The 53,569-nt window shown below is 37.0% G+C and overlaps 2 protein-coding genes across 2 annotated transcripts; one reads left to right on the top strand and one right to left on the bottom strand.

Annotated features, from left to right (window-relative positions):
- The first annotated feature begins 22,851 nt into the window (after positions 1 to 22,851).
- rgs4 (regulator of G protein signaling 4) lies at positions 22,852 to 26,103 on the top strand. Its single transcript, XM_053497612.1, has 5 exons — positions 22,852 to 22,967; positions 23,212 to 23,316; positions 23,860 to 23,921; positions 24,494 to 24,657; positions 25,143 to 26,103. The coding sequence occupies exons 1-5, from the start codon at positions 22,924 to 22,926 to the stop codon at positions 25,386 to 25,388; spliced, it is 621 nt and encodes a 206-aa protein (XP_053353587.1). The 5' UTR covers positions 22,852 to 22,923; the 3' UTR covers positions 25,389 to 26,103.
- An 11,747-nt stretch (positions 26,104 to 37,850) lies between these two features.
- Positions 37,851 to 52,391, bottom strand: rgs5a (regulator of G protein signaling 5a). Its single transcript, XM_053499367.1, has 5 exons — positions 52,281 to 52,391; positions 49,587 to 49,700; positions 45,775 to 45,836; positions 40,217 to 40,383; positions 37,851 to 39,537 (listed from the first exon to the last, which is right to left on the bottom strand). Exons 1-5 carry the CDS (start codon positions 52,322 to 52,324, stop codon positions 39,376 to 39,378), a joined length of 549 nt encoding a protein of 182 aa, XP_053355342.1. The 5' UTR covers positions 52,325 to 52,391; the 3' UTR covers positions 37,851 to 39,375.
- Between the last annotated feature and the right edge of the window lie 1,178 nt (positions 52,392 to 53,569).

The following is a 53,569-nucleotide window of genomic DNA, read 5'->3' as shown; positions in this document are numbered from 1 at the left end:
ATCACATCCTCAGGCATTATAAAGAAGTATTAAAACAGAGTACGGCTCTGGAAACAAAGGATTTCCTGAGTCTGTCGGTAGAGCACCTCTGTGATGGATGTCTGCCACTGAACATGCTCTTCCGCTTGAACAATCTTCTCTACCAAGGGTGACTGGTGTTCCACATGATGGGCAGCATTTTGTTCAAAGTTCCCCTTTTTTAGCTTAAAGCCAAAGAGAGATTCAGCTCTTCTAACAACCTTGTTCAGTCATGTGGCGTCCTGCTTTTGAGGTTCCCTCCCCCCGCACAATACAGCATGGCCACCACGGACTGGTAGAACATCTGTAGGATGTTTTTGCAGATGTTGAACTGACTTATTTTGCGTGTAGATGTTCTGTTTGCAGACCAGTCCAGTTTGTCGTCAAGCAGTAGCTCTAGGTATTTATACATTCTCACCACCTCGGCATTAACTCGTATGGTAGTCATAGTTCTTATCCTGTCCTGAACATGTCTCAGCTGTTGAAACAGATTAAATTGTATTTACACTTTGAAAAACATGACAAACTTTTGATGACATTAAGCAGAGTGTTCTTTCAGCACGTAATGTTTTTGGCTCTGGTTGATGATTTTAGTGACGTGTGGAAACTGAGTGTTGCGCTGGCCTTAGCAATGATTCGGAAAATATTGCCAAGCACCTGCTCTAATTAATATTCCTAGTAAAAATAGCTCCTACCAGCAGCCAGATCCAACCCTCTCCCCAGCGCACACTCCACTCCACATTTCATACCTGAAAAATAATTGTTTAAGAATTATATAGAAAAAACAAAAGGTAAACAGCATTATGGTTGAGGGTGTTTGTTAGTTTTTGGATGGATTTCATCACATACATCTTTACCCAAACTATTTTCAGTTTGTTCAATTAAAAAAAAAGTAAAAAATTGACCAGTGCAGCCCAATCATGTTCTGTAAACCCAGATAGTATAAAAGTTTGAATTCTAAACTTTTGTAAAACTGGCTGAGTTTAAAATAAATTAATTTACAAAAACAAACAAGCAAACAAGCAAACAATTAACAACAACAACAATAATAATAATAATAATATTAAAAAATGATGATATAATAATAATGATAATAATAATAATAATAATAATAATAATACAAGATATCAAAGGCACTCTTTACCATTCTCATACAACAAAAAACATACAAACAAATAATAATACCAACAACTGCAGCAACAACAACAACAACAATAATAATAATAATAATAATAATAATAATAATAATACAAGACATCAAAGGCACTCTTTACCATTCTCATAAAACAAACAAACAAACAAACAAACAAACAAACAAACAAACAAACAAACAAACAAACAAATATCACCACCACCACCACCACCACCACCACCACTACCACCACTACTATTACTACTAATAATAATACAAGACATCAAAGGCACTCTTCACCATTCTCATAAATCAGTATCAGCCAGAATAATTTTTGCATACAGCATAATCACTCTGCTTTGAAATTCAGATGAAAAAGAACTTGCCATGATGTCTTGAAGTGTGCGACAGCTAATAATACCTCCATTTACCATGCTAACTCTATTTAAATTATTCAAGCCAGGTTCTTTTTATGCATGGAAGAATAGGGTACGGGAAAGAATATTCAAATGTTTTTAAATCAATGTGATCCCTACAAAGTTTGACAACTCTTACATAATCCTCTTTTAAACTTGTTTTTTTTTCTTATCTTTTCTGGTTGTTAGACAAGGGAAAAATGCTGGTGACCGTTATAATTAACGGGCAAGGAAAATTTCCAAGCACAGTACACGTTTGACAGCTCGGAGACTTAGTACACCTGGCAAAGCAAATCAGATTTATTAAAAGCATCAACATTTCAAATTACAGTAGACCGTAAGACTTGTAGTCTTGTATTCCAGATGAGAAACGTTAGGAATAAAACAACTTTCGTTAGGTGTTGTAGATTGCCAGCTTCAAGAACAACTTCAATATACTGCACATTGCAATAGATTCTTATACAGTATGTCTCTGGAACTGTACTTTCAGGAGGAACATCCTTCTTTCAAAAGATTTTTGGTGAAATTGAAATCTAATGATTGAAGGTGAAGGCAGCATCATAACGAATGATTAAATTAATTTCTATCTTTATCAAGTCAGTGCTTTCGCCTTGTAGATAAAAGTAGTAGAGACCGTTCACACCAGGATGGAAATGTTTCATCATAGGGAACAAATCAATCATAAATTGCAGTGATGATTCCTTATAGGGGAAGAAATACACCCAAACTATGCTGATAAATTAAAAGCAGGAATACATCCTTCTTTCAAAGTTCAAAGTAAGAACAGGAAATAAAGCCTTTTTAAAACCTTTTAACGATTGAGATGAGGTGCTTATAATGTGCTTCATGATTACCTCATTATAGTGTCTGACCTTGGCCTTGGACAGAATGAACTTTTGTATGTTGGTGAATCTCAGGTCAGTGTAACTAGGAACTTGATGCTTCACATTGGCTGAATAATTGACAAAGATAACGCCTATAGTTAAGTCTTTTCTAGCCGGCCCACTTAGAAAAATAAAAATACAAGGAATTAATCAATAAGGGAAAAAAAAAACACACAAGAAGACAGTAAACTGTGTGTGCACTTCTCTTTTTTTTCCAAACTCTGCCATTTTGTGTTACAATGCTATTAAAGAAATTGTGATTTACCATACGCTACATCCTATACACAATTTTAAAATGAAGTAATAGTCAAACAATAACATGACTCTCTTGGGTGTCTTCAAAGCTATTATGAGCCATTTGTTACCTAGTAGGGTAAGGCTTTTATGGGAAATACATCCCAAATCACATTCACGGAAAGATTAAAAAGTGAGCATTTTACTGCCATTGATTAAAATAATACACCCAACATACAGGAAGTCATTGGTCCCCTAATACCAACTCCCCAAGCAAATATATGTATTCCCTGAACATAAAAAAATACCACAGTAGCACTGTGAGGGCGCCCCCTTAAGAGCTGGAGGATAGGCACGGACAGACAAAACATAACCCACTCAAAATGCAAATCTTCATAAGAGGAAAGTAGTTACAAGTATTTAGTTGCAAAATAATGGCATATACTGTACTAATCTCCATATTCCTAGAAATGACATGATTATGTACATATAAAAGGGTTTTTATGTAAAAGGGTTTTTATGTAAATAATGTGTTGTGGGGAAACACTAGTGGTCAGACATTGTTTTTTTTTGGTAAATATTGTTGCTCAGGGATTGTTTTTTGAAAAACAATGGTGCTCAGTGATTGGTTGTTGGAATTGGTTTTTAGGGGAACAGTGGTGGTGAGTAATTTGTTAAATTAAGTGTAGGACAGTCATATGCATGTGCTTAAAAAGGCAATAGATTCGCTCTTAGGTGCTGTTTTAGAACTTTGTTGCTAAAGTTGTCTAAAAATCGCCAAAACTAATGACAATAACTTAGAGTTGTCATGAACGCAACAGCATTTGCAAGTGGAAACAATTACCAGGTCCAGACCATTACCTGACCTAGTTTACCATGAGAAATATGTAACAAAATACAGTTATAAATGCATAGTACAGTCAATCTCTGAAGTATGCAAGGGTTAATGCCTATTTTTATAGTTTAAACTTTAAATACACTTCATTTAAACTCAGCTTAATACATTACTCTTAAAAAAAAAAGAATGTAAAGGTAAACCTGTATACTGTACTGCTGTGTCTCCCACAGTGCTAGAATGAAAAACACTGATGTTACTCCTACTGTATATGTACTGTAATCGCATTGCACATGACAGCAAGCGCAAGTCATTTTCTTTGGTATAAGTACTGTAGGGTAAGTACAGTAATAATGTATACAGTATTATATTTTATATGGAAATTTAGCTGAATCTACATTAATATTCATGCTGCAAAATTACTAATTCAAATCAAATTCAAATTTTATTTGTCACATACACAGTCATACACAGTACGATATGCAGTGAAATGCTAAGACAACTGCTCGTGACCTAAAAATAAAAGAATATGAATAGGAATAGGAAATAAATATGAAAATTAAAATAAAGGGTAAATTTAACTAGGAAAGAATAAAATAAAATATACAAATAAAAGTTAAAAATAAAAATAAAAATAAAAATAAAAGTTAAAAATAAAAATAAAATAACTGTACAGATGTACTAAATTATATTGTTCTTAATAGTTTAGCTTTAAAACGAATAAGAAATTATGCATTGGCACAAAAATAATCTATAAAAAAAGATAAGATAAACCTTTATTAGTCCCATAAGTGGGAAATTTGTTTTGCCACGGCACAAAGTTAAAAATTAAGAAAAAACAGAAAAAAGTAAAATAAAAATAAAAATAGGGGAAAAAATACTAACAGTATAAATGTATACTATACAATCTGGCTATAGAATATAGACATCTGTATAGTAAAAAATATTTACATAAATTTATATTTAGACTATAAGTAAACACAATTGACTAAAAAATTGCGGATGGTATTTGTGGTTTCTGCGAAATTGCATGGGTTTCTGCAACAACTATTAGTTAGGTTCTAAGAAAAAATCTGGCAGTGAACTATGAATCGCAACTTCGCGGAGTGTCGACTGTATATAAAAAGTGTTCATCGGTTTGTACTATTTAACACTACAAATAACTTCTATGAGCAGAAATGAACTACAGAGTGTACGAACCATTTAGTGTAAAAGCAACAACTTAATGTAGTCTTAATAGGAAAAGCTAAATATAGTAGATTAAAATGTACGTATTTCTTTATGTCATGTCAATTTCCTGGAGGGAAGCATACCTTTAATGGGCGCTTTAGTGCCATTACTGAGAAATCTGATGAGTTAATTAGGCTTTTAAAAGGCCAGACATTTAACTCTTGCTTTATTCCATTTTGTATAAGTGTGCCCTACATATTTGTGCTTTTATATAACTCTTTAACTTTTCATCTGAAAATGATGATTTTAAAGACATGTGAAGTCCAGTCATGGGTTGAATATGAACACAGTGGATGTATTTTCCCATTATATTTTTTTCACAAAAAAAACCCTTAAAACTAATCACACACTGCCCAATAAAAAACAAGTTTTTATTTTTTGGAGGGGTTTTACTCTTTCCTAGGGTCACTACATCAGATCATTCGATCCACAAATGATTATCATAGGTTTTACACTGGATGCCCTTCCTACCACAACCCACTCATTTCTCCAGGTTAAGAATTGGCACAGAAGTTGCCCTCTATCTCCAGTGGCCAGGTAAAAAAAAATCCCTTTAACCTAGTAACCTATTTACGTGTGACAGGAACGTAGGAAAGTGACGTGTTGCAGCTTTACTTAGTTGTCACAACAGTTTATGACGTCTTGTCTGTTTGGTGTCTGTAACTTGTTCAACTGGCTTTCCGTCAGTATGTCCATACTAGTAGTACTTTACCTTATTAATACATTAACTAAAAAAGAAGGACACTTTACTGTAATTTCATGACTTTATTTAACCTCTATGACATTTTTCAAGTTGCCATTTTGTTTCATTTATTTGAAACAAGCTTGACGACAATCTTTGTCATTTCTGTTCTTCATGATGTTTAACACTAAAGAACATTTGCAATACACTATTGTCTCCTGTGACCTCTTATATTAAAGCATCTGTAAATATTCATTTCCTTACCAGCCTCACCTTCTCTCCCTGGAGGTTATTATCACAAAAAAATGTTAGAAAGACCAGAAGCTTTACTTTGACTTGTACTAATCAGAGATCATGAAGACGCTTTAAATAAAACCTAAATAAACATCTTGTCATGTTCTTCAGCCTGTCAGACATCACACATGTTGTTAAGTGGTTTATCTGATCAGTTCACATCTGATTTAAATTGCAGCTTCATCATTTAGTTAAATTCTGAACTTATTATTAGAACCTTTATAGCTGAAGCTCCCAGTTTGTCTTGATGTCTTCATTTGATGTCATTTACTTCATGTGAAATAACTTCTAGATTTATAACTTTTAATAAGGATAGGAATAAAGAGGAAGTGGAGTCAATGTGATAAAACAGAATAATACGCCTAAACGGGATTTAGATTTATATAGGAATTTACACTCTTTACATCATTATCATACAATTATACTGTAGTATGAGGCATTTAGATGAAATATTAAATTTAACAATAAAACTGCTGATACTATATGTTCCCTGCCGAGGACTGGAAAGAAATCGTCTGAAAGGAACGTGACTGGTTGTGACCCGCTTCGTTGTCACAACAATTTGTGAAGTGTGTTGACTGTTTTCTGTCTGTAACTCGTCCAACTGCCTTTCCTACTGTAGTTTCTGTTAATCGTTGATGTGATTAATCTTCAGGAAGTGATGGAGTTTGATGTTTTATGACTTCATTATGTTTATGATTGTATGACAGTTTAAGGGCAAGCACGTGATGCTCTTACAGCTACTTCATTTTAGTACTAAAATGATTTTAGTACTATATCTAGAGCACACACACACACACGTACTGTACACACACTCATTCACACACTACAGGCAATTTTGGCAAATTACTACTTAGACTGTGGGAGGAAACTGGAAAACACGGAGGAAACCCACCAACTCCATGCACACAGAATCAGGAATCGAACCCTGGGGTGCAAGGAGACAGTGCTAATCACTAAGCCACCGTGCCGCCCACAGGAAAGGTAAAAACCCAACTTGCATCTTTTTAAGGCAGCTGTGTACTGTATATGCACAAATGTCCAGGTATCACAAGTAATAAAAACATTCTGATTGTGTAATTTATCTTCATCATGCCCCATTTAGACAATGCTATCAGAGAGAGGGCCACCGAAATACTTCAGCTTGGTGCAACACAAGCAGACGTCAACTGATATTTTAGAGGAAGTTTCCAGCCCATGGAACGGATTCCGAACAACTCGGTCCACTGCTGATCGCACTAGTTCTGGACGACCAAGAGTGACCACGTCAAGACAAGACAGACTGATTCATTGGCATCATTTAAGAAATAAAAGTGAAATAAAAATAAAAATAAAAATGCTGCCATTACTGCTGCTGATATTCCAGGGTTACACATGAAAAGTCATCGGACTATTCAATGGCTAAAGCTGAACTTGTAAGGAAGCCATATCGTGTGCCAATGTCGAGACAACATTATTGCCAATTTTCTATAAATTTTTCACACAGATCGTTTTTTTATACATTATATATTAGGGCTGTGCAAAAATATCGATACATCTAACTATCGCGATAATTTCTTTTACGATAGTGTATCGATAGTCAAACCTCAAGTATCGATACTACACTTAAGTTTCTAATAGTTTGGAGGCAAGAGAGTTTTTGGTCTAACAGTTTGGCGGCAATGAATACCTCATATTAGAGCATTATGTTCCAGTTTTATGTTTACTTGATAACCTTAAATTTTTTTGCTTAAATTTATTTTAGTTTTATAAATTGTTTATTTAATTTATATGTAACTTTAGTGGCATATACATTTTAGTTGAATGTTTAAGTGTTAAGTGTTTTATAACAATATGGACTTCAATCACACTGTGTCGTTCTAATGAATTGGAATGGATGGAAAATAAAGTGGAATTGGAATTTTAATTCATCTGCTTACTTAATCAAGTTGTCAATATAATGTGACACACATACTAATACAAACTATTGCAATATATCACAATATGTATTGTATCGCAATATATCGTGATTTATCGTATCGTGACCCATGTATCGTGATACGTATCGTGAGGCCCTTTTCAATACACAGCCCTAAAATATATAAATATATATATATATATATATATATATATATATATATATATATATTTGACGCAATAAATTTGGTACGCAATTTCTATGTGCAATGTTTCTTTTGTCTGCGAGTATTTAAAATCGCGACTGTGTGAAGTAACATGGACGTCCCCAAGCATGATTACTTTCCAATAACTGCACATCCTGGAGGGTCCTATTGATCTTTTGTTGATTACTTTTATTTTTAATAACGAACAACATGTGCAGTTTCTTAGTAGCAAAGCTTTGGCACTTTACAAGACCTCCCAAAATGGTAAATCTCCTCAATGTTAACACACATAACAAATGCCGTAGATGATGCCGAGCATTCACCATGCTAGTACTGTATATACAGTATACAGTAGTGTATTAGAGTGCAATCTTTAGAAAAAATAAATCAACATGTTCTGATCAATCAGAATAAGGAATTCGAGAGATTGTTTAAAAATGTTTGATATGATAAAAAGGAACATTACGGATGTTTTGAAAACAAAGCTAATCCTCATGCTGGAGTACTATTACCAGGAACAGAGAGGACTATCACAGTCGCCAGCTCTGGGTTTGTTCATGGTAGATTTTTATTGACAGGTGTGCAGGTTAGAGAGCTTGCAGACACACACACACACACACACACACACTCACACACCAGATATGAGATGAAAGAAGGCAATGAGTCTTTAAGCCCCGTCTGGTCAGATACGGATCTCTCCGCGGTACAGGGAAGCACGTAGCCCCAGACTCTCCGACACCGACATGCACACCCTCATCCACCCTCACAGACACACATACACACACAACTGTTTTCGACAGCTTGTGTTGATCTTTGCTTCTTTGCTTAAAAAAAAAAAAAAAAAAGTTAATCAATTTAACCTGTGTAATGCAACTGGCATCAATTTACTGCCCTTACAAAAGGAAAACAATGTTCTGCTACATAGTCGTTATAAATTAAGTCTTAACTTCCAGAAAAAGAAACAAACAAAAAACAAATAGGCCATAAATCATGAGACATGCCAAAAGAAGAGAAAACGTCGCTTGGCATCTGCTGACTTTATGGCAGGGATATTACGCCTACTGGCAAACAGTGTTCCTGACCGACAACGGCATCTTATGAGGATTTTATTTCTCAGCTCTTGACATGGTTTCAGTGCCCTGTAAAAGCATGTGACTGTAAACACGACGGCCGGATTTCTGGGAACGTCTGCGGATACACTGGGATGTATTTGCACACAAACAAAGAGACGTAATGTTTTGCCCTTATGGGAAGCACTCGTCTCAAAAAGAACTACTATTACACTAAACTATGGAAATACAGTAAGAGCGTTCACTTTCAATCAAAAATGTCATGAGTTTAAAGATATGGACTGATACGCGTTTGCGCTTGCAGGCATTAAAATGAGATATCAAATAATAATGAAAAATCAGTATTTGAATGTTTGATGGTCTGACATGACAGTTGGACCCTCTGTTCCTCAGGGTTTGAACTCAGTGACATTTTGGTTGTAAATTTAATTTTAAAGATGACAAACGCACACCCGCACACACACATAATAAACACACAGGGGGCTAAGACCTGTCTCTGGAAAGGGCGAGAGGCAATCACTGAACATTATGGCCCTGACAACACTTGATTAATTGAGCTCTCTTTCTCCTGTGTGTGTGTGTGTGTGTGTGTGTGTGTGTGTGTGTGTGTGTGTGTTTTAGGCTGAGGCAGAGAGAAAGACGGTCTGCTGATAAGCCCAAGCACCTGAACAACACCTGCTGTTCAGTCAAGCTGCACCGTGTACAAAGTATCTCCTGTTCCCACCTGTTGATAGCAAAATGTGAAGCGTTACTCTTTCAGATTGAGCCTTGAAAAATACTCCATCCATCCAACAATGGTGATTACTTATCACCATCATCTTACGTGGTAAGACCTTCAGTCAACATTCACACCATGGCCAATTAGTCTAATCTGCATGTCTTTGGACTGTGGGAGAACACCCACCAAAAACAGGTAGAACATGCAAACTCCATACACTCAGATCCCAAGCTGGGAATCAAACCCGGACCCTTGAGGTGCAAGGCGACGGTTCCAACCACTACACCATTGTGCTGCCATGCAAAACACTACTCGTGCCTGATTATCCTGATTATCCCTACTACTTAATCTCAGCTATCTTCATACAACATCTTTCCACCGACTTGAGTGAAATGACTTCCTCTTTTATCTTCAACTTACCCCCATTCCACATCGCTCACGTATCGCTCGTCGTCACGTTTAATAGCTGCTGCTGTTTGGACTTGCAGTCTATCAGGAGTATCCAGTGTTTGTTTTGGCTGAGCTTTATTATATCTGTAAATTTTCCCACATGGTCTCGCACATGAAGCATTACAGATCTTATAGGGGTCAGCATGCATGAGACCAGGTTTAAATTGAAATATAATCACATATAGAATGTAGGATGGTCTGGAGAAACTCATGAAATGCCTGAATTCTGCCCAAAACACCCCACATTTTGGTCTATTTTAACAGCTTAACTTTACGAGAATTTCACCAAAGTGATGTAGAAAGCTTTTTCGACCTGGTCTTGACAATAGCAAAGGGCATGCTATGTAAGGAGCGCGTTTAACAAGCTGCCTAAAGACGTCTATAACCATGCCTGCTATTAATGCAATTTTCACATTTTCCCTTAAGATCTTTAAACAAGTTTTTTACCTGGTTGAAGGAACAGCAGAAAGGTCTGCAGTATTAAAATGTCAGAATGTAACCTTATCAAGGGTTTTCCCAGGCCACCTCATACTATAACCACAAACAGGATATTCTGAAATATACAGTACTGTGCAAAAGTTCTTAGCCACCAATCATTTCTACATATTTTTTCTTTTAAAAAGCCTTTTATCTTATTTCTTTTATTTTTAATGTAGTTTTGAGGAATAGTTCTCCAGGCTTCCTGAAGGAAGATCTTCCTTGGATCTCATTTTCAGTCCAGTCCCTGTACCAGTCTCAGAAATGTTTTTGATGAGAGGGGAAATGAGTTTGGTGCTTTTTTTTTTGGTGATTTTTAACTTATTTGTATCTTTAGGCATTTGCAGCCGGTCACGGTAAAACATTTGCTACAATTTCTTCCATTTAATATCATCATCATCGTCATCATCATCATTTGTATACAGGGTCATGAGAAGCCTGAAGCCTATCTCAACAGGGCTAGGGCATTAGGCAGGGTACACCCTAAACGAGGTGCCAATCCATTAATATACCGTACACACACTGACACGCTCATTCACACACACCACAGGCAATTTTCTTCCAGCCATCCAGTAACTTCTGTAGTCCAGCTAGAGGCCAGTGGTGACCATTGCATTTATTCCCAGTTGGACAACCATGGTAGGAAATGCCAATTAACCCAATCTGTACAGTATTTATTTGGACTGTGGGAGGAAACTGGAGGAACTGGAGGAAACCCACCAAGAACAGGGAGAACATGCACACAGACCTGATGTGGGAATTTAATGTAATCTAAGAAATTTTATTTAATATGAAGATATGAGGGGTGGCTCAAGACTTTTATGTCCATATGAACTTAGCTAAGCTGTATATGTTTATATGAACTTAGGTAACCTGTATATGTTTATATGAACTTAGGTAACCTTTTCGAAAAATACTATATATGGTAATATGTTAAAGTACTAATTCAGACCTAATCATTATCCCTTGTAACCATGTAATTGAATAGTACGATATCTTCCCTTTTTCCTTTCTTGACCAAAGAGAGAAAAAAGGAGAAAATTGCATCTTTCAAAAGAAATGGCACCCCCACTGCACAAGCAGCTTTAAAGGGCACAATTATCTGGTATTTACAGCGAAAAACCTTCTGATTGCTGACATTTATAGCTGTACATTCAGCATATATGAAGTCAGGGTGAGTGAGTAGCTTACAAACCATCAGCCATAACGGTAAAACCACTGACAGGTGAAGTGAATAACATTGATTATCTCATTACAGTGGAAGCTGTCAAGAAGTGAGATATATTAGACAGGAAGAGAAAATTCAAGTATTGGAGTTGACATGTTGGGAGCAGGTAAAAGGCCTAAGTGCCACGGCTTTGACAAGGCCCAAACAGTGATTGCTAGCAGACTGTCGGTCAGACAATTCCAAAATAGCTGGTCTTGTAGGGTCTTGCATGCAATGGTTAGTAACACTGTAAAAACTACTTAAAGTAGTTCAATAAACGACAATCAGTAAATCAGTCAGGTGCGCTCAAGGTCCATTGATGAAGATGTGGAGCAAAGCCTAACTCATCAGTTAGCCGCCTACCAAGTGTAGCGTAGACACATAAAAATAAATGTCCATTCTGAGCCCTGTCCACTGCTGAAACACCTACAATTGGTATCATGAGCATGAGGATCTGTCTTGTTTTCATATGGTCAGCAGGTTCCTGGGGAAGAGAATGCAAGCCAACAAGGAGCATTGTGATGTTCTAGTCAAATTCCTACTGGGAAACCTTGGCTCCTGACATTCATGTGAATGTTGCTTTGACTTGTACCACCTACCTGTACTTAAACGTTGTTGGAGGCCTAGTACACCTCTTAATGGCAAGATAATTCCCAAATTATCCCAAAAAATCCCAGTGGTCTTTTTTAGGAGCCCTGCCACCTGCACAGGAATGGTGTTGACTTTGTCTCCAAATGCCCTAGATCTCAATTCGGCTGAGCGTCCAAATAAACAAATCTTATCTCTAGAGGCTCAACCTACAGGACTTAAAGGATTTGGTACCAGATACCACAGTATACCATTAGAGATTGTGTTAAGTGCTTCACACAGGTCAAATGAAACGAGGCTGCAGGCACAATTTGTCTCACGGGCCTGATGTGTTTTAAAGGATAGCTTGAAGCTAGGAGTTAACTCAATACAAAGATAATATAAAGGTAGAATATACAAAGTCCAAAAGCTGACAGACAGCCTGACAGTCTAGACTAGCATTATGTTGGAATTTACAAAGGACTGTTTCCTGTTATCCCTGGGAACTGATGTAATGGGCTTAAATATGCTGTCACTGTTGCCAGCATTCATATTTTTATATTGTTCTAACACAGCGACCAAATGGACAATCCTTGCGTCAAATTCTGTTATCTTCTGAGACAAACAGGAGAGGGGTGGGGAGTGGGAAAAAGACACACATGGAGAAAGCCAAAATATGTCAAGGGACGTAATCCTATTCCTTAGAGAGGATAAGCGAACATACTGTACACTACCAGAATCCACATATCGCACATGTCATGACATCACATTCTGAGAAAGCTCAAGCTTTGGAATATCTGCATTCTGATTGATTAATGCATTTACTTGATTAATGCATGATACATGATTAATGATTAATGTACTTACTAACATGATATTTACTGATATTTACAGTATACATGATTTTCTACAATTAAGTAGTTTCCAACTTTGGGCACTCTCACACAATACTGTTTCTGCCAACTACAATAAGGTTTCCTCAAGAGTTATTTGCATTTTTATGAAGTTCTATACAGTTCTTCATATAATAATATTTACTGTAAGATGCTGGATGAACCATTTCCCCCCCCACAACTTACAATGCAAATAAATGCTCTATGATCAGCATAAGTCATTTCCTATTTTGATACAACAGCAATAGAACTTGGATAACAGAATATAAGCTATACTCCACTCACATATTTTATCCAAACACTTCCAACAATGCATTGTGTTTGTTTCCTGCAGCAGTTCTCATGGAACCCTCTAAATGTGATGCTAGTCACCATGGCACTGAGTCTTATCTCTAACTTTAGTACAAACAGCTGTAATTACAGTATGAATATAAATAATGAGCAATGTGACACAAACTTCCCTGCACATCTTATATCAAGGGCTAATTTGCTGTGACATGATATGACCTACCGTAAACAGGAGTCTGATGACGTGATGCAACTGGAAAGTGATGTTAGATCATGGGTTCTTAAACCACTGAGATCTTTATAATCTCAGCATGGATTTATTTTTTAAACATAGTTGATGCATTAGATCTTTAATATCATATATATATTTTTTTTACTGTGGCCATTAGAGCTTGAATTATTGAAGTGTTTTGGCAGTGACAAGTTCATACTTTTGCTTAGGTACACCACCACAATGAACATTTGCACAGTTCGAATTAAATTAAATTCGATTTCAAATTTAATTTATTTAGGGTTTTTAACAATGATTATTGTCTTAAAGTAGATGCTCCTCCATGCCCACAGGCACTAACAATATTGGACAAACTAACCTAATCATAAATATCAGAATTACTTTCCATACTTGGATGCACCTCCTAGAACCCATGGACATTATTAAATGCTGAGTTTCCTGCCTTGTTATGCTTTGCCCGGTCTTTACTGCAGCCTCCTTCAGTTCCTGCATGTTTGTGCACATTTCTGCCTTCACTTTTGTCTTTATTCAATATAAAGCAGCTCAGTTGGGTGGAGGTCAGGTGAATGACTTTGCCCTTTAAGAACATCCCATGTCTTTGCCTTGACTTGCTTCAGTGGTACGTTTTGTGTCATTGGTTCATCCGTGTTGCTGCCTTTGATTGAATCAGTATCAATTTCTTTAAAATAATGCCAATCAAGATAATAAGAATAGTTTGTTATTTTATGGCCCAATACATGCCTGCTTGATTGCTTCCTGAAGATCTTGTACAGAAATTTGCCACAACAGTTTGCAATTCATTTAAGAAATTCACAAGTTTCTGCCATTTTTGTAAACAAGTGGACATGCACGTTACGTCACACAGTAAAAGTCCTGCCACATACCTGCAGTACTGCATGGAACTAATCCAAACTTATACAGTAGGTGAGAACTAATTATTCACATCATCCATTTTTGCACAGGGGGAATTAAAATACATGACATATGTTGTCTTAATAGTTTTTATTCACCTCTGCGTAGCTCTATACACTTCCAAATCAGTCCTGCTATTTTTGCCAGCAGTCCCATCATCAATTAACACCTGCGACCTGATATTATAGGCAGCTATACTTGTGCATGTCCATGCCATAACACTGCCTCCAATACGTTTGAGGGTTAAAGAGTTAGTGCATGGGATTAGACAAAGGTTTTCTATGAGTGGTGATAATGGTAGATGGGTGAAAGTAGTTTGGGCAGTTTGCCATACTAAGGAGAGTGCAGCTATACACCCAAACAACAACAACAACAACAACAACAACAACAACATTTTGTCTACTTAACAGTTGCTTCTAAGCTGTTCCAAAGTCAAGCTACAAAGCTAAATAGCTTGTAACACAAGGCTGTACACCTTACATAACACACTAGCTTTCCAATTCCGCCAGTTGTGGAAGGATATGAATTAGCAGAGAAAAGTACCTCTTAAATAAACAAAACAAATCATTATCTGTTGATAATAAATATTGTTTTTGGAACGGTTGTATAAAACATGCCTCAAGCTGATGACCACATTGAAGCCGTGCTGATAACCAGCACAACAGCACTCCCTCTTGTATGGTATTTGCTATTTAAAACACAGTCATCATTTATGGAGCTAGATATTAAGTAGTATGCAAGAGGAAGGGTGACTTCATCATACTATATATTTAGTATATAGTACATACTCAACAGTCCACCAAATTACCAAGAGGACAAATGAAATAGCAACAAGTATTTTTTAACTTACAGTTAATTTATTTCTCATATTATTTATGCTATAGTATTTTATAGAATTCTGTAATAAACTAAATCACTGAACTCCCATGACACCCATGCACATGGTGTGCTGTGTGTGAAGGCCATGTGCTTGAAGAGGTTTCTCTATTCTTGGGATTGATTACTGCACAGCGAAAAAACGTGATACGTCAACAAAAAGCTAATGTTAACTCTGGGACATCAGTGAAATCACTGGAGCAGTAATACCTCATTTTCTTTCTCTCTGATCCAGCCGGTTACGTAAGCCTGCAATTTTTTAAAATGGCTCCATTCTGGGTCTTTACATCATTTTACTTACCTCTTATTACGTACTAGGCTTCTGTCCAGCATCTAAACATCTCCATGTGTAGGAGGAAAGGGTATTCAAAAGGTAGAAAGCATTCCCCGCGGAACAAAGCAAGGCGGGCTGATTTCCATGGCCATTCCATAATAAACAAAAATGTGTCAAAGTTTGATAGGTAAAGTTCATCACTTTGTAATGAGATATTAATGGCTGAAACAAAGTACAGTAATGGCAGAATGATTCATGAAGTTCAGTTTCAACAGCTGTAAAAAAATAAGATCAGGATTATTCATTCTTTCCATTTGGGTTAAATAGGTGTCTAGCTCTGCTATTCAAACTTTCGGAGATTGTCTATTATTAGCTGAATGGATTTTAGCAGTATGGACACACAGACACACACATGCACACTCAAAAATATTAAACTGTCGCTTCCCATGTTCCCAATGTGGGAGCCTGAAGGAACAATTTGCACAGAACAAAAAATAAGACTCATAACTGCAGTGAAACATTCGAACGGTGCAAACGTTTTAAAGAAGGCTGTACGTTCGTGGATGATGATCCTAGCGAGGTGACTCAGAGCCCAGACTCGTTCTTGTGAACAACTTGGTCTTCTTTTTCTTCTTGTGTTTAGTCCATGAACATCACATCATTTCAAACTACAGTGGTGGAACTATAAACGTGTTAATTTTGGGGGGATTTTATGTGATAGACCAACAGAAAGTTGCACATAATTGTGAAGATAAAATATTTGTTTTATGGATGTTCTGTGAAGCCCTCACAGGATTGTTAGAGAACAGTAGTGAACAAACAATCATAAAGACCAGGGAACACACCAGACAGGTCAGGGATGAAGTTGTGGAGAAGTTTAAAGCAGAGTTAGATTATAAAAAAATCTCAAGCTTCAAACATCTTACAGAGAACTATTCAATCCGTCATCCGAAAACTGAAAGAGTATGGCACAACTGCAAACCCACCAATACATGGGCGTCCACCTAAAAACCAAGGAGAACATTAATTAGAGAAGCAGCCAAGTGGCCCGTGGAGGACTCTGGAGGAATCTGGCTTTAATGGAAGAGTGGCAAGAAGAAGAAAGAAGAAAGTCTCCATTGCAGTTCCTCATGGCTTGTTGCAAACGGCAAAGTCTGCAGAACAGCTGTATTTATTCTGAGATTAAACTACACACAGGTGGACTCTATTCACTAATTACTGTGGATGACTTCTGGAGGCAATTGGTTCCACTGGATTTTATTTAGGGGTACCAGAGTAAATGGGTGCTGAGTATAAATGCACATTTTGATGAAATGAAAACCATTTATAATTTTTGTTTCACTTTGTTTTTGTCTTCCACATAACATCCTAATGAAATACATCAATGTTTGTGGTCGTAACGTAACAAAATGTGGAAAAGTTCAAGTGACGATCTCCTACACGCCACGTCTCAGCCCTGATCACGTGACTGATGATGAGTGGACAGGTACATGAACTCTGACTGTGTATACTCGCGACATGTGATGTAGGCATTTTATTGCCACCTCCTCCTACCCCACACACCCATAACGAACTCCAGTGACACACGCATGACAGGTGATGTGCCTTAAAGCCTGTTCAGTTTGTGTATCTGATTTGGTAGAAGTTTTCTATTGATATTTAGGTCAACTGTAATTGTAATTATCAATCACAGCTGATAACGATATAAAATGTATATTAACATTAACATTAATTAACTATATGTTGTTCCATAAGTCAGTTCCTGTGCTAGCTGGATTGACCTGTTCTTCATTTGATCCTGGCTTAGTTGTTGCATTAGTTGCCATGACAACAAGTCTGTGAACTCGAACCTGCTCAGTACAGCCGCAGTTACAGACACTGATTAGATATACGCTAAACGATATATTGCTTATAGATACATTCTTGCTGGCCACTTTATTAGGAACATTTCATGTACTCTGAGACACTTTTCTGCTCACCACTGGTTATTTGTGTTAACAAAACCTTCCTGTCTGGCCCAAACCATTCAAGTTTTCCTTTACTATAAACAAGGTATTTATTTCTGCCTCCATAACTACTATTTACTAGGTGGGTTCGACCAGTATTCCACCATTCTGTGTGATTGTTGTGTGTGAAATCCCAGAAGCTCAGCAGGTGTTTATATTGAAATAGTCAAAGTCAGGTTAACGTCATAGACATCACTCTTTTTTTTTTTTTTTTTTTCGGATGTTTTGATGTGAACATTAAAGCTCTTGGATGTTATCTACATGATTTTTATGCATTGCACTTTTCCCATGTGGCTGATTGAATAGCTGCACGAATGAGTAGCTGTACAGGAATTCCTATTAAAGTTGTTGGTGTCTGCATAGTGTGTGATTAATCAATCAAGATCTTCATGGAATTGCTGTTCTGAATCCTCGGATTAATTAAATTCGTGCTCTGGTGTAAGGAGAAACAACGTGATTTAAACAAACGGCTTAGTTTATTTTGTGGGTATTCAACAAGGAGTTATGTTTGTGGATAAAATTAGACTGGGGATGTGGGGGATATCATCATTTCCATCTAGGGCATAATTGTAGGAGAGTTGCTTTAAAAAAAAAATAAAGATTCCTCTATACACACTTAACTTAGTCTTCCACACAATTTTAGAGCAAAAAAAAAAAAAACACACACACAAAATTGGAAATATAAGGGCTGTTCAAGTCAAACTGGGACTAATGCCTGAAGGCTTTAAATTGCCAGGAGACTTTAAGCACAGCACAGTGATGACGCTTCACCATGTTTTAATTTTGCAAACATTTTGAAGCAGCGTGCATCAATGGCTCAGAGCCCACTGCAGTCACTCCTGGGTGAGTGAGCACTTAATCCTTGAAAATCAATGAATAAGAATCATTCACAAACACTAATGCACATTATAGAAACCCAGCTGGGAGTTATTGTCACATCCCCCCCCGGGTACAGTCCTGACCTTGCTCCAATCTATTTCCACATGTTCGGGCCATTAAAGGAGTTCCTGGGAGGCCAGCGTTTTAGACATATCCAAATACCCGGTCGTGAAACTCTAAGATGAGTACATTATTGTAGCTGGGAATTGTATAGCCAATAGTGTTTACTCTTCTCAGTCTAAAGTCCTGGTTTTACTTGGAATGCCCTTGCATGTTATGTTGAGATGTTATAAAATGCATGCACCCTTTATTATATCCCAATCTCTGACAGTTACGGTACACTACCTGGAACTGAACTTTGTGGAGAAGAGAGGAAAAAAACAACAACTTTTAATAGCATCTCCAGGCTTTCATACCATTTGCATGAGCCAACACCGCTGATAAATGTTTTGAGTCTCGATAGATCTGCCCTTTCCCAGACAAACAGGAGTGTGCAGTTATCTCACACAAGTGCATCCTGCCGGTAATCCAGTTTCCAGATGCATCTGAAAGACCAAAATTACCCTGTTATAAATGATCACAATTAGCAAAACTGGTATGCATCATGTAATAAACTTATTATTATAATGTTCTCACTGGGATAAAAAAGAATGAGTGATAAAAATCTAATAGCATCAATGTCACAATTTTATTTTGGATCTTGGCAATTTATTCTGTATACAGGATCGTGGGAGGTCTGGTGCCTATTCGACGAGGCTTGGGGCATGATGAGGCATTTCAGGGTACACTCAAATGCTTATTTACACATTTGGGAACGCCAGTTAGCCTAATCGACATGCATTTCTACTATTGGAGAAAAGCAGGGGGAGAACATGCAAACTGTGTGCACACAGACCAGAGGTGGGAATCGAACCCACAACCTGAATGTTAATGTTGACAGAGCTAACCACTAAGCCATCGTGCCTCCATTGGATCCTGGTAACGTAATATAAACAATGCACAAAGAACTTTTTGATCTGTTCAACTGCTCATACAATATAAAAATAATAAAGTGCTTATTGCTTCTCTGCCGTTAAAGACATAAGGAAATGACAACACATGTCAGTACTGTAATTAAACATGATTTTTGCGATCTCTTCATTTGCTTAGAATCAACAGTGGCAATAAACACACCGTGTCCTCAAATAGTGTGTGTCCAGATCAGGTTAGGACTGAGGGCCTTTCTGAATCACCGCCCACATGTTTCATCATTCAACATCACTCTTTCCCTTTGAACAGGAGAGACGAGGAGAGGTGCAGAGGCAACGTGTGAGTCATCACGTAGGTTAATTCATAGCAAAAACGCTGATTATTTATTACGCCTTATTGGACAGTACCCTCAGGTGATGTCGGTGCTATAATAATGACATAATCTCCAGGTGCCACAGAGCTGAAATAATAGCTCTTAGCTTGTTTTTCCCTGAAGGCTTGAGACGAGGGACAATATTGAGGCCATCAGGTTCCTTCTGTGAGAATCGCTGGCGTCAGATTCTGCCCTAATGACTAAGGCGGCTTTGGAAGGTCATTGAGGAGAGGAAATGCAAAAATACATACAGTTACACTGAGTGCGGAGGCAAAGCTTTCTGTCTGGTTCAATACTGTTTATACCGATGTGACAACAGCATAGACTGGTGAAGACAAGCAAACCATCTATAGACGCTTAACAACCTGTCACATGACTGTAACTAATTTACTACGTCTAAATAATACATGTCACCAATTACATTTATACAGCATCCTCACTTTTTCCCTTTACTTCATTTGAAAGGTTTAATTATAACACAATGGGGTAAGCTTTTACAGGAAAATAATCAATGCCAATGCAATGCAGCAAGTGCTATCGTTACCACCCTGTCCTACTAATATGTGTTTTATTCCACTTATACCACTGCAGACTAATTTTCTTTTTTAACACAAGATGTGTTATCCACTGGCAGTTACTTTTAATGTTGTGAAAACATACTATTTCCTGTCATAGGTTACTTTACATTATAGCAGCTGATGTGTCCCTGGTCTCTCCATTTTCTTTCTCGCTTATAAAACCAGTCAAACATAACTACTGTATGAACTTAATCAAACATGTCCTCAAACAGGAAGAAACACTGGCAACCTAGTGGTCCTTGTATAAGGATCTTTTAAGGATATATAAACAATGTAGTTGGGAAAAATGTCATGAACTCTTATGAGGGATATTCAATTCACAAGAGGCCATGTTATTGTTGCTCCCGTTCTGTTGCGCGTGCTGTCGAGGACAACGAGTTCCCTTTTATTTTTTTTAATAATATATATATATATTTTTGTTAGCACGACATTAAACCCTCCTCCTTTCCTCCCTTGGCTTTGGGACGCCAATGACAGAATGATTATATGATTGCTTACACGCATCAATGAATATATACATATATATCAGAGGTAAGTTTTGGTCCTGCTTTCCTGTGATGGTCTTTATGAGAACCAGTTTCATCATGGTGCTTAATGGGTTTTGAAAATGCACTTGACACAATACTGTTCTTGCAAAACTTATTCCAAAACATGTCTGGCCTGGTGTGGGTGTGGCAAGTGAAATTTAAGTCAGCTTTCCAAACATCACTCCGCATTTTGTATTTGTTTACTCATTGTCTTTGTGTATTATTCAAATTTGTTTAATGATCTAAATTATTATTCACACAAACATAAAAAAAACATGAATGAAGCAAATCCTTTTTATATACTGTAGGTACAGTATAGGTACAGGTACTGTACACTATATGTCAAAAAGTCAGAAGTTACTGTATATATACTTTGTTGCGAACCCTTCATATGCATCCCTGAGTATGTTGTTATTATAGAAATGATAATGACTTTAAAACCTTTGCTTTAAAAAAATGTAATGTAAAGCTTCACTACTGTCAGAAAACATTTTGTACCAAACAGATTTCATAATTTGACTGTGCTGTGGTATCAGTGTTAGCAGATAACGTATAGACTGTACTCTATTGTCTATACACTAGACAGATGGTTCGATTCATACTGGAGCTCCTAATGATTAGCAGATCATAAGCTGATAGGCTGCTTCAGGATCATCTATTATACATATCTAAATAAGGTGTTACCAACATGTTCATTCTCACACTTAATGTCTTGGAAGATATAAATGATGTAACATGACAACATAAAATTTACAGTTTCATGAAAAGATATAGAGGTTCAGGTTAAAGTACAGTATCTGTCTCAGGTTTCTGCACTATTTGATTGTATTTAATTGAACTTAATCCAGCCATACTTACATTATTGATTAAATCAAACAACCCTGCATTTATTATTATTATTATTATTATTAATAATAATAATATTTTTACTATTATTTTAATTTGGATAACATAAAACATTAAAAAAATTAAATATAACATATTAAAATGGTATCTAATAGCTTTACTATTTTATGTAAAAAAAAATTCTGAATGATTCTTTTAAATAAACATAGAATTTAAGAAGGGTTATAAGAAATATACAGTAATACAACATCTTAACACACTGTCAATGATTAGCTATAATTCTTAAACATTGATCACAATGAAAATATATAATAAAGGGTCTATGAAAAAATGCACTGTTGATAGAAAGTCGTCTTAAAATATGTGTTTTTGGTTTAATTATTGATTTGTTGCTATGATTAACTTTCATCTTTGAACCTGCTTGAACTTTCCAGAACAAGAGACCAAGAGAGATGCTGGTGTGTGTGTGTGTGTGTGTGTGTGTGTCTGTGTCTATTTTATGCTTTTTTAAATGTTTGTACAAAATGTTGATAAGTAATATTTATGATAATGAGGAATTATACAGTTAATTACTACGCATGACAAAAAAATCTCTGATTCAACATTTATATCTAATTTATTTTTCTGTATTTCTGAAATGCATAAACAACATAAATAAAAAATTTTTTTTTATTCAGTTAAAGGTAATCATGTGTTCTTATGCTTAAGATAATTAGTTTTATTTTAGAAGGGCCTAAGTGCAAAGATTTTTTTTCCTTTTTTTTATTTTTGTGCCTGAGTCAGACGGTAAACACACACTCGGTCGTGATTGGTTCAGCACGATGCAGGCAGGACTGAGGCATATAAAGCCTGAAAGAGAGGTGGAGACTGCTCAAAGACTGTAGCGATCCTTCCCTTGACAAATCATACGTGTTTCTCTGTGTCTGCTGGATTTGTTACCTCTTCATCACCACCATGTGTAAGGGGCTCGCAGCCCTACCTGCAACCTGCTTAAAAAGGTAGGACCTCTTTCAAACTTTTAATCTTTTGGCTTATTGCTTCTATGGATATACGATTTAATTTCCTAATGAAAAAACCTAATGAACATGCTAACACTGTTTATAAAAAAAAAAGAACATGAGATTAAGACGATCAAGAAAGTGATGAGACATTTGTTAAAGAATATCTGACAAAATGACCTTATATTATAAACTATATTAGTGAGATTTGACATGTGATTTCACCTTCATTTTGCATTCACAGTGCAAAGGACATAAAGCATAAAATTGGGTTCCTGCTTCAGAAGGTTGAGCCGGGTCAAGAGCAGAAGGCTGTTAAGGAGAAAGAAAAGCCCACGCAGGAGAAAAGGTGAAAATAATAATAAAAAAAAAAAGATTCTGCGACATTAGTAACATTGTGTTTTATATTATATATATATATATATTTCACTGTGTATTAATCGTATATATTAATTGCATATCCATATAAACATAAAATTCATGTGTATGTAAAATAATTAAGTGTTATTTTGAACTAAAGGGTTTTGGTGATGCATTATTTAACATAGATAGATAGAGGGAGAAGCATTACTATATATATTATAATACTATATATATATATATATATATATATATATATATATATATTATACTATATATATAATACTATGTATTTTGAATCTATCTATCTATCTATCTATCTATCTATCTATCTATCTATCTATCTATCTATCTATCTATCTATCTATCTAACATTGACTAGGTAGATAGATAAATGCATTCTTAAAAGTTATAACCATGTTATGTTTGGAATAATAATTTAAATTCTGACGGTATAATAGAAACATGTGCATATTATTATTATTATTATTATTATTATTATTATTATTATAACATTTTCTTTCACTTGCAGCTTTTCTCCTGTCGACACTGAGAACTGGAAGACATCATTTAACAACCTGATTAATAATGATGGTAAGTGAGACCTTGCATCACAAGAAACTAGGAAACAAAATGCCCGTGTCATTTCAGTCCAGCGGTTATCCATCAAAGGGAATGCAATGAACAGTTCCAGCTAGAATGAAACTTATATTAAGTGGGAGGTGGGAGTGCGTCTGCGATGGGGCCAACCTCGTGGTTCCATTCTCATGCCTCTGGACGTGTGCTACGTGTCCACATTCTGCCCTCAGTGGCCTCCAAGCCGTCTTAGTGTTCTGCTCTGTTAGTCCTTAGGGGTCAAGCACCACAGGGACAGAGACTTAAGAGCAGGGATTTCTGGGAAGCTCCTCCGAACCGGAGCAGTGACCTCTACATTCTGAATGTCCTTAAAGGCCTTCAACCCCCCCCCCCAACCCCCCCCGTCTCCTTCCCCGGAGACTGACACAGATAGACCATGTAGCAAAGTCCATGTAGATGTAGACATAAAAGTTGTGCAATTTGCATTGAGTTGTAGGGAGGGGCTGGTATAAGAGATAGCGATATGATTTACACATGAATCAATCATCCAGGTAACAATGCTTCTTTTCTTCTTCTTCTTCCTCCTCCAGTTGGACGGGCTGCCTTCACCGCCTTTCTAAAGTCCGAGTTCAGCCAGGAGAACATCCAATTCTGGGTGGCATGTGAAGACTTCAAAAGAACGCCGGAGCCGGAGATGCAAGCCAAAGCCAAGCAGATTTTTAAACAGTACATTGATGTCGATTCACTGAATGAGGTGAGACCAAGTCCTATGCTAAACTATTATACTGAAAAAGAAAAGCTCTAATTAAAAAAAACAAAAAAAAACCTCACACACTGCATAAGTGATTATGTGAGCAATATGTAATCACATATGAGAAACAAGTGCATTCTAACACCTTTTGCCCTGAAATTGCATGCATGACTTGAAGCATGTCTTTATAATAAGAATTATATACTGGATGATGATCCAAATGCGGATATGCGAAAAGAAATTATGCATGTAAAAGAATACCATGTGCCATATACAGTATGGGATGATTATTTCTCCAACACATCTTTTTTGCAGTGTTTTAGTGTTAATCAATCAAACAAATAAAAAAAATTAATCAACTACATGAAACATGAACACAAACAAAACAAGAAAAATGACCATATGTCAAATTCACGCATGAGTTCGAGTGATTTGTTGCACCGCGCTTTGTATTCTGTTAATAATTCACTCATGTTCCAATCTTGTAGGTCAATTTGGACTCCGCGACAAGAGAAGAAACCCGGAGAAACCTTGAAAGGTGCGACGTGACATGTTTTGAAGAGGCTCAGAGTAAGATTTTCACGCTGATGGAAAAAGACTCGTACAGGCGCTTTCTGAAGTCCAAACTGTTCCTCGACCTGTCTCAGCCGTGCAGGGACGAGAAACACTGCCGCCCGGAGAGAAAAGGGACCTTCGCTGAGTTTAACCAGTGTCTCCTGTCTCATTGTGCCTAAATCTGAGACAGACATTCTACTTAGGCTTAAAGTTTGGGGATCAGTTCACTTGAGAAGGGCAAGAAAGTTAAAGGTGAAGGGTTAAGTCACTGAGGTAAACATGATCGGTCTAACACCTGAAACAGCAAATAAGAATGTGTTTAAATTAACATTTTTTTAGATGAATGTGGCTTTGTTGTGTTTAGAATAATTTCTGCAAATTATTCAGAACCTCCAGTGTAGCATTTGTGTTTATTACTGTATTTTGGTAATTTTATACACAAACAAAAATAAAGACGAGAAAAAAAGAGCCCTTTGAAACCCTATCAGAGAATGTTGTAAAAAAAACAAAAAAGGTTTACAGTGACTGAGTGAATGACTGTTACAGAAGTTAAGGCAGAAGATAAGGAAGGCCTGGACTGCATACTTATTTAATCTGTGTGTGTTCTATGTATGTATGCCCAATTAGAAAGAAAATATATAAAAAATTCTAGTCTATATAATAACAAATGCTCTGAAATATTAATGACAAACAAATGTGACATGTTATATTTTACGATGTAATATTGTCCATTTGTTACAGTGCTGTGAATTGAATAACTCTGTCTTCTTGTAATGCCACTTTAAGTCTTATTAGAATAAATGGATTTAAGCTGTTTACATATTTGTTTACTTGCATGTATTACACATATTTATTGCCATATTTATGAATAAAAATGTCCAACACAACTGAAAATGGCCTCTGAGATTAAATAATACAGAAAATCAAACCAAACCATAAGGAGATTAAAATATCCTTGACAGTCCTTCACATTTTCACATCTGGCTAAATAAGTGGATTAATCATTTTCTTATGAGTGTAAAAAAAAAATCTGAGAAAGAACTTGAGAAAACCTCTGCGCAATCACTCAGAACAGGAAATGATCTATCACCTCCTAATGATCTGAGCTGTCTAAGATGTTAACATAAGAAGAGATGGCTTTTTAAACTGTCTATAGTAGATATGATTATTTGGTGTCTTGCTTCAGAAAAACACTTGTGAGGAGGTTAAGACTGTTTCCAGATGTGCTTTTCATATAATCTTTTTATTTTTTTAAGTTTTCCAAACCATTACCAAAGTAAGTAGCAATCTAATTAAAAAGTCGACTGGTAAGCGTTGGTATTTGCCCCAAATGGTATCAATGAGACAATAAATTATCCAGATGTGTCAATAAACTGTTTACTATAGTAGGTTCTCCATAGGGTTTAATATTAATGTTTAGGCTTGTAAAGGCTTAGTGATTTTATCATTATGTTATAATGTTTTGAGTCAATGATTGTTGGCTAAGTGGTAGGTTTCTCACCTCCATTGTGGAAGCCACTGGTTGCAGCTCTTGTTCCCTGCCTGGTTAAAATGGGAGGGTTCCATCAGGATGGGCATCTGGCGTAAAAACCTGTGTCAAGTTGTGTGTGCGGATGGTATAGTCCACTGTGGTGACCCCGCGATAGAAGCAGCTAAAAGACCACCAGCGACAACATTATTATTTATTGAGGCGTTCAAGCAAAGTAAAACTGTACAAAAATACTTTGGACTACTAGGCTTCTTTCAAGAGTTCTTTAAGGAAAAAAGTCTGAATAGTTGCAGAATAATTAAAATATGAGGTTTTATTAGAAATGACCAAACATTTAAATACAGATAAGGACGATTAAAAATATATATTTTTATTTATTTCTCTCATTTTATACATTTCCTTTTTTATTTCTTTTGACTGGTTGTATGTAGGGAGCGTAGTGGCTTAGTGGTTAGCACTGTCACCTTGCACCTTCAGGATCCGAGTTTAATTCCCGCCTCCGTGTGCATGGAATTTGCATGTTCTCTCTGTGCTTGTTGGGTTTCTGGCCTGGATACAGGATGAAGTGGTATAGTCGATGTGTGAGTGAGTAGTTGTATGTGATTTTTTTCATGTCCACATGCTGCTCTGCTAACTTTAGTGAGTGCAATAAGTGGAACATTGAACTCAATGTCACGTTCATGAACCAGTTTGAGATGAATTTTGCTTTGTGACATGGATCATTACCATGTGATGTAGCAGTTAGACGATTGTGGCCATGAAGGCATGTACATCGTCAGCAACGATACTCACACAGGCTATGGCATTCAAGTGATGATTGACAAGCCCAAAGTTGGCCAAGAAGAACATTTAGAACATTTAGTCATTTGGCAGACGCTCTTATCCAGAGCGACTTACATTTTTATCTCATTACACATCTGAGCAGTTGAGGATTAAGGGCCTTGCTCAAGGGCCCAACAGTGGCAACTTGGTGGTTGTGAGGTTTGAACCTGGGATCTTTCGAACCGTAGTCCAATGCCTTAACCACTGAGCTACCCCTGACCGGGGGTACCCCGGAACACTTTTGCCACACCCACCACCTTGGCCAGCCTGGACTGTTACTACAAGGCAAATTGGAACCATTCATTCATGTTAATGGCACAACATTCTGATCCTATCAATGTTTACAGACCAAAACAATGTGGTTGCATCATACCTTTACACAATGTCACAGGACTTTATACTCTCTGAATACTCTCTTATTACAGAGACTCAAATGTTAGACGGTTTATGAAGGTTAAGTTTGAGCCTTGAAGTTTTGAAGACAGGTAATAGAAGTTTTGATGATAATTATTTTCTTTTTTTTGTGTGCACATATTATTGAATCCGGATCATCCATAATATGTGTGCAATTTACAGCTCACTTGCTGTGTGCTTAGTTTAGAGTATCAGCTGACTGGGGAGATTAGGACATGTTTTAAGTAAGAAAGCACTTACGTGGCCTAGGGGTAGCTCAGTGGTAAAACCACTGGACAACGTTTTGGAAGATCCCAGGTTCAGACCACCAAGTTGCCACTGTTGGGCCCTTGAGCGAGGCCCTTAACCCTCAACTGCTCAGATGTATAATGAGATAGATTTAAAAAAACTGTAAGTTGCTCTGGATAAGAACATCTACCAAACAGCTAAATGTAAGCAAATGTGCCTTCCTTTTATTTCACTTAGCTTGGGGCCTTTCCTTTATTGTTTCAGCCCAGGCTTGTGTGAAGCAAATAACCTTGCATAATAACCCCATAAAATAGATGCTGGAAATCATGTTATAGTTACCAAATGACACTTACTGGTGACTTTAACAGGAAAACCATGCCCATTTGTAGTGTAATGTAAGCAATGTATACTGTAACAGGTTTGACCCTTATGTGCATGGGTGGCATCATGAAACAAGGACAAGGTCTTAAGGGAAAAAGGGTAATTTATTTAGGAAAAATAGGGAAAGAAAGGGTTAAAGGAGAGAGAATGGGAAGGAAAGAAGGTGCATGTGCAGGTCCGGGGGCAGTGCCATGCTGGCACACAGCTGACGATAGGTGGCGGTGGGTGGAGTGGCAGAACGGAGCACGCGGCAGCAGCGATCCTGCACGCTCCCTCATATCGCCGCTTCTCCCGCTGTCGATGGCTGGCCAGGCCCCTTCCAGCTCTCCGTGGGTGCGGCCTCAGGTGGGAGTCCTCGCTGACGTCACGTAAACTCCGCGCCTTGCTTTTTTCTAATGCGGAGCAAGCAGAGATTCATTAACGTTAATGATCGCCAGCCGGCCCGAATAGGCGGCTCCGTCCCTTTGCATTCCTGCAGAAGGGCGTGCCACCTATCTAGGGAGCCTACAGAGTGAGCGAGGAGCAATAGTAGATTTGGGCGCACGCCCTGGCAATACTATGAAGCAGATTTAAGATTCAAGTCAAGATCTTCAGTTGATGTTAAAATCAAATCAAAAGAAAATGTGAATCTTTATGATTTTAACCTTGGCATGGTTGCTGATGCCAGATTTTCTAGTTAGTGTATTTCAGAAACTTCAGATTTCCAGGAATTTTCACACATAACAGTCTCGAGAAATTACATAGAGTGGTGTGAAAAAAACACTCCGTGAGCGGAGAGTCTGCAGGCTGAAACACCTTGTTGATGAGAAAGATCAGAGGAGAATGACCAGACCAGTCTGATTTGAGCTGGCAGGAAGTCAATAGCAACTTAAATAAGCACTCTTTACAGACATGCTGAGCAGAAAAGCTTCTGAGCATGTACAACAATGTAGTACAACAGCAAAAGACCACACTGGGTTCCTCTTCAGCCAACCAAACACAAGAAGGTAAACAGACTGGAAAAGGTCATTATTCAAACCAGCTCTACTGGAACCATCTACTGTGCCATGATCAAAGTCTATTTTGAAGAATTCCTTATTTCTATATGTTCATAATTCTCTAAGACTGCTTTGCATCTGTGACAAAGCTTCGTACAAATAAAATGTTCAACAAGTTCAAACAACAACTTATGGTTTTATTGTTTCTACCAGAGTCCAACTCACAATATCTAAAAATATGTGAGTCAGCTTGTTGCTGGGAATGGAATGATGCTCTTCAGGATGTATACATACAAGGGAAATTGATGGCGATACAAGTTAATAACAATAAATCATTGTGAGTGGAAACACACAAAAAAAAGAAAAATCACTTTCAATAAAAGAAACTCACAAGGTTCGAATGTCTGGTTCGGACCGTGTCCTTCTTGTAATTTCAAAGACACTTACAAAGAAAAAGAATTAAAAAAAGCATTGCTGTGTAAAAATCCCAAGATGCTAGGAACTTTGCTTTGCTGGGAATAACTTGAGATGTTTATACTACAAAATAACTGAGTCATAAGTGTTACATTGGAGTCTACCGCATGCACATCATTTTTCCCAAATTGTATAAACTGATCTGTTATAAATTGTGAGTCAAGAGGGGAAAATGCGTCATTTTATTACCAGTTAAGAAGAAAAAAAATCAGAAGGGGAATAATGACCTTTTACATATATAAATAAAAAAAATCTAATCAATTATATAGTACAGTGTATGTTGGTAGTAATACAGGTTTAGTTTGAAAGTTGTGTGACTACATATAAAGGTTTCATTAAATCAGGCATTGACATCTTCAGTGAAGAGATTGCTTTTAGGTCAAGCACTCTATAGCTTCAAAGGAAACAGGATAACCTGGACGTTTAAGTGGCTGAATAAATAAGAGTCTGGCAGAACAGAGTCCGAGATTTCTTTCTTTTTTTTTGCATCGAATGGTTTATCTCTGTCTGTTCTCTGGTTTCTCTCATGGCTGGATGTTGTGAGCCGACTGCAGGCTACTCATTATGGTGGAACACTGGCCATGATGCAATTACATGCTGCCCTGTAGCTTCAGGTGTGACAGGTCCTGCTAGAACATTGGAGTGGTTAGGTTTTGAAATGTCAGACACACACACACACACACACGCATTATTCAAAATTTGGCATTTTATTTTAAGATTGCTCATCCTAAACTTGAGAACACTAATTTATATGTTAATACTTTGACCACACGACACAAAATAATCCCAACTGAGTAAAAACCAGCTAGACTCTAGCTTGATAACCCAATTAAATAAAACTGTATACTGATCATCAAGGGCTGAGAAAAGCTAAAAACAAGACCCACTTCTTCCAGCCCTAACAATATTATCCCTTTTTAAATCTTATTGCTATAGCATTTGGCCCCAAGCGTTTCTTCTTTCTTCTGAGCAAGATACAAGGTGATGTGTTATTTAGCATGTTGCTTTTGTTTCTGCCTTAGACTTTACAGAATTTCACGTTATTGATTACTTTAGCCACTTATCTAGTGTAAGATCTTTAACTCCGGGAACAGAACAAACACAAAAGACATGAGGTGAGGACTTTTGGGAAAAGGGAGTTTTATTTGGAAAAATTGAGGACAGGAAGGGATGGAATGAGGAAGGAAAGAGGAGGTCCAAAGCCAGTCCTCAAACAAACTAATAGGCACTCGCCTGGCTGGTGATGGGTGATGGTGGTGACAGAGTGGCAAAGTGGACCCATGTGGGAAGCAGCCCACATTGTCTGGAGATCAATGGAGGTGTTCAGTTCACCCACCACTGAAGTCCCTGGGGCGCATGTTATCGCTCCGCTCACAAGCTGCTCATTTACATTTAGGCATTTGGCAGACGCTCTTATCCAGAGCGACTTACATTTTTATCTCATTACACATCTGAGCAGTTGAGGGTTAAGGGCCTTGCTCAAGGACCCAACAGTGGCAACTTGGTGGTTGTGGGGTTTGAACCTGGGATCTTTTGAACCGTAGTCCAATGCCTTAACCACTGAGCTACCCCTGACTTTCTCTTTGGTCCCAAACTTCCGGACCTCGAGTTAGGCTCCACGTCTCACTTTTAAGGATCGGAGCAAGCCGAGGTCCATTATTTATTATCTTTCGCCAGCCGTGCCAGATTTAGCAGCCCTACACCTTCATACACATGCTGAAGGAAAGCCCGCATACCAAGTGAGTCAGGGGGCAAAAAAAAAAAAAAGATTGATTCTGGTTCGTGAAAAATCATTAAGAATAATATGAATCCGCACACCACCGAGGTAAATTGGTTTAGACTTAGTTGACAGCGTTGGGTGGATGGGTAATATACTGACGCTGGAAAAAAGGTAAGGAAAGGTCAAAGCCATTAGATGCTCAGTTAAAAAAAAAAACGGATGAAAGTGGAAGAGGAGAAGTGAACAAAAGCAGGCTAGATTACATAACACTGGACACATTTTGCAGATAATAACGTTGTGCCCTGCAGCAAAATAATTGCAACCTAACAAGAACATTATCAATTTGGTTAACGTTCATTGAGATGACATTCGGCATCTATTGTGTAATTTTATATTTTTTTATGTTCCTGTGTCTAGATTTAGAAGGAGATTGTTTGATCTATTTAGTTTCTATTCTGAATGTTTGATAAGGTCACATACTGCATATTTAATGGTGCACCAAATGTATTATCGTTGACAAGGTTATCATACACACAAGAACTACCACTAAATTCATAAACATGTGGCACCTGTCACCATGTGTAACAGGTCACATATAATATGGATAAAATTCCAATCTTGGAAACTCTCCGATCAGGTGTCAAGTTTCCATAAGGTCTATTCCCAGTGAAGCAGAATTCTTGATTTTGGCTGACAGAAGTGAAATCTGATGTCGTCTTCTGCTGTAGAAACCCATCCACCTTAAGCTTCAACATGTTTACAATATGAGATGCTTTTCTGGTCACCATAAATGTAAATGCTTGTTATTAGACTTCCTGTCAAGTTCGACCAGCCTGGCTCTCCTGACCTATTTTCCTCAACAAGACATTCTGTTTTCGGGTCTGCTGATCAATCGATTTTTCTTTTTGTTCTTGTTGTTTTTCACACCATTCGGTGTAACCTCTAGAAGAGTGTGAAAGTCCCAGGTGATCAGTGTCTTCAAAACTCAAAACAAACCCTCTGGCACTGATAACCATGACAACCGTTCCTCATCCTCATCCTGATGTCCTTGACCCATATTGTGTGATGGCTGATGACCACATGATTGGCTGATGAATAGGCAAATGTACAGAAGTAATTGCAAGTTATTAACATGATGAATGTCCAGGCATGCTGAATGCATTGTGACATCATTATCCCGACACACATGTTGAACCCTGGCCGTTTGATAGCACTTATTGATGACATGCATGGCTCAGCACACTAGTTTGGACGTAACAGCTGAGATGCGGTGCACGCTCTCTTCCCACCCCACACTACCCCACACCATCCCCTGCCTTTGATAAGCTGCTGTGTGACGCACAGCCCAGTTTTCTCATTAGATGCAGTGAGCGAAGAATGCCTGCAGCTCTCTGGCTCTTGCATGCAGTGATTCATAAAAGCATTACCAAATGTGTAAAGATTAGGAACATGTGCTGTCTTTCCTGTATCATATATATAACAATTCAATGTGAAGTGACATGATATTTATACTGAATTGTTGATACAGTATGAGTTAATGACATGGACAAGGACATTTTATAAAGGACATAAAATCATTGCATTATTTGAATCTGATGCACTTTTTTCTGCACACTGAGATGTCGAGGTCTTTCTACAAATGGTTTGTTTACAAGGATTTCTCTAGCCTTACATCTTTGTGTGTTCACTGCCTGCTTTCTGGTTCAGGTTTTTTTTTTTTTTTTCTTGTGTGTGTGTGCCTAAAACACATTTGTTTCCATTTGTGAGGTCTCATAATGGGCTGGCAGAGCACTGTTATGCTCGGTTTGAGGGCCGTGGTTTACCCTCTTACACCCACACACACAATGAAAAAGATCACAGACCCAATTCTTCACCAAGGTTCGGACTCTTTTCTCCCCCTCTCCCTATCTCTTTTTTCTTGCTTTGGAAATCAGCCTGTTTGCTTGGAGTCTTAGAGTCTGTGAGAGAAATAGATGTTTCTTTGTTGATGTTGTATTGCTTCAGCTATGAAACATAGTGTCCTAGTATCTTAGTATGAGATTGGATCTGAAAATAGGTCTGGCTCTAATCATTATTGTGTTTAAATTACTGAAATCAAACTTACTGTTCAGTACTAATAGGTCAGACTTTAATTTGCTTTTAAATATGTGGTATAAAGTGTGTTTAAAGCTTGCATACTTTGGTGTATACAGTAGCAGCACACTGTCACCTCGAGCCTCCAGGGTTCGAGTTCTCTCGTGGCCTTATGCATGGAGTTTGCATGTTCTCCATGTGTTTGGTGGGTTTCCTCCGGGTACTCTGGTTTCCCTCCGCAGTCCAAAGACATGCAGATTAGGCTAACTGGGGTTCCCAAAATGCTTGTAGTGTGTGAATGCATATGTGAATGTTGTCTGGAGGTCCCACTACAGTCGGAAAAATGAGAATAAATACAACGTTTATGGATGGATACTTTAGTGTAATTCACTATTGCACTTGAATGTAGGCAGAAAACCAAACGACCAAAAGGTACAGTAGTTTCAATGTATCCGGTATTCTGATTAAACAAAATTGAAGATAATATATAGTCATGTTCAAAAGTTGGGTTTTTGTGTCACAGTGCATCTTAAAACAATTATAATTTTTTAACAACATTCCATGAGTTAATTGAGATTTTTGGAAATTTGCATTTGCACAGTGTTTTGATTAGTTTCAGGCCTGGACTTTGACTAAGCCATTCCAAAACCTTGCTTCTTTTATTTTTCATCCATTCTGCTGTAGATTTACTGGTGCACTTTGAATTATTGTCCAGTTACATGACCCAAGCTTTGACCACTTTGACCAAGCTTTAGCTATCAGACAAATGGCCTCACCGAGGAGTTCATGGTCAACTCATTGACTGCACGTTGCCTATTCTAGGTCTTATCCATGCAACACAAACACAAATCATCACCCCTCCACCGCCGTGCTTGACAGCGAGTATGAGGTGTTTTTTCTGAAATGTCCTTTGGATTTCCATAAACATGGCACCGGGCATTAGGGCTAGAGAACTCCGCTTTGGTCGCATCCGTCTATAGGAAAACGTTCCAGAAGCCTTGTGGTTTGTTCAAATGTGGTTTGGCGAACCTCAGTTGTAATTCCTATGTTCTTTTTAGACAGAGGTGTTTTTTTTTTGTCAACCCTTCCAAAAAAACATACTTGCTTATTCTTCTACTAATTGTGCTGTCATGGACTTTAAAAATTAACATGTTTAATGAGGCCAGTAGAGTCTGAGATGTAACATTTTTTTGTATTTTTCTGAGCATTGCATGGTCTGACCTCGGGCTGAATGTGCTCGCTCTGCACACCTGCTGATCATCAATTAATCAAGGGCTAATAATCAGCAGCACCTGGCTGTAACTTATACTCAAATTTTGTGGAAGCAGTAAGTACTACCCACATGTTTTTCTTCACGTTTTTTGGTTTTATTTTATTTTCTTTAGAAAAAAAGGCTGAGGTTGTATTTGCCTAATACTAACACCTGCTATGATCAGATAGTTTTTAAACGTTTTTTCACTAAACCCACATCAAATTAAAACAAGGGGTACTAACTTTTGAACATGACTCTTTCTTTATATTTTGCTTGCAAAGAGCCAGACATTCTTGTCTTTTTTTATGTTGTTTTAAAGAATAGTTCTCCAGTCTTCCAGGAGGACCTTTTTGGCTCTCATAAATTGAAATCAGAGTTATGATTATTAGTGAAAGTAAGTGCATTTTTACACATATACTGTCACGTGAACTCACAGAATTGCATGCATAAAGGCCACCGTACAAGCCTCTGGAGGCAGTGTTATGATAGGGTTGCTACAGTTGGTCTAGACTTAACTAAACTAGACTAGGACTAGATTCAAGAAACAAGATTAAAAATATAGTTGCAAGCAACGATGAGTGGGCCCAAGCACCTGCGCCATCGTTATCACGTGTTAAGACCTCCAAAATCTTGTATGAGGGCATCGTGCCACTCTGTAACTGAAGTGCCGCTTCTCTGTCGTCATGATTTTATGCATTGTCCTGCTGAAATGTGATTGCCTGATTGGATGATTGCATAAATACTATACACAGGTGTACATATTTTTATAATAAAGCAGACCCGAAGTGCATGTTATTTTCTCCTGATAATATTTCTAATGTATTGTATCATATCATTTTTTGTCAACGGAAATATCAGTCAAATAAAATTTTAAGTACTGTACTGTCATGTTCTTCCATTGCATTCAGTGGTCCAGGAAAAGCAGTTCAGGAAAAAAGCATTTCTCTTCCCGTAGAACCTCTTTGATTTTTTGTCTTCCTACAAACCCTTCATTTGGACCTTGTGACTCATATCCTGTTGCTGTAGAAATGTCACATGGATCCCATAAGCGTAAACCCCCTATTATAAACTGCCTGTACTGTATCATGTTTATTCCAGTTTATAATAGTGGTCTTGATAAAAATCTACTATGCAGTTTAAAAAGCTTTCTAATGTTGCAACATGCAGAAATGAATTGCTATTATCACAAAACATGGCCTTGGGTCTCAACTTGAAGGCACAAGTCATACACCAGTCTGCTTTTAGCAATAGGTCCTATAATGACTGGGAATACCATATATTCACCTCCGACAGTGTTTTTGTTGGCAATGCCCTTGTGTACTTCTGCTTCATCTCATCTCCGCTCTCTCTCTCTCTCTCTCTCTCTCTCTGCCACCACCTTAGGTCATTTTTGTTTGGAGGAAAAAACCCCGTCTTGTTAGTGTAGGAGATTGAACAGGCTTTAAAAGAGACAGCGAGGATTCAGGAAGCAGCTTATTTGTTTCTTTCCGAGGTAATGCTACTTTTCCAAAAGTGATTCATACTAAGTTGCGCTATTTTAAAAAACAAACAAACAAGTCTTAAGACTTTGATTGGTTTCATCTGTAGATGTTTATGTGCTTAAAATAACCATTTATCATTTATCTGGCACTTTATTTGTTAAAAGATGGTGGAATGAGGATTTATTTGTGCAGCTCACCTGCAGGTTCACTGGTTTGATCCTGGGCTCTGTGGAAAGCTTTACATGTTCTCTCTATGTCCAAAAACATTTCTATACCATCCCTTGATCAAACCTCGACTGGTAAAAGTCTTTACCATCCAAAGAAAAGACCAAACCAGGGGTATTGTTAAAAATAATGTCAGCTGCCCATGATGCAAGATAGGAGGTGTAAAATCTAATATACTGTCCTTCTGCATGTGACATCATGACATCTGTCCGCCATGGTCCTGTCCACTTCTGGCAGGGAGATGCCAGTGCCAAAACCTACATGGAAAACCAGTCATAGGAATCACTTTCAGCAAGAAAACATATCATGTGATGTTATGTCGTCTTAAACAAAACTTTGTCCACTATGCAAGTAAATATCAGGTGATCTTTTTTAAATTTCTTGACTCCAAAATACATTTTGAATGTAATTATCACAGGAGCTTAATGTCGCTTCATAGTGCTTCCACTGTCCACCAGTGTGACTGGCGTCATGGTAATCACATGACTGCGGAGGTTGAATATTGACAACAACTGAGTCCGGCTGTGATTACAAAATTAAACAGACAGGTTTTGTCATTTGGACTTTGGGTAATTTGTTCTTTGATTGGACAATGTGTGTTTACTTGATCCCCTTTTGATTTCTCCTTCAAATGATTTTCAGGCTCTAAAAGCAGTTGCCATTGATGGGCTGCCGTATTGTAGTGTCTGTGGTGCTTTTGGGCTTGGTTCTACAAACATATCCAAAGAAATCCATCTTAAACCACCTGTTTAGAGCAAGTATCTGATATTTGGCCCTCCCAAAAAGTGCCCCTTTTTTTCCTGCGACCCCATTAATACAAGGAGCATTTAGGAGCATCATTATTATTTCTTTGACAGAAGATATGTGAATGTAGGTTGTACATACTGTATGATGTAATAAAGTATAATATGAATAAGCTGTAGTAGTATGAAAGAAAATCTCCAATTACATTATAATTGCTCAGTCCTCATCATTCACGCTGCTGGATGAACTGGACAAAGGAGCAAGTCTTCAGACTCCTCACCACGTGTACTCAAAGGCGTTAAATACCAAATTACTTAAAACACATACTGTAGCTATGAATTATTTACATCTGAAATATCAATAGGTGTTCACAACTTTAATTCATGTATACATTTGAAGTGTGGCTACAGTAGTACAGATACATGGATTTGCTTGGAGTAAGGTTAAAATGAGAGGTGCACTATAAGTCCTTAGTAGAATGGCATTTAATTTGATTTGAGATTTTAGATTTTTAAGAAATTCGTATCGATACTTTCATATATACTAAACCATTGGATATTCTTTCTTTGTAATTTTTAAACTAATTCATGTTTTCCTGACCTGCAGTGTTTTAATATTTTAAATGATGTGGGATAAAAATAAGGACTTATGGACCACCTTATACTGCATATAATGCTATATACTATATATGTATTTAAGGATAAAATAGTGAAAAAAAACATGCAATAGAATATTGTACGTGCATATGGGGAGATTCACACTGCCATGTTTAATAAGGAAAATAAGTTCATACATATCAATACCATGTACATGATGGTAAGCAAAGGGTCTATAATTAAGCTAAGCTGCTCTAGTCAAGGGTATGCAGCATTTAAAAGAAAAATATGGTGAATAATAATAATAATAATAAGTATTATTATAATAATTGTTGTAATTATCTTGAAAGAGACTCCAAATTGGGATTTGCTCATACCAAGATACGCTCATACTTTATACTGTTGTTCCTTATTCTTCCTTGGGAAAGCCCTCCCTTTGTATAAAGAAAAAAAAAAGTTTTCCAATGCTTTACGGAGATCCACTCCTACTTGATTTTCCTATCTTAGCAACGTACACACCACAACAAGCCTCCTCTCTGGCTTTTCCCAGGGACTCGCTGCATTTAAACACGTCCCTCTTCTCTTTTACTGTGAATGATGATGGGCCTTTCAGGGCCTAAGTGTGTATCCAACCCCCTCGCCCTCCCCCTTCCCGAACTCCCAGCTGCTTTTAAATGAGTGTTAACATTAATGTGGATGTTTCTAAGAAAACGCACTTGTCATCCGCTCCCGTCCCCACGCCAGACGTATCTCACTTCACGGCAGACAGATAAACACTGTGCTCAGATACTTCTCCAAAATGCATCTCAGAGCCCAGGGCGTCCTCTCAAAAAAAAAAAAAAAAGAAAAAAAAAAGAAAGAAAAACGCGGGCCACTTGTCTAGTCTAATGAATTACAAGTGGGAACTAGTCTGACTAGAATTTTCCATTTTATTTAGTGGACATTGAACTAAAAGTTCTGTCCCAGCTAAAAGGTTGTACAAAACAAACTGAACAATACTTTGAAAATGTTGGCATTATGCATAGGTACAATTTGGATTAAAAAACAAAAAAAGATAAACAAACAGATCATTTGGTCATCAACAAGTTGTGAGCAAAGCTGTAGGGAGACAATTTGGATTTGTTTTCCAAATTCCAGAGATTCCAAGAAAAAATTTCTACTCACTTTGATTTTGATGCTCCTACATTGTTTGTAATTAGATCATTAATAATAGTGTATTTCCAGATTGCCAATAATTACATAATCAATAAGGTATTTGTGGTTTTGTCTCCCTTTAGCTGGACAATCTTGTTACTTAATGAGCTCTTGGTACAGCTCAGATTTGAGAAAGCGGCCGAAGGAATCCTTCTCCATCAGGGTGTAGATGCGGCTCTGAGCCAGGTCAAAGGCAGCAGGAGAAAGGTCAACCAGGTTCCTCAGAGTCAGGTCTTTGGTGAAATGGTCAATGTTCACCTAAAAAAAAAAAAAAAATGCAAAAGCGTTGAGGATGTTGAGGATAGCAGAGGGAATATGATTACAAGATTAGGAAGGAAATTAAGGCGGTTAAGCTCTTGGCAGGACACAATTTCAGTCATTCATTACAGTCGAGATTTCATTATAGGTTATTGAGGATGTTTACCCCAATGAGAATGAGATTGAATTAACTACTTTCATTTATTGAACAATGAATTACTTTTAATGCCTTAAAATATCCTTCTGCTTGGATTTTCAACTTTTGATGTACTTTTGACCTAAGGGCTATAGAGTGGATCTAACTCAAGACACTCACACTTAAGAGTAATTGGGTAAATTGGATATCAAAGCTACTGGATGGCGAAAGAGAGAGAGAAAGAGAAATAACATTTTCACACTCGCGGGTGACCGGAGAAACACATTGAATAAGCTGCTGGACCTATTTTAATCTTGTATGTAGGAGGCCAATTATACAGGACTTAAAATCACAGAGAGCAGAAACAAAGTCTAAGATTAAACTAATTCCTTTTTATTTATAGTAATTTCACGAATCGCATCTCTAATAGGTCTTGATGATATGGTCTAATATGGTCTGAGATGAACATAAATGCTAACACTCCGTTCTCAGTTGGAGTTTGAGGTTACAAAAAATGTAATGGAGTAATGGGAAAAAACTAACCTCTTTGTGTCCACCAGTCTGAATGAAGTCTTCATAAATCTTCTTGGCCTTAGTGGCCATTTTCAATGGATTTTTAGTTTTCTTCAAATCCTCACAAGCCAACCAGAAGTCAATATTCTCCTCACTGAACTCGGATCTCAGGAAGCTTCTGAATGTCGCAAGGCCATCTGTGTAAATACACATAATAGAAAGAACCTTTTACTGACGTAAGAGTGCATAACCCACGCCAGAAATGTCCATGCGCTTAGGGAAATGCTTTAAAATGGAATACAATAAAATAAATTCCCAGCATGCTCGTTGATGCAGGTGCCTGTTCGATAATCTGTGCAAAATCAATGCATAGAGTGGTCGACTGCAATTAGTCAAAAAAAAAAAAAAAAGAAGGATTTTACCATTTTAATACAACAGTTGTAGTCTTTTGTAAAGTAAATTAAATGCAGCATGCTAATTACAGTCCAGGCAGAAAACAAAATGGTATGACAGGTAATAGCATCAACAAATACCCATCAGGACTAGCAAAGGCATCTATAAATTTATTTGCCTTTACAAGCATCAGGAAGTTCTGCACCGTGTCCCTGTTCCATTACGTAGCAGAAATAAAAAATAATATTTGTATGTGTTATACCTTTGCGTTATGTAAGCACATCCTAATTTTATAATAGAAATTACATAATAATTATACATTTTATTATCTAGGGAATTGTAGTTTTGTAATATTAATTGCACTTTTTTTTAATAACCTCATTTCACATTTACGTCATTTGGCAGACCCATTTGGAATCAGAATGTTTAATTGCTAACTATATATTTAGGCTTTGTATTATAGGATGGCACATGTACTTAATTTGATATAATTTATATAATTGTTATGGCAGCACGGTGGCGTAGTGTTAGCACTGTGGCCTCGCACGTGTGGTCTCAGGAGTGGTGTGTGAGTGTGTGTGGCTGTAGTTTGCATGTTCTCATCGTGCTTGATGGGTTTTCTCGGGGTTCTCCATTTTCCTCACAAAGTTCGAAGATATGCAGATTTGGCTAATCCCAAATTGTCTAGTGTGTGTGTGTGTGTACGATGGATGACAATATATATCCATAATATATATATTTTGCTTTTGTCCTAGATCAAGTTCTCCTTCTACAGACACACAATCATGAGGACAAAGAATGTTTTGTATTACCGAACCATTTCCTTCAGACAATAAATCTATGATTTGTTTAGCTGCTTTTACTCGTCTATTCATTAAAATAGCATTAGGCTAAACGTTTCGTACAAATTATTCAGCCAGTTAGGAAACATGAATAACATCTGTAAGACTTTTTTTTTAGTCAGCACAACGTGCTCGGTAAGAAGTGCTTTCTAAAACATTCTAGTCCATAGAGAAAGCATGTATAAATTTAAATGGAGTTAAGATTACTTAAACAAATCCCAATTCCCACAAAGTAATGTGAACCAATCTCTCTGGAGATCCTGACATGACAGCTGGAATTTAACAAATGGGCTTCTGTTAGTTTATTAATAGCAGGAAAAAATTAAACCCTGGTGATTTACTGGTACAGCACCTTTAGGAAAGTGAATAGTCATGCACAGAATTTAAATCTATATTTATTTAAGTCAAAAAACATTAAAATCTAAAAAAAAAACAAAAAAACAACAACAGGAATTATATTTCACAGGTTTAATCGCCAGTTTGAGCTAGTGGATTTAGTGTGGTCCTTTCCTAGCTGAGGAATCTTAGCTAAGTCATTACTTGACCTTATGTCTATAGCCTAAAAATGGCCCCAGTTACATCATGTTCTTCCTGTTTCCTGTTCTCCTTTTGACAATAATGAAAAAAAAAATAAGTGAAGATGCTAAGTAAGCTCTCTGAAATCTCTAAAACATGAGGCAGGAATACACCTCAATGGGAATGCAATGTGATTCTATAGAAAAAAAAAGTCCACTGATGTGCAATTTTGAAGACAATAACTTTTTTTTCCACCACTGTTTGCCTCTGGCTTGAGAATGCCCCTAAGGAAGCATATGTTGTGGCCCTTCCCAGTCTCTTAGGCTGCTGTTTTTTAGAGGAGGATGCCAAGATTTTGTTCTGCAGCCCCCAGTGGAATAGGGAGATTGACTTTTTAATTGCCCAAATTGCTTGTGATTAGAACATCAACACATGCTTTTATAGCCGAGCTGTAATTTCAGGATAATAGCGATTGTTTTGCAAGAAACTGAATAAATGTGGCAACAGCAGAGACTGAAACAAAAAACTAAGATGACTGTGGTAAGATCATGATGTCATAGAGGGGAGGGTTTGTTCATTTCTTATATAGTCCATGATCTAGGTTTTCTGAAGCCCAACTGTGGAAGCTCTGGTCATTGGCATTTTGGTAGGAACAGGAACTCACTCTGCGAAAACCACCATTAATCCAAAAATCGGCAAACGGACAGAACAAAACAAGCTTGTCTCTGTTACCCCAAGCTAGATAGGTTAGTTTTAGCCTAGCTAATTTACATGCTAAGGTTAGTTTGCATGTGATTGAGCTTTGGAGATGTTGTCCGATGTCGATTCCTACATTTCATGTGGTCAATTAATCTGCAACAATTCTAGTTAGAAGGTGAGCTAAAGTGATGCACAGCAGACAACTAATGGCTGGATTCAGCCTCACCCCTAATTACATACTGTATGCATAATGATTTTTTTAACTGATGGGTTACATAAAAAATGTTTTGGTTATTCTTAGAACTGCATGTTTTGTAGAAACAGATGTTGACCTCTGGTTACATCTCTTTTACTTTATTTCCTAACTTCAATGTTCCTCACATGTACTGTAACTCTACCTTTCATGCTCATTCCCAGTTATTAGAAATAGAGGTAGATGCATACAGTACATAAAAGTCTTTGTGATAAAATGATGGCGATACAATCAAAGTCTAATAACTCTCTGCCTTCTGGCTTGTTATTCTTCAATTACTGTATCTTTGTTTTTTCATCTGTATGTCCTAGCTGACAGATAAAGATAAAAAATCTCACTGTCTTGGTGTTCTGTCACTGTTTAATAAGAATGATTAATTTAAAAATGTACATGTAATTAAAAAGGCAAGGTAACACTTACTTGCTTATTAAAACCTTATCACAAAAATGAACATAAAATGAACGTGAAAGAGTCCTCATTTATCTTGTCAATGTAGATTAGGGATACTTGGTTAATATTAGAGCTTTTCTGCAAAATTATGGCTTGGTAGGCTTCCCTAGCGTTTTTTCTTTACAATGTTGGCAATTTAAACATACCTTTTGCTCAGTGATTTATTACACTGTGTATAGTATTTTGTAAGGAACATAAATATTGTTCATAAGAAGACAATCCTTGCATATTGGCATGTCAGATTAGTCTTGGTGCCATCCATGACCCAGTGGGCTAGTCTCTGAGATTTACAAGGGGGTTAATCAAACTGGGACTGCTTACAGAATATGGTAATATGTAAATGCTGGCCTCTCAGGAACTCCTTTAATGCCATAAATATGGAAATCATTTGAAACAAGGTCAGAATGTGGCAATAACTCCTATTTGAATTTCCGTAATGTGCAAGTGGTGTTTGTTAATGATTGTGTGTACAGTACCCACAGACAGATGCGTCTCTTCCACAAGTTGGAGACAAGTTTTCAGTTGATTTTTAATAATCAGGCGTTCCACTCACTGAATGTTTACAGGAACGACTTCAGTGGGTCCAATCACCCTCATCTGGGATCATCATTCACATCATATGGCCTTCTTTAAAAACTGTTCAAATGTTTTTCTGCAGCTAAGAGTCTCATCACTTTACTGTACTTGTACTGTAGGTCTTCTGTAAATGTCAATTGGTTTTATGCTTTCATACATGAGAATTCTCATAGACTTAAACAACTCTCGTAAAGAACCACTTTTCATCACAGGGCACTTACTGGGCACAGTAAGAAAGGGTCACCTTAACTGAAGGATCACCCTTATTAAAGGTTACTTAATTTAACGTTACTCAATTTACCAAATTGCATGGTATGATCATGGTGATAAATCACAGATTCAACCTTAAGGTCACACTAGAGTCACTGGGCCACCAATAACTGTAAGGCATGTTTTCCACCAGAGCAAGCAACATCCCAACTCTTTTAGACGAGCTGATTGATAGAAAACAGATAATTTTCAGATATAGTCATGCCAACGTGCTGAGGAACAAGGTAGACGTCTCATAGTGAGATCTTAGGGGATCATGGCAAACAGAAGCATGATAATTCTTTTAAAAAGGCAGATATAAAGCTATGAAACCCCAGAGATCTGATCCATGAATGTTGTGGTTTGTGACAAAGGCAGCACACATTGATACTTTAGCATAGAAGGAAACTTGTTGGTGTCAGCAAAAGTCAGGGTCATGGGAATTCGTCAGTGTCTCAGCATCCAGCTGATGAAGTTAACAGCATTTGTAGAAGACCTTCAATCTTACGCCATACAAGGCCCATGACCTAGACCACGCCCTCAGAGTGGCAGAATGACTTCACGGATTCGTTTTTAGTGTCTATTAAAAGCACATTCTGATGGTATAAAATTACTGATTCATAAGAAGACTCATTCACAAAAACTGGATAATTCTTCCCTAGGGGAAAACTCCCAGATTTAGCCGCAAGTTTACCCCAGGATTATCTGGCCACCAATGCTTGCATGGCAAGTATTTATTTATTTGTTCATGTTATAATGGTGGGACAGGATGTTGTTCTTACTGTAGCAGTGAAGACAAGGTTTTGCTGGCCATATCAGGGCCACATAAGGGAATAAAACCAGCTACGGGCTGAATGATCCTGTCCCAGCAGACTGATTTGTTCTTTGGTCCACCTTTGCATTGCCTACAGCAATTTTACTCAGAATTGAGCTGCTACTTCTGGGTAAAGGCAACACTTCCCTGGATATACAGTACGTGCTGTTTCAATACCATATCCACTCAATCATTGTGCAGCCTTGGAAAAGGAATTGCTCTATTTTCGATTCCTTTAGGGATGGGAAAGACCTGGTCTACCATGTGCCACCATGTACCACATGATACCATGTGCCACCATGATGATGTGATGCCTCACAGCCCAGAACAAGTCTACTTTTCATAATGAAGCGTAAATGCTACTGGTCACAAAGTACAGTCGTTTGTCAAGCTAAATAATGGCTATTGAAATAATTAGCACTGAAATAACCTCTGGTTGTTACTATTGTTAATTTTTCAGCTTTTCAGCATGGGGGTGCTACAGAAGACCATCTAATCCAGCAATGGCATCTTGTACACAACAAGGCTGGACTGTGGTTGATGTCTTGATTTTTTTTAAAGGAAGTGCTGACATTTAATACTAATTGCACTTTCATATTAATTGCACCTTCATTCCAGGTGCTGACCATGACATTCAGAAAATTTGTGGACCAAAAAAAGTATATCAGGACACAGTGCTGCCTCTGCCATTATATATATATATATAAATATATATAATTTTATATATATATATATATATATATATATATATATTAAAAAACATAAATTGAGAATAAAGGAGGTCTTGTATACTTACAGTTGTTGTTGAGGACTTGGTCCAGAGACTCACGCCACTGGGCAGCCTCTTCAGGGGTTGGCCTGAGAGACATAACCTTTATTTATTACCTAATTTAAATTTTTCTGAGGCAACATTTTCTGAGGTTACAGTAAACATAAAAAAAATGAAAAAAGGTCAAAATTGACCAAAAGAGCTGACCATCAAAACACAGAAACATATTAATAAACCAGATAAAAGGCAAATCCACTCACTCAATCATCATTTACATGGCTTTATCCTTATACAGGGATGTTTCCAGGAGCCTATCCCAAAAAACTTAGGGAACAAGATGGGGTGCCATCCTATTGCACTGACACACTCACTATGTGCAAGTTGAGAATGGCATTTAGCATAATCTGACTTTGGGAGGAAACCAGAGTACCTGGAGGAAACCCACCAAGCACAGGGAGAACATGCAATCTCCATGCACACAGACCCTGAGGTGGGCATTGAACCTGTACCCTAGAGGTGCAAGGCTACCGTGCTAACCCCTAAGACACTATGTCGCTGGGTGAGGATCACACAGGGGAAAAAGCCATTACAGAATACTTGGCTCAGAACTATATATATATAAAAAACAAAAATTAAAAACTGACAAGACGTTGCAGTAAATGAATGTTTAAACTGGCTTTCTACTGTATTGTCTGTAAACAGGAAGTGTTTGGCTTATGAAGAAAGAGTGAGGGATCACTGCTTCCACTGAGGTGGAACTCATTTCCATAATTATATCCAACTAGCTTTCATATTGAATTAGAAACAAGTTACGAAAAAGTGCTTTTTCGGTTCTCTTGAGGGTTTTTGAGATGTCCATGACAATTTGTTGAGTCTGCTAGTCAGTTTGTTTTGGTAGACATTAATATATATATATATATATATATATATATATATATATATATATATATATATATATATTTTTTTTTTTTTTACTTTGTGATGTTCCTTGTGTAATATTTTGTCAGATGTCTAGTTCATCATATGCAGTCGTCACAATTCCACCATATAAGAAAAAATGTGATGCAGGTTTATGATTGATCAGACTGTAAATGTTCTGGGTCTAGAACATTGAGTCTTCTAGTTATATCCTTAGTATTTGCCACATGATGTGACACTTGTGAATTGAGGTTTATAGAGGCATTTTCCATGCTGTAGCACTTATTAGGGCAAAAATATATGCCAGAATCATCCATCCTCTGATCAGTCAATATACTACACAGTCTGCAACAACCCTCAACAGTACAGAATCACACCTATGAACTGACCTATATCAGGATGCCCCAAAAAAGGCATCATCAACACATGAAATGTTACTCTTATTAGCACTTCCAGTCCTGTCTGAAATGTTGAGCAAGTCAGTTGCTCAAGACTCCTTTGCACGGTCTTTTGGAAGTTGTTATAAACAATGATTTAACACATTTTCTTGCACAATGAAATAACATACTCTTTGTGTTCTTTGTATTCCCTTGTTCTTTTATCAAATGTTCCTCTAGCTGCATAAATATTTTTTAGGTCTGGTACAAATAACAGAAATGCCAGAGATACCATAATTCATAGTAAACAGCATCTGTTTTTACACAAGGGTGTTCAAGTCAAACCGAGACTTTTTATTGTGCAGGAATTTTATTATTCCTCTAATAACACAGTTATTAGAGGAAAAACTCTTTGTTTGTCTATATAATGACTTGCTACACTAATACACTTATCCCAGTGTTTCACTAGCAGTGTTGGGGGTCATTACTTTTCAAAGTAACTAATTACATTACAAAATTACTGTCTTTAAAAAGTAGTCAGTTACATTACACAGTTACTTTCTGATAAAAGTAACTAGTTTGAGTACTTTTCTATTGCAGAAAATGAAAACTCCTTTGTGATTCCTCATGCATGTTGTTTTAGCCAAGACCTTTATAATTATTCTACCACCATCACTTAGTAAAGTTTGACCCATAATCTGTTAACTGTTAATCCCCCTATCTCACCTACGCAGTTACGCGCGGTGGCCGTATATACGGTTCATCATGATTCACTGCGAGTTTTGGTGCTGTGATTATGTTTCCACTTTTCCACTCATTGGTCCTCATAAAGTCAACCCGCATATGTAAGATAGGGATATAACAGCAGGAATAACAGGGTTTGGGAGGAATTGGGAATTACTGCTGTCTGGCTCACGGATTACATAAATTGTCTGAACAATCGATTATTTTCGAAAGAATAACTGAATAACTGAGTACTTAAATGGCAGGCCTAACGCGTTAGATTACTCGTTACATCAAAAAAGTAATCCAAGTACTCCAACATGTTACTTTGTAACGTTACTTTGTAACGCGTTACACCCAACACTGTTCACAATTGCTTGGATAATATCAAAGTAGAATGTTTTCTCAGTACACCGGATTCTTGATCAGACTGCCTGCTTCACGGCTGAAACGCTGGCCCCCCAGGAACTCCTTTTTCACATAAATATTTATCATATTTTTATTTGTAAATCACTTTATGGATAAGACCATAAATCTGGATAGGACATAAATGTAAATGTACATTACACTGTTAAAGTAAAATAGTTAAAAGGTTAAAATGGTAAATATTATCCAGTCTTTAGTTCCTGGTCCTGTGGAAGTGCTGTGTGTATGTTCAAGGTGCAATAGAGGTTTATTAAATTGATAGTGACAGCTTTTTAATTTCCTGCTCTCCAAGCTTCTGTCATCATTTACAGTATGACCCTGACAAACGTGGAAGTATTACATCATCTGGTTTCAATTCAGACATGTAATTGTAAACATTTGCATGGAGAGAACATATGGTTTTTACACCCTTGATGTTTCATTTTACATCATGTTTTCATTGTTTTTTTTTTTTTAACCCATGATTCATTGTGCATGCCACAAGAGAAATTCTGGGTTCAACATTGGGGAGTTGAGATCATCACCAATGTTTGGGTCCAAAAACATGTGTCCCTTCACCCCTGTATACACCAGGAGTTTTTTATTTCATTATTTAGTGTTATTTTTCTCTAAATTGCCTCTTACATTAATCTTAAGACTTACAAAAAAATGTATTTACTTTTTTTGTGTCAAAAACTTAAATTGCTGGTTAGTCTCTTTGTGTACAGTACAGTATGTGCTTGCCATTGCTCGCGCTTGCAGTTGGACGCAACTAAATCTCACGTTATTCTTTGCTTGCCAATTACATTGAATCGAGACAGCTACAGTAACAACTTTATCCTGTTTCATAACAGTAATTATAAAAGCAAATAATTTTTGCTGAACTAGCCAATTTTTATTATTTTTTTTTACAATTATTATTATTATTTCCATGTGTGTTTTGATTTTGTCACATTAATAATTCTTACATAATCATGTGCTGATACCTGAGTTTTATTTAAACTCACACGGGTAGTGTCAGGGCACATAACATGCTGGAACATTTATAAAAATATATTTTGAAATGTGAAATGTGTGTGATTTTTCCCTTTAATTTAAATGAGGTTATTTTAAAAACAAACAAACAAAACTTATGTATTACATTTAGGCATTTGGCAGGCACTCTTATCCAGAGTTTTAAGAGAACTTACATTTTTCTCATCATACTGTACATCTTAGCAGTTAAAAGTTAAGGGCTTAACAGGTGGTGGGGATTGAACCAGCAACCTTCTGGATTATAGCCCAATGCCTTAATCACTGAGCTACCTCTTCCTCTGTATTATTTTCTGTATATGTCTTATAATTTTATTGATTTATTTTAATATATTGATTAGAGAGAGAGAGAGAGAGAGAGAGAGAGAGAGAGAAGAAACTCACTTCTGAAGCTTTTCTGGTTTCTTCTCAGGCTTTTCAGGGTATGGGATGATGAGGTCAATGGCATTCTCTGGCTTCTGAAGCAAAGTTCCCAACTTAGTCTTGATCTCTTTAGCCCTAGATTCAAAGTATAAACACACATACACATACATCAAATTTACAGTACAAACTGTTTGTTCTTCCTCAACTTCCTCTATCTATCCATGCTTGCCACACGGAATGCCTTCTAATGTGTAGACGTAATAATGTTAGTCAGAGGAAGCCTGAATAAACACAGTTGATTGAACACATCCATGCTTGATTGCAACGGCCCCAATACTAACCCTTATCATCATCAACCACTTGGAAATAGGAAGAAGAAGAAAAACAAAACATCAAAATCAGTCTGGAAAGGGTTATGAGACCATTTTAGGTCCCTGGGACAGGATTAAACCACAGTCAGGGCCATCATCTCTAAACAGAGAACAGTGATGGATCTTCCCAGGATTGTCTGCTCTGCCAAAATTTCTCAAAGGGTGTCGTGACAGCTCATCCAGGAAGTTATAAAAGATCCCAGAAGATCAACCAACAAACTCAAGGCTGCTCTAACCTCAACTAAGGTCAATGTTGAGTATCTACAGTAAGAAATAGGCAAAAATTTGGATCCATGGGAGAGAAGCAAGGCGGAAACCACAGTTAACCATCAAGAAAATCAAAACCAGTTGGATGGTTGACACATTTATATTCCACGTCTTATTATGTCTGGCATAAAAGTAGTATCATTACAAACACTAATGGAGAACTGGATAAATTGGTTATATTGAAAAAAACTAATTCTGTACACACCAAAAATGTCCATCTCAGAAATCCTACAGTATAAGCTTAATAAGTTATTCGGAAAAACAATGATCTAAACAAAACCAACTCAATGTTGCAGAATAGAAAGTAAAAATAATAACAATAACAAAAACAGTTTGGAGTGACCTACTCAAAATCCTGACTTGAACTCAACAGTGGAAAATTTATACACAGCTTTTCATGGTTGAAAACCTGCCAATGTGTCTGAACTGAAAGAAGTTCACAGTAGCACAGAAGTGTGGGCTGAAATTCCTCAAGGGTGACATTACACACTGGAATCAAATGATAGGAAGTGTTTTAATTCTTCTGTACATCTTGGGTAAGTGTTTTTTCTTTTCTGACCATGGTCTTAGTACTGTACTGTGGATCCAGATCCTAGCAATACCACCATGGAGGAAAGACCACCTTTGAGGAAAGGCATCACAGAACATCACGCACACACTTTCACACATAAAGACACTTTATTGTACAGTAACATCACCAAACTGTTTATGGGCAATGAAGAAACCCACCTGGCCTCTATCTTAACAGTAACCTACAGTCAGGATAAATATGCATTGCATTTTGTTAAGGAGTTAATGCTGGACTTATACATGGGTCGTGCACACTGTTATTAGGTTTTAGACACATTTAAAAAATAAGTACATAACAAAAAAGTACATATTTTATGTCATTTAGCATTTAGGTGCCCTTATTCAGAATGACTTATATTTTAACTCACTTTACATCAGAGTTGTTAAGGGGCCTTAATCAAGGGACCAACAGTGGTGATGGGGTTTAAACCTGGGGCCTTCCGATTAGTAGACCAAGACTTTTAACCACTGAGTTACCCCTGCTACCTTCTGGCTGCTCTTGGAGTTTGTTAAGCTGCTTTGAGCTTATGAGGGCTCTTTTATAATAATAATAATAATAATAATAATAATAATAATAATAATAATTATTATTATTATTATTATTATTATTATTATTAATAAAGTCATTGTATGCATAAACTGTGAAAATCATAAGTAGGCCAATAAAACTTATTATTTACTTTTATTAAAAAAAAATTGGGGGGGGGGGGCATAGGAGTACATATTTTTAATGCATCTCTATAGGTGCAGCTCTTCATCTAACTTAAACTAACATATAAAAGACTAAACCTTTACCATTTGAATTCCAACCTCCGCCTCCCCTCCCTCCTCTAACTGTTATTTAATCTTCCTTCACCCTATGCTATTAAAACCATACCTTGCAAAATATGAAACAGACCTTCTGTACCATGTTGCTCTTTTTCAGAGAAAGCAGTGCTTTGGATCACCTTTGGCAGTAATGTTAGACACATGATTTCTTAAAGCTCTCACATCATTTACTGCTCTAGTGTAAGTGACACTGGCTTCTCACATGAGTACAAAAGCAAAGATGTGTCGATTCAAAATACCATATTGTTTTAAATGTAGGTTTTAAAATGCAAAATGTATGCAGGTTAAAATATGATACTTATAGGGTTGCGTTATAGTTCAAAGTTTTTCAAGGTTTAAATACATTGCAGGGATTTAATGCCACTTTAAAACATTCCAGAAAGAATAATATCTCGTTCTTTCTTTGGTAAAATCTACTATTTAAAATTAAACCATTTAATGCATATTCTAGTAATGAGAAAAGTAGGAAAGCATTTTTTTATTTATTTATGATTATACTACAGAGGTTTTTTTTTCAGTAACTGTTATTTCAGCTGTATTACACAACAGAGAATAAAAAAAAAAGTTAAGTATTTCTAAATCTTTTGATTTCATTGTTGGTATTTTAATTGTATTTCTTTCTTAAGTTTGATGCAAAAATATAATCTAGTACAGTAAACACGACTGCACTTCTGCTTACCTCTCCAGACATGTCTGAGGAAGGGCAGCTAATCCCTTACACATGGTTTGGACGCTTTAGTATTGGCTTCACAGGGTTAATCCACCACCATGAACGATTCCTTTTCCTTTTTAAATTTGTCTCGGTGCTCTGCTCTGTTATAAGGAGGCCACTTATTGGATCTGTGCCAGCAGCTCTACAGCCAATTGAGTTGCAGTTCGCGATTACGCCATGGCTCTGTGTGCACCCTGGAGACGTCAACAAGTGCAGGGAAGATTAATTCTCCTGAAAACTCTGACAAATAGTCAAATGTACTTGCTGTGCAACCAGTGAAATACTTAATGGAATTTATGTAAAATCCTAAAACTTTCTAAATGTTTACTCAAAATATCATACTGATTGAGTGGTTAACATTTTAATCTCATCTTCAGAAGCAGAAGCTATTCAGATCTTGCAGAAGTTATACATTAGGAGGGGATTTATTTCTGAAGAATGATGTTAGATGGGAAGAATAACAGGCTGGAATGATATCCGTCTGTTACCTTTGATGCTGAGATTAATAACTATTTAAATGTTGCATATTATGCATAGTGTAAAATGCATATATATATATATATATATATATATATATATATATATATATATACACACACACACTACCGTTTAAAAGTTTTAGAGCACATGCAAACTTCTTTGTTTTTGTTTAGTGATTTATTTTCTACATTCTACAACAATACTGGGGATTTAAAAACTATAAAATAACACATATGGAATTAGGTAATTAGGTAACAACAACAAAAACAACAGTTAGTTGTTATTTTAAGACACAGAGGTCAGCCTTTCTGTAATAGTTCTTGCAAGAACAGTATTGTCACGTGCATTATATATTTGCAAAATCCGTCAAGCACCATAATGAAACTGGCTCTCATGAAGGCCGTCCCAGGAGGACGAGACCAAAACCTACCTCTGCCGCAGACAAGAAGTTCATTTAGAGTTATCAGCCTGAAAAATGACCAATTAACATCACCTCAGATTAGAGGCGTTATGAAGTCTTTACAGAGCAGAAGTAGCAGAAACATCTCACCATTAACTGTTCAAAGGAGATTAATGCATTTTTTGGACGCCTTCAGCATTCCTTTACAATGTAGAAAGAAATAAAAATCAGGAGCGATCACGGAGTTAGAAAGTGATCCCAAACTTTTGAACGGTAGTGTGTGTGTGTGTGTGTGTGTGTATATATATATATGTATATATATATATATATATATATATATATATATATATATATAGTGTGATGTGGGAGAGAGAGA

This window comes from Clarias gariepinus, chromosome 6 (assembly GCF_024256425.1).
Source record: "Clarias gariepinus isolate MV-2021 ecotype Netherlands chromosome 6, CGAR_prim_01v2, whole genome shotgun sequence".
NCBI classification, from domain to species: domain Eukaryota; kingdom Metazoa; phylum Chordata; class Actinopteri; order Siluriformes; family Clariidae; genus Clarias; species Clarias gariepinus.
The sequence above is the reverse complement of the archived record's forward strand: the minus strand, read 5'-3'. Positions and strand labels throughout refer to the sequence as shown.

What these genes read in the sequence shown, in the direction of transcription:
- rgs4 (XM_053497612.1), top strand. Translation starts at nt 22,924, where the DNA reads ATGTGTAAGGGGCTCGCAGCCCTACCTGCAACCTGCTTAAAAAG. An exon ending in CCTGCAACCTGCTTAAAAAG is followed by an intron (nt 22,968 to 23,211) that starts GTAGGACCTCTT and finishes TTGCATTCACAG; the next exon opens with TGCAAAGGACATAAAGCATA. An exon ending in AAGCCCACGCAGGAGAAAAG is followed by an intron (nt 23,317 to 23,859) that starts GTGAAAATAATA and finishes TTTCACTTGCAG; the next exon opens with CTTTTCTCCTGTCGACACTG.
- rgs5a (XM_053499367.1), bottom strand. Translation starts at nt 52,324, where the DNA reads ATGTGTAAGGGATTAGCTGCCCTTCCTCAGACATGTCTGGAGAG. An exon ending in CCAAGTCCTCAACAACAACT is followed by an intron (nt 40,384 to 45,774) that starts GTAAGTATACAA and finishes GTATTTACACAG; the next exon opens with ATGGCCTTGCGACATTCAGA. An exon ending in AGACTGGTGGACACAAAGAG is followed by an intron (nt 39,538 to 40,216) that starts GTTAGTTTTTTC and finishes TTTTTTTTTTAG; the next exon opens with GTGAACATTGACCATTTCAC.